Source organism: Triticum urartu, chromosome 4, assembly GCF_003073215.2.
Source record: "Triticum urartu cultivar G1812 chromosome 4, Tu2.1, whole genome shotgun sequence".
Taxonomy (NCBI): Eukaryota; Viridiplantae; Streptophyta; class Magnoliopsida; order Poales; family Poaceae; genus Triticum; species Triticum urartu.
Genome location: NC_053025.1, coordinates 69,768,231 through 69,840,319, shown reverse-complemented (window position 1 = coordinate 69,840,319; position 72,089 = coordinate 69,768,231). Strand labels below are relative to the sequence as shown.

The window sequence follows — 72,089 nt, the reverse complement described above, 5'->3', positions numbered from 1 at the left end:
GACGAAGGGATCCACCGCGGCCGGCCATAGACTAGTGTAATGTATCCATGTCGTGGGAGTGGAGCTTCGCGCGACCATACGTGCACATAGTTTTAACTTTTTAGTTAAAATATTTCCAAAATGTAACCGTTTGCGTCCGGTTTATACAAAATTCGTCATGTTTGCATGAAATCCGGTCGAGTTCACATGAAATCCGGCCGTGCTTGCACGAATTTCGCCCGATTGGTTTGAATTGTTGTGAAATTGTATGCGGCTAGCGTTGGATGGCTGCCTCCCATATCCGTGTCCACGGACTGTCCCCCTGTTTGCAGACGGATGCGGGAGATTTTTTGCGGGTTGCCGTTGGAGATGCCCTTATTAAAAGAAGAGAGTCAACCCAGTTTCTAAGAAAAACTAGATAGAAAATCATACGGCCTCATGATTGATTAAGGGACAATCATGAAAAGACACAACAACACGAGTTGATCCTAACCGAAGTAGACCCAAGGAGGGTGGCGCTGGCTTGTCGGAGGAGGCGTCCTCCATTTGCATGTCCTCTAGCTGGATGGCGGCCTGCCAGTCGGCAGCAACAGTGGCCATGGCTTTCTTTTGCTCCAACGTAAGCCCGTCCCAGAGAGCTTTGGCCATGGAGGGATCCATAGCGGGGAGTGGTGTGGAGAGGGATGACTGTGGCTATGGTTGGGGTAGCGGTTTATATAGCACCGGTGTAAGGCAGATGGACGGACGGGTGGCGCCGAAGGAGACGCCTCGGCAATCGCGTGCCATCAATGCGGGTAGCAGACGGACGGATGGGCGGCCATCGTGTCTTTTGAACGCACAGCAGTTGCCTGCACCGGGAAGCGGCGCGGGCAGAGCTCTCTCGGCCGGCGTCAGTGAGCGGTCGCGTTCGCTCTGAAGCGGCACTGGCCAAAAACACGCGGGGGGGGGGGGGGGGGGGGGGTGAGGGATATTTTATGGGCCAAGACGGTGAGAAACAGACTTGGGATCGATTTAGACTCCCGTAAATTTTCCTCACTTTTCTCTCCGGTTTACAAGAGAAATCGCGTCCGAATCGTCCTGCGGACCGATACAGGCCCGCATTGGATGGTTTCCGTGGTTCGAACCATTGCGAGAGGTTTGCGGGTCAGCCCTCAAATATGTTATAGATGGATATATATATAGGCGGCACAAAGACCAAGAAATGAGATTGCATGATGAATAGAGACTTTGCACAATGGAATACCATGAAATTGTCGCATTAATCTATCGCACTCCGTTTCGAAAGAAAGATGTACGTGCTTTACACACACGCTGAATAAGAACTACTCCCTTCGTCCGAAAATACTTGTTCTACAAATGAATAAAATAGATGTATCTATAACTAAAATAAGTCTAGATACAACCATTTTAAGGATAAGTATTTTCGGACGAAGGAAGTACAAGACTAAACAGGAAAAATGAAAAGGACATCACACCAGACAAGAAGCATAGAGAACCAGGATAGAAAAGGAAGTATGTAATCTACTGGAGGAGGAAGAAGGGTGAACATGAGCCCAGAAATATCTGCCAACAACGTCCAAACTTCAGTTAAGTATGATTAATTTTGATCCTTCCCATTTCTCATTTCACCATTCCTGGCTCAACTCCCAAACATTACCAACATTCCCTTCAGATCATGAGAGCATATGTCCCTTGGCCCAGAATCGATTTTCGCTCTAAATTACCCTTAGACTGCCACTTTCTGGTATGCGACTTTGCAATTGACATCTAAGAATAAAGCCACAAAATTTTGTTGCCGCGTAGATCAAGAAAAAAGGTATACATAGGCAACGGGATTGTTTTGTGCTCAAGGAAGCTTCCGAGGTCAAAACAATGTAGGGGGCAGAAAGCTCTAGTTTAAGATTGTTTAGTTGTCTGATTCAGTCCGCGTCTCCGAGATTTGGGTTTTTTTTTTTTTGAGAATCACCGGAGGAGGAGTCCCTCCATTTGAATATATTGCTCAAAGTGATCATAATGCCAGGAGAGTGATTCAGTTTATAAAAAAATCGGATCGAAAATCTTAACAAATTGACCCCGTTTATGAGGAAAACCAAGCCGAAAACCAGACAAGTAACGAGTGTTACAAGAAAAGGAGAGGAACAGAACGCCCAACATAAGGCAAGACCTAGCATTGCTAGTTCATTCCCCATGTTAGCAGTGTGGACTCAGCAGAAATGCATGCAGTATACAACGGTATAATCCTTGCACTCCGGATTGGTTGCAGCTCAGTGGTTATTGAGTCTGATAGTACAAATGCAGTTCAGATTTTCAACCAAGGCGATGAGTTCTTTGGACCAGATGTTGCCATAGTACTAGAATGCAAACAATTAACAGCAGATCTTACAAATGTGGAATGTATCCACTGCTTTCGAGAGGCCAATGAAGTAGCAGATAGCTTAGCAAAATTCTCTTTCAAAAATAGATTTTCCAATTTTTGGGAAAGTTCTATACCTGACTTTGTTTCTCACCTTATTGTAAATGACTTGGCTATCATATGAGAAATAAAGTTTTAAGTTATATAAAAAAGACCTAGCTAGCATACTAACAGGACCAGGTAGATGAGGGGTGCATCGAGGGATCACAATACCAAGACTCTACAAACAGCCTAACACACCAAGACTACGAGATTTGGGTTGACCTTGAGCATGTTCTCCCTATTCCTTCCCGAGCATGACATTGGTCCTTTATCCCTTTATAAGTAAAGCTTAGGCCTCCTTTGGTTTGAAGGAATTTCATAGGAATTCTAGAGGATAGGATTTTTATAGGATTTTTTTCTTTAGAGCCCTTTGGTTCATAGGAATGGATTCCTATTCCTGCATAGGATTGGTTCCTATCCTCCATATTTCATAGGAAAATAAAAATGAGCCTAGATTCAATGAAAAAATTCCTTTGGTGTCAATCAAATGACATCTTGTTTCCTATTCCTACTCATAGGATTTGAGATATATGTCATCTCATTTCCTACAAGATTCCTATTCCTACGATAATCTTATCCTATGAATCAAAAGAGGCCAGGTTGATTTTGACTGCCATTGTGATTGTGGACATGTTTCGTGTCTTCGAACTATGTGTAAATTTTCAAAGGAGAAACAGTGTGTGCGATTTTGCAAACACGTAGCTATCGTACATGAATGTCAAATGATTAAGTTCTTCTGTAGGAGGGAGGCGATTTGGAGCTCGGACTCATATGCTCTTGCATGACCAAAGATCGTCCCTTCGAACTATATGTAATTTTTTTTGTGAATAGATGGCATGTGTACTGGTCTAGGCAAAAAAAAAACACTGCTAAAAAATCATGCAATTTTTCATAAATAAAAGACATGTTTGGGGATCTGGTCTTTTATTGACAAAAGTTATCACACGGTTAGAAGACACGAACGTGTTGATTAAAAAGATCAGATTTTTTTTTACTTTTTTTTCCTTCTATTTAACTGTTCACGCAGGTGCATAAGAGCCAACCTCCGTTTTGAATTTCCATCTATTGTGCATCCTATTTGAGAGAAGAGCATAAGCATTGTTGAGCTCTATACTCCACACTGAAATGAACCTGGGGCATCTGCTCTCTACATTTCCTGACGATGACATTGACATTGTCGTGCACTTTTGTGTTAGATGGTGGATAAGTTTATTGCATCCCTGATTCTGCATCGATGATGCATAAAACCATCGCCCCCTTGATTAAGGTAGGTAGATTTCAACTAGCAATATAACCGGCCTGGCACTCGAATGCTGTACATAAATACTTCAAAACCAAACAATCAGCTGGCAGTGACAAACCAGATTTACTGGCTTGAGGAGAATAGCAGATTGCTCCACTAAACTTCACACCGGAAATAATACAGTATTGTTGTACTCCTTACATGATAACAAGCAGCAATCTCTTGTTATTCACTCGATCCCGAAAGAAGTGTTAGAAGTGTTCAAGTGAATAAACCACTTCTTTCAGGTTCGAGTGAATAAATCCAAAAATTAAACAAGCAAAAACCTAGATCTAAAATCTTCTCATCTTCTTTTGACATAAACCACTCAATGATCTCATCTGAGATACAGCCAAGTGCAGGAAAATGGGATTTCTGAAGCCAGGAACTGGAAGCAATGAGCTCCTTATGCTAACAGGGCAGCAATGCTGGCACAAAGAGAATGCTGGGGATGGAAACAAAGAAGCTTCAGCACTTTTGTAAGATAGGGCCCAAACTTAATCCTAAAATCCTAAAATGAGATTGTTTTGAAACTCAAATAGTTAAAAAATTCTCATTTTATGGTTCCTATCTAACTTTATCGAAAAAGGTGTAGAAATGACCTATCTTACAAAAGGTGAGATTTTAGGAAGTTTGGGTAACCTTCAATACCACCAGGACATATACAGCAAAAAAACAAAATTGCTAAGAGAAGTTAAATTTGTAATACATAATATGGTGGTTTCTCCCCATAGTATTTGGCTTTCAGAAGTATCTTCGTGATCAGATTTAAATAAAGGAAAATAAACAAAAAAGTTTTTCCTGGTACAATCAGCTTTGTTGTTTCCCATGTCATACATGCAATCTACTTTCTTGGTTTTCCTTAACATCAATTTTCTCATTCACATGATCTTGAAACTCACATGAACCCCAATCAGGAAATGGAAAAGTGAGTTTATTACCAATTATAAGATAAGCCCGTAGCCCTTTTTCTTGCTTAGATGATTCACAGCCTACATGTTGCATATTGAGTAAACATGTATACATCTATAACCTCATTTTGGGGTTTATGGACAATCAGACAGATCCAAGAGTGTGAGTAGAAGAAGTTCTCTTGTATTCCTTACTTTGTGGGCAAACATAATGTTCACTTACAATTGCTCGTGTACTCAACTGTATGTAAACAAAATCTAGACTTACATGAGTAGTGATATACCTTGATAACACTGCACACTAAACAGAAAACATCTTTACGAGCTGAAAGCACTTGAAATTGCATAGATGAAGTCCAACAAACCAGTCCCCTTTAGAAGGCCTTTACCAGTTAAAAGTTCAAAATCTATCAACAATAGAAAGCCAATTATGGCAGCTTTTCCGTTGACCAGTTCATTGTAAGCAGTGAAACCAAAACCTCCTACACCTTCATCGACCACCATTCTAACCTGAAAATGTAACACAAACATGTCATATTCTAGTTGCAAACTGTAACCAGTTTGGTAAAATTCCCTTATTGCTAAGAATGGAGTACACTAGAGTAAATTATCCATGCAGGGATCACCTAATGAAAGATAAAAGAAATGTATTATGCATAGATATGATCTTAAGCTTCAGAGTAGAAGTAATGGAGCAAGGGAGAATGAAACCTCTTCGATGTTGACATCAGATGCAGTACTCCCTGGTTGAGCTTTCCCGCTGAACAGAATCTCAGCTGATCCACCAGAGCTAGCAGCGCCCCTAATGCTGATGTATATATTTTCTCCATCCGTTTTTGCAGGGTACACGAATAGTTTTCTCAATACAGGTGTCAGAGCCCTTAAAACAGGGTTTTTCGGATACCACTCTTTTATTTCCCCAGTGCGAAGATCAAAGGTACTATCTGTTGATGGGCAAACAATGCAGCCATCCTGAAATGCAAAATACATAAGGTTACATCCTTGAGATATGAAGAGGAATTATCTCATGCAAGCAAGCGATATAGTTTACACAGAGTGTGTGGTAATAAAAAAAAAGACTAGCAGCATTGCAGCTTGCAGTATAAGAAGAAATAGCAGCTAACGAAGTAATATGGTGCACCAACAAGCGAATAACTATCTGAAACCTATAGAACTTTGTCTTAACTCGAAGTGAAGGTGTTTCCCTCACATCAAATTTCTGAACATATTTAAATGTAAATTTTTATGCAAACCCAGGTGCCCAAAAGTTGATATAACAGCACAATATATATACAGTTCAGAAAATAAAATGTGTGTTCGAATTTATATCCTTAGTGATAGAACTCACAGAATTGCATGTACCTTCGCATATTTGGAGCAGTGACCCTACCATTTCTTTACATTAAACATAAAGATTGTTGAATATTAGGTCAAGGTTGTCTCATAGCATAATTCTGTTTGAAATGAAAGGATATTCCAAAGCATGTCTCGGAGGAAGGCAGGCAACTGGAAAGAAGAAACTAGAAAACTAAATGACATGAAATCACTCCTATGTGAACTTGCTAGCTAATAGGCATCTCAGCAACAAATTGACTCTGACACCTGTCTCACTCAGTTCATAGTCCTGTTACCCTTTTCCTCCTTTTTGAAAAAAAAAATAGTCCTGTTACCCAAATTGATACAAGGCAAAAATCCCCTATGACATGGAATTTTAAAATATGAGAAACTAGGGCTACTTACAGTAGTGGCAAAACTGTCAATGACATGAAATTCAAGAAATTGAACACCAAATCTCTGACAAATATATTTCAAACAGGAGTTTAAGGCCTCAAATCTCTGATATGATATTTAATTCAAGAATTTCCACCATCCCTTGATGAATATATGTGCATACTTGTAACAGAAATACAATATGTCTTGCGTGTCCATCTTTCCTAACTATCTTCATCTCAGCGTTCATATTCAGAACTGTATTATGTTTGGTTTAATATAATGAAACTTCGATGAATTGCCCATGAATTTTTTTTTCAATTTCAAATCATTAATAGGTAATTTTTAGCATTTACTTCTTGATTAATTAGTAAAATTCCACACACCTGCCGATCAGAATAAAAATACAATTACACGGCTATAGAAAAGACTGTCCGATGAAAACAGGGATGATCTACATCATAACACAATTTCGCACTCCAAGGAGATACACAAAATCCATAGCAAATACAAGATAAAAAAAAAAACAAAGCAGAGACATGTAGAGCTCGCTGTCCTTCAGCTTAATCAGTCTCGGTGTGTGCAGGTCAATTAACCTAGAACATGGAAATTTTGTACTGATATAGTAGAATAGAAGCCATGCTCTACATGCACCATTTAGTATGTATCTTGTCCAAGTGGTTTTTCGCCTATACTTCTATTATTCTGTAGAGCACTTTGAAAAACTGACTGTGTGACCTTATAACCTTCCAAAAGAGACACACAGATGGATCGGGTACAGAGACTAGACTACATGCAGGCATTTTGCCGAGCAGTTTACCTGCGTGAGCTTGGCGTTGAGGAGGCCCTCGGTGTACGCGCCCTCCGCCGGGGAGCGGTTCTCGATGGCGAAGACCTCATCCTTGTACCAGAGAAGCAGGATCTCCTCGCCGTCCTGTACGATCACACGGCGCTCTCCCCGCGGGAGCGCCGCCAGTGGCACCACCGGTAACCAGCTGTTGCCCCCACCGGTCTCTGGTGGCGCCGAGGGCTCGGCCCCGGACACATCGGTGGCGCGGCAGGTGAGCCTGTAGTGGCACCGGTTGCGCGCGTGGAAGGGAACCAGGTGGCTACGCGGGAGCGGGATGGTGGTTGTTGGTGGTGACGAGGAGATACGGCGGTGGAGGAAGGAGGAGGACGCGGTTGTGGTGGTAATGGCCGCCATTGGGGGAATGCAGGGAGGCGTGTGGGGGCGGAGGGGTAGGGTGGTGGAGGAGGAGGGCGGGGTGGTGGTGTGGGGTGGAGCGTCCATGGCCACAGAGCGAAGATAAAAGGACGGGCACGAGGCTCCGTGACAGCGTGTGGGTGTGGGGAAGACAAGCGGACACATTTATAGGTTGCTGTCCCGTTGCGGCCTGAGTGGTCTGGAACGAGTTGCACGAACGAACCGATGACGTGGCTCAATTCTAAGTGCAACTTCAACACCGATCACCGAAGGGGGCTGCTAGGCGTGAGCCGGCTGATACGAAAAGATCAGCCGCCTGGCCAGCCGTTCATTTGCATCGATTTGAGCCGCATGATCTCGGCACCACGCCATCACTAATCACTTCCACCCCAAGACACGCGCATATATCTCATGCAGGCGAATATCATACGGAAACAAATATTCAATGAAAATTTCATGAAAACCATATTTTAAAGTTTTAAATAAATCTGAAAAAATACGAGATGTTAAGAGGGTGATGTTTTATTGTCACGCAAAATTTCAAGTTCAAACACATTACAAGATGTGAGCTATGAAAAAGACAAATTCAGCCATAAATAGTGACATTACTGTTCGGCATTATTTAATGTTGATTTTGTCTTTTCCATAGCTCACGTCTTATAATGTGTTTCAACTTAAATTTTTGTGTGGCAACAAAACATAATTCTCTTAATATTCCGTATTTTTTTCAGATTGTTTTGAAACTTCAAAACATTTGCTTCTTGTGGTTTTTACCGGTTTTCATCGAATGTTGGTTTCCGTATGATATTCTCTCTATCTCATGCAACGACTCCAGCCAGCCATTGTATGCAACGCAGCATCATTGCTTCCCATGTGACAAGCCGCGGTTGGCTGACATGGACTACAACTTCTGCTTGCACTAGACGCAACGCTCAGGTTGAATCAGCCGTGTCGCCGGGCATCTCAAAGCAAAACGCTGACGAGCTCGTCACATACCAGTCACAGCTGCAACACGGACGTTGTTGCGACCATCTTCTGAAGCATCATCGATGCTCCGGCGAAACCATCAATGCTCCATCACAGCACCAATGATGCTCCAGCAGCTCGGCAATGCTCCGTTGCAGCACCGATGATGCTTCGATGACGCGTTGATGCTCCGTCGCAGCACCGGCGATGCTCCGATGACCCGTCGATGCTCCATCGCAGCACCGGTGATGCTCCGACGACCCGTCGATGCTTCGTTGCAGCACCGGCGATGCTTCGATGATGCGTTGATGCTCTGTCGCAGCACCGACGATGCTCTGACGACCCGTCGATGCTCCATCGCAACACCGGCGATGCTCCGACGACCTGTCGATGCTTTGTTGCAGCACCGGCGATGCTCTGACGACCCGTCAATGCTCTGTTGCAGCACCGGCGATGCTCCAATGGCCGGTCAATGCTCCATTGCAGAGCACATGAGGTTCCGGCGGCTCGATGATGTTCCATCACAGCACAGGTGATGCTTCGGTGACCCGTCAATGCTCCGTTGCAGCTCCGGCGATTATTCGGTGACCCGTCGATTCTCCATTGTAGCACCCGCAAGGTCCCGACGGCCCGATGATGCTCCATCCCAGCACATGTGATGCTCCAGCAGCCCTCAATGCTCCGTTGCAGCACTGGCGATGCTTCGGCGACCCGTCGATGCTCCATTGCAGCACTCGCAAGGTTTCGGTGACCGGCGATGCTCCATTGCAGCACCCGTGGGGTTCCAGCCGCCCGACAAATGTTCCAACCCGGCACCGGTGATTCTCTGGTGGCTCGGCCATGCTCCATCGTAGCACCGATGATGCTTCATCACGACCGGGCAGACCCAACAATGCTGCATGGCAGTACGACGACTCCTTGAAGCAAGCACTAGTAGAAAAACGGTCAAATGTGAAGCACATTAGTGCCGGTTTGAATTTGAGCCGACACTAATGTGACCATTAGTGCCGGTTCCAACGGCTAGCCGGGCCGCTACCATTAGTACTGGTTCGTGGCCAATCTTTAGCACCGGTTCGTTCCACGAACCGGTACTAAAGAGAGTGGTGGCAGGATGTTGTCAGTCTGGGGCCCCTCCAACACGTTTAGTACCGGTTCGTGTCACGAACCGGTACTAAAGGTCGTCCTACATAAACCCTTCGTCCACCCGAGCTCGCTCTGTTCTTCCCCTTTCCCCTCTCCTCTCTGTTCTTCCCCTCTTCCTCTCGAGCTCATCACACATTTTTCCCAAAATTTGTCAAGATTTGAAGGCCCCCATCCATTCAAATGATCACAAAGGTTAGCAACTTTGTCCTTTCATCTCTCATTGCTAGATTAGCTCTTGCAATGCTTTATATAGTGATTAATTTGTGAGTTTAGTAATTTGGGAGGAATTATATGTGCTAGTATTTGATTTATATGCAATTTGAGGTCAAAAATAACACTTAGTTTGCATATGTAGGTGTGCTTTACTTAGTGCCTTCTAAATCACCGTCGTAACCACCGTCGATCGCCCACACCGTCCCGTCGTCGGCACCACCTTGTGGTGAGCCTCTTGTTCATGAATGTTTTATATAAAAAATTGATGTTTGTGTGATTTGGATATATAGTTACTCATATAATTATCTTACCCGCACGTTGTTTGTTATACATAGTGCCATGGTTTTGATATCCGTCCCCGTCGGCCCTCGTCCTTGTTATGATTCAGATGTGGTATATTCTCTTTTAAAACTATTTGTTGCATTTCGTGTTTATGACAAATTATGCCCATCAAGTTGACATAGATATTTGTATGTAGGAGGTATGTGAACCGGAAATTCCAACCGACCCTATTGTCGAGAGGTTAAATTTAGTTGAAAGAGAAAACGAGGATTTGAAAGAAAAATTGAAAAGAATTGAGGGGGAGAAGATGGAATTGGAGTTGCATGTTGCCGATGTCGTCGATGATCACAAGATCAAGATGGAGAAAATGCGCTTGAAGATTAGAAAGATTAGAAAATATGACATTCATAGTGAGGCTTGGTATCATTATGCTGTTGGATCAATTGTTACCTTAGTTGCGATCTTGATCGCATTTGTTGTTGCATTTAAATGCTTTAGCTAGAGAGTTATTTGTTTGTTGCATTTAAGTGTTGTATGAACTTTATGTATATATGAACTTTATGTATGAACTTGTATTAATTTGGTCTTTTCGGTGTTGGTAATGAAGATGAGCCGACAATGGATGTACGATGACCGATACTCTCCCGAGTTCATTAATGGCGTGCAAACTTTTCTGCTTGCGGCTGAGGCAAACAAGCGGACGGATGGTTTTATGCCTTCTCCATGTGCTGGCTGTAAGAATGATCACAATTACTCTAAGTCAAGAACCACTCACGTCCACATGTTTGAGTCCGGTTTCATGCCCCACTATAATGTTTGGACCAAGCACGGAGAAAGAGGGGTTATGATGGAAGACAATGAAGAAGAAGAGGACGACGACAGTTATCCTGGCCATGGGTTCCCTGAATACGATGATACAACAATGGGGGAAGAAGCTGAGCCGGCAATGCAGGAAGAAGCTGAAGAAGAGGCATCAGATGAGCTCGCTGATGATCTAGGTCGGGCCGTTGCCGATGCAAAGAGAAACTGCGCAAGTGATTTGGAGAATAAGAAGTTGCAGCGCATGTTAGAGGATCACAAGAAATTATTGTACCCGAATTGCGAAGCTGACAAGAAAAAGTTGGGCACCACACTGGAATTGCTGCAATGGAAGGCAGAGAATGGTGTATATGACAAGGGATTTGGAAAGTTGCTGGTAATGATAAAGAATATGCTTCCAAATGACATCGAATTGCCCGAGAGTACGTACGAAGCAAAGAAGGTTGTCTGCCCTCTAGGGTTAGAGGTGCAGAAGATACATGCATGCCCTAATGACTGCATCCTCTACCACGGTGACCAGTACGAGGATTTGAACGCTTGCCCGTATGCGGTGCATTGCGCTATAAGATCAGCCGCAATGATCTTGGTGATGTCGAGGGCGAGCGCCCCAGGAAGAATATTCCTGCCAAGGTGATGTGGTATGCTCCTATAATACCACGGTTGAAACGTTTGTTACAAAACAAAGAGCATGCCAAGGCGATGCGATGGCACAGAGAAGACCGTAAGAAATACGGAAAGTTGAGAGTACCCGCTGACAGGTCGCAGTGGAGAAAAATCGAGAGAAAGTACAGGATGGAGTTTGCAGGTGACGCAAGGAACGTATGGTTTGGTCTAAGCGCAGATGGCATTAATCTTTTTGGGGAGCAGAACAGCAACCATAGCACCTGGCATGTGACTCTATGTTTGTATAACCTTCCTCCTTGGTTGTGCATGAAGCGGAAGTTCATTATGATGCCAGTGCTCATCCAAGGCCCTAAGCAACCCGACAACGACATTGATGTGTACCTAAGGCCATTAGTTGAAGAACTCTTAGAGCTGTGAAATGGAACATGTGTACGTGCGTGGGATGAGCACATGGGGGAAGAATTTGACCTAAAGGTGTTGCTGTTCGTGACCATCAATGATTGTCCTGCTCTCAATAACCTTTCAGGACAGACAAACAAGGGATACCGTGCATGCACGCACTGTTTGGATGATACCGACCGTATATATTTGGATAATTGTAGGAAGAATGTGTACCTGGGACATCGTCGATTTCCGAGCAGGCGTCCTGTAAGAAAGAAAGGCAAGCATTTCAAAGGTGAGGCGGATCATCGGACGAAGCCTCGCCACCGTACTGGTGCTGATGTACATGATATGGTCAAGAATTTGAAGGTAGTCTTTGGAAAGGGTCCTGGCGGACAACCTGTTCCGAATGATGTTGATGGACGCGCACCCATGTAGAAGAAGAAATCTATATTTTGGGGCCTGCCCTATTGGAAAGACCTAGAGGTCCGCTCCGCAATCGACGTGATGCACGTGACAAAGAATCTTTGCGTGACCCTGCTTGGCTTCTTGGGCGTGTATGGGAAGACAAAAGATACACCTGAGGCACGGGAGGACCAGCAATGTATGCACGGAAAATACGGCATACATCATGGTCATGCCAGCTAAGCTCTTACCAAAGAAGAGAAGGAAATCTTCTTTGAATGCCTGCTTAGTATTATCCTATGATGGTTCCTTCTCTTTGGGTGTCAGGTTCTCCAATACCTGACAGGTTCTTTGGGAGATGACCGGAGATATGATCCTGTGATGGTTCCTTCTCTTTGGGTGTCCACCGCCCGCGCCTCGGGAACCGCGAGTGGCCTAGATTCTTCTATAGTATTCGATCTTTATTAGCTAGCTAGCTAGCTAGTGATGTATTTGATATATAATATTCGAGATGATGTATTCAAGATTATATATTATTAGAGACGATGTATTCGAGATTATATGTTATTCGAGACGATGTATTCGAGATTACATATTATTCGAGACGATGCATATTATGTACTATGATTCAGTTTTTCCTTATTGATTGCATCCATGCATTGTAATTTGAATACTAAATTGTTTTATATTTCTTCTGAATTAGTTAAATAAAAGCTATGGAGGACAATACCAGCACAGAGGGAGAAGAGACCATGTTCGAGACCATACGCAGCCCTCGCGGGCCAGATGATCAGAATGAAGATCATGACGGCTCCGAATATCTGAACAATACCGAGGAGGGTGATGATAAGATATTCGATGTCGACGACCGACTTGATGAAGTCATGAACTATGATTATGATTATGATGACGCAGAAAATCTTGAAATAACAAAGACCAGCGAGGTATATTTATATAAGCAGGCATCTGGTGATCATCACATGTTTTTTGATTTGAAGATATATTAACGAATCGATCTTTCTTCTTTCAGCCCTTCGGATCGAGCAAATCTGCTTCTACAGACAGCAGGACAAAGCGAGGCCCGGGCAAAAAGTTGAAGGACGGTGTAAAGTACAACATCGATGCCATCAAAACTAATGGCGAACCAATCACGCCTAAGAACATTGCGAATAAGTTCGTTCGTCGGTGCGGAGTTCTTGTGAAGGACCAACTACCGATCTCCATTCAAGAATGGAACGAGCCAAAAAATAAATATCCAGATGTTACTTGGGTCGACGACAGAGCAAAAAAATGCTTTGGGAATCTCTCATGGAACATTTCACCCTACCAGATCATTTCACTGATGCAGATGTGCAGAAAGTCAAGGACGCTGCTCTTAGGAAGATGACAATTGCATTCAACACCCACAAAAAAACTGTATGGGCCAACTACGTCGAAGGAGGAAAGAAAACTCAAGAATTTAAGGGAACACTGGAGAAGCAAAGAGAACACTGGCCCGCTTTCGTGAAATTCAAGGAATCAGAATTATCTAAGGAACGGTCGAGAAAAAACAAGGCCAATGCCGCAAAAAAGACGCAGTTCCATAGGCTGGGGCCAGGTGGCTACGCGGTGGCAATTCCTAAGTGGGATAAGTCTGAACAAGAGATGCTGGATGCAGGGGTCGATCCAGTTACTAGAGCTGCCCCCCCAGGTGCAGAACTTGGTTCTATGCGCATGGGGGGCGTTGGACTCGAAGACAGACCTGGTTTCGAAGAAGGCAAGTCTAAAAGGAGTCGAAGATAAGTTACTTCAAGCAATAGAAGATGCTCGAATGGGGGTGTTCACGCCCAACAGAGAGAACGACGAGCTTACGCGCGCCCTGGGAAATCCTGAACACCCGGGAAGAACACGAGGCAAGGGCATTGTTCCGTTGTATGAGGGCTTTTCGGAATGGAACACCGACTACAGAACCCGTAAAAGAAGGAAGATGAAGGAGGAGAAGAAGAGGAAGCTGGAGGAGGAGCAGATGAAGCAGGAAGCAGAACGCCTTCAAGGCCTAGAATCATCGCACGTATACTTGGCACTCAACTTCCCGCGGCAGCAGCAGCAGATCGACTCACTTAGCCAGGAAAGGGGGTCTCAGCAGCGGCAGCAGCTAGCGGATGATCCAACATTGGATAACACCGTCCCATCCATGCCGAGAAGCAACGTTGGTTCCGCCCCGAGCGACGCACTGCTGGATACATACCCTATGGATGACATCATAGAGAACACTAACTGTGAGCTACACTTCAAAATGAAGAACATATCCATGAAAGTGGCGGACGCCGTTGCTTTTACAAATCCCCCCGAAGCAACCTTCCACTGCAACCCGATTCCAGCGGGCTATGCTCGTGTCCTGGTTGATGGGGTGGTGGACCAATATTCGGGGCTAGAGCTTGACATTCCTGGAGGTGACGACAAGCACACACTGGAAGAGGCCATACATCGTATCATCCTATGGAGAAAGGATTGCATCATATTTCGAAGGCAACCGACACCGCGTTAGCCGACTCCTCCTCGAAGTACGCCACCGAGCCAGCAGACTCCCGCTCCTCCAAGTCCACGAACGCGTGAGCCGACTCCTCCTCGAAGTCCGCCACTGTGTCAGCAGACTCCTGCTCCTCCAAGTCCACGAACGCGTGAGCCGACTCCTCCTCGAAGTCCGCCACCGTGTCAGCAGACTCCCGCTCCTCCAAGTCCACCAATGCGTGAGCAGACTCCTGTTCCAACTCAGCCACGTCAGCCGCCTCCGCTGCCTCAGCAAGCGCAGAAGAGATCCACCGCAGCTATGGTGCGTAGCGCTATGAGTTGAGGTAGTACAGGAGGTACAAGCCGAGGCAAGCGATATAAATATGGTCCAAGCCTCGGTCCTCTTCCTGAGAGGCCTTACGACATGACCGAGGAGCAAAACACATCCATAGTGAAGGCCCAAGTGGACGCCCATTTTGGACCGAAACCGACACCGCCGTCAAGGGAGAAAGTGCCCGAGGAAAAGATTGACCACTGATACGTCTCCAATGTATCTATAATTTTTGATTGTTCCATGCTATATTATATCCTGTTTTGGACATTATTGGGCTTTATTATACACTTTTATATTATTTTTGGGACTAACCTATTAACCGGAGGCCCAACCCAGAATTGTTGTTTTTTGCCTATTTCAGGGTTTCGCAGAAAAAGAATATCAAACGGAGTCAAAATGGAATGAAACCTCCGGGAACGTGATTTTCGGAACGAACATAATCCAAAGGACTTGGACCCTACGTCAAGACATTAACCAGGAGGGCATGAGGTAGGGGGCACGCCTACCCCCCCCCCCCAGGTGCACCCTCCACCCTTGTGGGGCCCATGTTGCTCCACTGACATACTCCTTCCTCCTATATATACCTACGTACCCCCAAACTACCAGATACAGAGCCAAAACCCTAATTCCACCGCCGTAACTTTCTGTATCCACGAGATCCCATCTTGGGGCCTTTTTCGGAGCTCCGCCGGAGGGGGCATCGATCACAGATGGCTTCTACATCAACACCATAGCCTCTCCGATGAAGTGTGAGTAGTTTACTTCAGACCTTCGGGTCCATAGTTATTAGCTAGATGGCTTATTCTCTCTTTTTGGATCTCAATACAAAGTTCTCCCCCTCTCTTGTGGAGATCTATTCGTTGTAATCTTCTTTTGCGGTGTGTTTGTTGAGACCGATGAATTGTGGGTTTATGATCAAGTTTATCTATGGACAATATTTGAATCTTCTCTGAATTCTTTTATGTATGATTGGTTATCTTTGCAAGTCTCTTCGAATTATCAGTTTGGTTTGGCCTACTAGATTGATCTTTCTTGCAATGGGAGAAGTGCTTAGCTTTGGGTTCAATCTTGCAGTGTCCTTTCCCAGTGATAGTAGGGGCAGCAAGGCACGTATTGTATTGTTGCCATCGAGGATAACAAGATGGGGTTTATTTCATATTGCATGAGTTTATCCCTCTACATCATGTCATCTTGCTTAAAGTGTTACTCTGTTCTCTTGAACTTAATACTCTAGATGCATGCTGGATACATGTTGATGTGTGGAGTAATAGTAGTAGGTGCAGGCAAGAGTCGGTCTACTTGTCTCGAACATGATGCCTATATACATGATCTTACCTAGATATTCTCATAACTATGCTCAATTCTGTCAATTGCTCAACAGTAATTTGTTTACCCACCGTAATACTTATGCTCTCGAGAGAAGCCACTAGTGAAACCTATGGCCCCCGGGTCTATTTTCTATCATATTAATCTTCCATCAACAAGCTATTTCCTTTTCTGTTTATTTTGCTTTCTTTACTTTGCATCTTTATCATAAAAATACCAAAAATATTATCTTATCATATCTATCAGATCTCACTCTCGTAAGTGACCGTGAAGGGATTGACAACCCCTTTATTGTGTTGGTTACGAGGATTTTATTTGTTTTTGTACGTGTGAGGGACTCGTGTGTGGCCTCCTACTGGATTGATACCTTGGTTCTCAAAAACTTAGGGAAATACTTACGCTACTTTGATGCATCACCCTTTCCTCTTCAAGGGAAAACCAACGCATTGCTCAAGAGGTAGAAAGAAGGATTTCTGGCGCCGTTGCCGGGGAGTCGACGCAAAAGTCAACATACCAAGTACCCATCACAAACCCTTATCTCCCGCATTACATTATTTGCCATTTGCCTCTCCCCCACTTCACCCTTGCCGTTTTATTCACCCTCTCTCTCCGTCCCCCTTCTTTTTGCCCCTTGCACTTTCTGTCATTATGTCTGAAATTGGGGAAATTATTGTCGATATGGACAATAATAATATCATGGAAAATTCTGATGCTCCTGCTGAAGAACCCCCTATCTTACATACAAAAAAATTCTGAATTGGTAGTGGTAATATTATTGGAAAAGGAGTTATCCAAGATTTCTTTACTTGTGCTGGTCCTTTGTCTTCTATGGGTAGTTCTATTCTTCATAGAACTAGTAGTCTTGCGGACGCTATCGCCATGCTCGTAGTTGAACTTGAAAGACAATTTATGCACATGCATCCTTGCATACAAAGGATTTCCTAGAATTTTCTAATATTGAGCATTCTTCTGTTAAGCATGCCGCTACTATCTTTTTGGCTCATGAGTTCAGATTTATAATAAAAGAGGCCAAAGAAATTTTTGCGCATTATAGGGTGGACGCTGGTCGTTCTCCCATAGAAGCTATCCTTTTTGATCAACAAGAAATAATGCGTTTTCAATCTCTAGACTTTGTTGCTTCAATGAAAATCTTAGAAAAAGGGTTCCTACCAATGTTCTAGTTGATAGAATTTCTGAACTTAATAATGATTTGGCTATTCGAAATAATGAGCTAGGATATTCTCTCAAATATAGGCTCACGAAGTTCTGTCAAAAGAATGCTTATAATGATGAATTGGTTGTGCAATACGAAGGGCCAAAGGAGGAACCTATACCTCCTAAAGTTGATCTTGGGGACTTTGGTCCCATTAAATTTAGCCCTTTTGATTATTTTTGCTTGCCTCAAAGAAAACTTGCTGCCGAACGTAGAGAATATGAAATGAGTTTTAGTGATCTATCCTATTATTATGGCGATACCAAGATCTATCCATGCTTTTATGCCTAGCTAGGGGCGTTAAATGATAGCGCTTGTTGGGAGGCAACCCAATTTTATTTTTGTTCCTTGCCTTTTGCTCCTGTTTAGTAATAAATAATTTATCTAGGCTCTGTTTTGGTTGCGTTTTTTTGTTTAATTAGTGTTTGTGCCAAGTAGAACCGTTGGGAAGACCTGGGGAAAGTCTTTTTAATCTTGCTGTAAAAAACAGAAACTTTAGCGCTCACGAGAATTGCTGCCATTTTTATTTGGAAAGTGCTATTTAGTTAATTCTTTTTGAATATGATTAATAGATAAATTCCTCATGTCCATAAATTTATTTTAGAATTTTTGGGGTTCTAGAACATGAGTTAGCTACAGATTACTACAGACTGTTCTGTTTTTTACAGATTCTGTTTTTCGTGTGTTGTTTGCTTATTTTGATGAATCTATGGCTAGTAAAATAGTTTATAAACCATAAATAAGTTGGAATACAGTAGGTTTAACACCAATATAAATAAATAATGAGTTCATTACAGTACCTTGAAGTGGTGTTTTGTTTTCTTTCGCTAACGGAGCTCACGAGATTTTCTACTTTAAGTTCTGTGTTGTGAAGTTTTCAAGTTTTGGGTGAAACATTTGATGGATTATGGAACAAGGACTGGCAAGAGCCTAAGCTTGGGGATTCCCATGGCACCCTAAGATAATATAAGGACACCTAAAAGCCCAAGCTTGGGGATGCCCCGGAAGGCATCCCCTCTTTCGTCTACTTCCAACGGTAACTTTACTTGGAGCTATATTTTTATTTACCACATGATATGTGTTTTGCTTGGAGCGTCTTGTATTATTTGATTCTTTATTTGTTAGTTTTCCACAATCATCCTTTCTGTACACACCTTTTGAGAGAGACACACATGATTCGAAAATTGTTAGAATACTCTATGTGCTTCACTTATATCTTTTGAGTTATATAGTTTTTGCTCTAGTGCTTCACTTATATCTTTTAGGTCACGGTGGTAGATTTGTTTTATAGAAACTATTGTCCTCTCATGCTTCACTTAGATTATTTTGAGAGTCCTACAAAACAGCGTGTTAATTTGCTTTAATTATGTTAGGCATTCAAGATTATTTTTTTCTTCTTATGAGTGTGTTGAATACTATGAGAAGTTTGATACTTGATAATTGTTTTGAGATATGGAGATGGTGATATTAGAGTCGTGCTAGTTGAGTAGTTGTGAATTTGAGAAATTCTTGTGTTGAAGTTTGTGATTCCCGTAGCATGCACGTATGGTGAACCATTATGTAAAGAAGTTGGAGCATGAATTATTTATTGATTGTCTTCCTTATGAGTGGCGGTCGAGGACGAGTGATGGTCTTTTGCTACCAATCTATCCCCCTAGGAGCATGCACGTAGTACTTTGCTTCGATAACTAATAGATTTTTGCAATAAGTATGTGAGTTCTTTATGACTAATATTGAGTCCATGGATTATACACACTCTCACCCTTCCACCATTGCTAGCCTCTCTAATACCACACACCTTTCGCCGGTATCATACACCTACCGTATACCTTCCTCAAAACAGCCACCATACCTACCTATCATGGCATTTCCGTAGCCATTCCGAAATATATTGACATGCAACTTTCCACCGTTCTGTTTACTATGACACGCTCCATCATTGTCATATTGCTTTGCATGATCATGTAGTTGACATTTTAGTTGTGGCAAAGCCACTGTTCATAATTCTTTCGTACAAGTCACTCATGCATCATTGCTATCCCGGTATACCGCCGGAGGCATTCATATAGAGTCATATTTTGTTCTAGTATCGAGTTGTAATCATTGAGTTGTAAATAAATAGAAGTGTGATGATCATCATTCATAGAGTATTGTCCCAAAAAAAGATAAAGGCCAAAAAAAGGAAGGCCCAAAAATTATATAAAGGGACAATACTACTATCCTTTTCCACACTTGTGCTTCAAAGTAGCACCATGATCTTCATGATAGAGAGTCTCCTATGTTATCACTTTCATATACTAGTGGGAATTTTTCATTATAGAACTTGGCTTGTATATTCCAATAATGGGCTTCCTCAAAATGCCCTAGGTCTTCGTGAGCAAGCAAGTTGGATGCACACCCACTTAGTTCTTTTTGTTGAGCTTTCATATACTTATAGCTCTAGTGCATCCATTGCATGGCAATCCCTACTCACTCACATTGATATCTATTAATGGGCATCTCCATAGCCCGTTGATACACCTAGTTGATGTGAGACTATCTTCTCCCTTTTTGTCTTCTCCACAACCACCATTCTATTCCACATATAGTGCTATGTCCATGGCTCACGCTCATGTATTGCGTGAAGATTGAAAAAAGTTTGAGAACACCAAAAGTATGAAATAATTGCTTGGCTTGTCATCGGGGTTGTGCATGATTTAAATACTTTGTGTGGTGAAGATGGAGCATAGCCATACTATATGATTTTGTAGGGATAACTTTCTTTGGCCATGTTATTTTGAAGAGACGTAATTGCTTAGTTAGTAGGCTTGAAGTATTATTATTATTTCTATGTCAATATTAAACTTTTGTCTTGAATCTTTCGGATCTGAATATTCATACCACAATTAAGAGAATTACATTGAAATTATGCCAAGTAGCATTCCACATCAAAAAATAAGTTTTTATCATTTACCTACTCGAGGACGAGCATGAATTAAGCTTGGGGATGCTTGATACGTCTCCAACGTATCTATAATTTTTGATTGTTCCATGCTATATTATATCCTGTTTTGGACATTATTGGGCTTTATTATACACTTTTATATTTTTTTGGGACTAACCTATTAACCGGAGGCCCAACCCAGAATTGCTGTTTGTTTGCCTATTTCAGGGTTTCGCAGAAAAAAATATCAAACAAAGTCCAAACGGAATGAAACCTTTGGGTACGTGATTTTCGGAACGAACATGATCCAGAGGACTTGGACCCTATGTCAAGACATCAACCAGGAGGACACGAGGTAGGGGGGCGCGGCTACCCCCCAGGCGCGCCCTCCACCCTCGTGGGGCCCACGTTGCTCCACCGACGTACTCCTTCCTCCTATATATACCTACGTACCCCGAAACTACCAGATACGGAGCCAAAACCCTAATTCCACCGCTGTAACTTTCTGTATCCACGAGATCCCATCTTGGGGCCTTTTCCGGAGCTCCGCCGGAGGGGGCATCGATCACAGAGGGCTTCTACATCAACACCATAGTCTCTCCGATGAAGTGTGAGTAGTTTACTTCAGACCTTCGGGTCCATAGTTATTAGCTAGATGGCTTCTTCTCTCTTTTTGGATCTCAATACAAAGTTCTCCCTGATGTCTATTACACAACCTTCTTCTTGTAGACGTTGTTGGGCCTCCAAGTGCAGAGGTTTGTAGGACAGTAGCAAATTTCCCTCAAGTGGATGACCTAAGGTTTATCAATCCGTAGGAGGCGTAGGATGAAGATGGTCTCTCTCAAGCAACCCTGCAACCAAATAACAAAGAGTCTGTTGTGTCCCCAACACACCCAATACAATGGTAAATTGTATAGGTGCACTAGTTCGGCGAAGAGATGGTGATACAAGTGCAATATGGATGGTAGATACAGGTTTTTGTAATCTGAAAATATAAAAACAGCAAGGTAACTAATGATAAAAGTGAGCGTAAATGGTATTGCAATGCGTTGAAACAAGGCCTAGGGTTCATACTTTCACTAGTGCAAGTTCCCTCAACAATAATAACATAATTGGATCACATAACTATCCCTCAACATGCAACAAAGAGTCACTCCAAAGTCACTAATAGCGGAGAACAAACGAAGAGATTATGGTAGGGTACGAAACCACCTAAAAGTTATTCTTTCCAATCAATCTGTTGGGCTATTCCTATAAGTGTCACAAACAGCCCTAGAGTTCTTACTAGAATAACACCTTAAGACACAAATCAACCAAAACCCTAATGTCACCTAGATACTCCAATGTCACCTCAAGTATCCGTGGGTATGATTATACGATATGCATCACACAATCTCAGATTCATCTATTCAACCAACACATAGAACCTCAAAGAGTGCCCCAAAGTTTCTACCGTAGAATCACGACGAAAACATGTGCCAACCCCTATGCATAGGTTCATGGGCGGAACCCGCAAGTTGATCACCAAAACATACATCAAGTGAATCACGTGCTATCCCATTGTCACCACAGATATGCACGGCAAGACATACATCAAGTGTTCTCAAATCTTTAAAGACTCAATCCGATAAGATAACTTCAAAGGGAAAACTCAATCCATTACAAGAGAGTAGAGGGGGGAGAAAACATCATAAGACCCAACTATAATAGCAAAGCTCGCGATACATCAAGATCGTATCACCTCAAGAACACGAGAGAGAGATCAAACACATAGCTACTGGTACATACCCTCAGCCCCGAGGGAGAAATACTCCCTCCTCATCATGGAGAGTGCCGGGATGATGAAGATGGCCACCGGAGAGGGATTCCCCCTCCGGCAGGGTGCCAGAACGGGTCTAGATTGGCTTTCGGTGGCTATGGAGGCTTCTGGCGGCGGAACTCCCGATCTATTGTGCTCTCCGATAGTTTTAGGGTATATGGAGATATATAGGAGGAAGAAGTACATCAGGGGAGCCACGAGGGGCCCACGAGGGTGGAGGGCACGCCCAGGGGGGTGGGCGCGCCACCTGCCTCGTGGCTTCCTCGTTGATCCCCTGGCGTGCACTCCAAGTCTCCTGTATTGCTTTCTTTCCAAAAATAACTTTTCCGAAGGTTCCATTCCGTTTGGACTCTGTTTGATATTCCTTTTGTGCAAAACACTGAAACAAGGGAAAAACAGAAACTGGCACTGGGCTCTGGGTTAATAGGTTAGTCCCAAAAATCATATAAAATAGCATACAAATTCATATAAAACATCCAAGGTTTATAATATAATAGCATGGAACAATAAAAAATTATAGATACGTTGGAGACGTATCAGCATCCCCAAGCTTAATTCCTGCTCGTCCTCGAGTAGGTAAATGATAAAAACAGAATTTTTGATGTGGAATGCTACCTAACATATTTATCCATGTAATTCTCTTTATTGTGGCAAGAATATTCAGATCCATAAGATTCAAGACAAAAGTTTAATATTGACATAAAAATAATAATACTTCAAGCATACTAACTAAGCAATCATGTCTTCTCAAAATAGTATGGCCAAAGAAAGCTATCCCTACAAAATCATATAGTCTGGCTATGCTCTATCTTCACCACACAAAATATTTAAATCATGCACAACCCCGATGAAAAGCCAAGCAATTGTTTCATACTTTTGATGTTCTCAAACTTTTTCAATCTTCACGCAATACATGAGCGTGAGCCATGGACATAGCACTATAGGTGGAATAGAATGGTGGTTGTGGAGAAGACAAAAAGGAAGAATATAGTCTCACACCAACTAGGCGTATCAATGGGCTATGGAGATGCCCATCAATAGATATCAATGTGAGTGAGTAGGGATTGCCATGCAACGGATGCACTAGAGCTATAAGTGTATGAAAGCTCAAAAAGAAACTAAGTGGGTGTGCGTCCAACTTGCTTGCTCACGAAGACCTAGTGCATTTTGAGGAAGCCCATCATTGGAATATACATGCCAAGTTCTATAATGAAAGATTCCCACTAGTATATGAAAGTGACAACATAGGAGACTCTCCATCATGAAGATCATGGTGCTACTTTGAAGCACAAGTGTGGTAAAAGGATAGTAGCATTCCCCTTCTCTCTTTTTCTCTCATTTTTTAATTTTTTATTTTTTTATTTGGGCCTTTTCTATTTTTTATGGCCTCTTTTTTCTTTTTTTTTTAATTTTTCGTCCGGAGTCTCATCTCGACTTATGGGGGAATCATAGTCTCCATCATCCTTTCCTCAGTGGGACAATGCTCCAATAATGATGATCATCACACTTTTATTTACTTACAACTCAAGAATTACAACTCGATACTTAGAACAAAATAGGACTCTATATGAATGCCTCTGGCGGTGTACCGGGATGTGCAATGACTCAAGAATGACATGTATGGAAGAATTATGAACGGTGGCTTTGCCACAAATACGATGTCAACTATATGATCATGCAAAGCAATATGACAATGATGGAGCATGTCATAATAACAGAACGGTGGAAAGTTGCATGGCAATATATCTAGGAATGGCTATGGAAATGCCATAATAGGTAGGTATGGTGGCTGTTTTGAGGAAGGTATATGGTGGGTTTATGGTAGCGGCGAAAGTTGCGTGGTACTAGAGAGGCTAGCAATGATGAAAGGGTGAGAGTGCATATAATCCATGGACTCAACATTAGTCATAAAGAACTCACATACTTATTGCAAAAATCTATTAGTTATCGAAACAAAGTACTACGCGCATGCTCCTAGGGGGATAGATTGGTAGGAAAAGACCATCGCTCGTCCCCGACCGCCACTCATAAGGAAGACAATTAATAAATAAATCATGCTCCGACTTCATCACATAACGGTTCACCATACGTGCATGCTACGGGAATCACAAACTTTAACACAAGTATCTCTCAAATTCACAACTACTCACTAGCATGACTCTAATATTACCATCTCCATAACTCAAAACAATCATCAAGTTTCAAACTTCTCATAGTATTCAATGCACTTATATGAAAGTTTTTATTATGTCCCTCTTGGATGCCCATCATATTAGGACTAAATTCATAACAAAAGCAAATTACCATGCTGTTCTAAAGACTCTCAAAATAATATAAGTGAAGCACGATAGTTCATATATTTCTACAAAATAAAACCACCACCGTGCTCTAAAAAGATATAAGTGAAGCACTAGAGCAACAACAAACTACTCCGGAAGATATAAGTGAAGATCAATGAGTAGTTGAATAATTATGCAACTATGTGAAGACTCTCTAACATTTAAGAATTTAAGATCTTGGTATTTTATTAAATCAGCAAGCAAAACAAAATAAAATAAAATGATGCTCTAAGCAAAACACATATCATGTGGCGAATAAAAATATAGCTCCAAGTAAAGTTACCGATGAACGAAGACGAAAGAGGGGATGCCTTCCGGGGCATCCCCAAGCTTAGGCTCTTGGTTGCCCTTGAATATTTTCTTGGGGTGCCTTGTGCATCCCCAAGCTTAGGCTCTTGCCACTCCTTATTCCATAGTCCATTGAATCTTTACCCAAAACTTGAAAACTTCACCACACAAAACTTAACAGAAAACTCGTAAGCTCCGTTAGTATAAGAAAATAAATCACCACTTAGGTACTGTTGTGACTCATTCTAAATTCATATTGGTGTAATATCTACTGTATTCCAACTTATCTATAGTTCATACCCTCTGATACTACTCATAGATTCATCAAAATAAGCAAACAACACATCGAAAACAGAATCTGTCAAAAACAGAACAGTCTGTAGTAATCTGGATCAAATGTATACTTATGGAACCCCAAAAATTCTAAAATAACTTTCTGGACGTGAGGAATTTATCTATTAATCATATGCAAAAATAATTAACTAAATAGCACTTCCTAAATAAAAATGGTAGCAGTTCTCGTGAGCGCTAAAGTTTCTGTTTTTTACAGCAAGATTAAAAAGACTTTCCCCAAGTCTTCCCAACGGTTCTACTTGGCACAAACACTAATTAAAATATAAACACTCAATAATAACAGAGGCTAGATAAATTATTTATTACTAAACAGGAGCAAAAAGCAAGGAACAAAAATAAAATTGGGTTGCCTCCCAACAAGCGCTATCGTTTAACACCCCTAGCTAGGCATGATGATTTCAATGATGCTCGCATAAAAGATAATAATTGAAACATAAAGAGAGCATCATGAATAATATGACTAGCACATTTAAGTCTAGACCTCTTCCTATGCATAGGGATTTTGTGAGCAAACAACTTGTGGGAACAAGAATTAACTTGCATAAGAAGGTAAAACAAGCATAACTTCAAAACTTTAAGCACATAGAGAGGAAACTTGATATTATTGCAATTCCTACAAGCATATATTCCTCCCTCATAATAATTTTCAGTAGCATCATGAATGAATTCAACAATATAGCCAGCACCTAAAGCATTATTTTCATGATCTACAAGCATAGAAATTTTATTACTCTCCACAGAAGCAAAATTCTTCTCATTCGGAATAGTGGGAGTATCATAAGAGACTCGAATACTATAAATTGTTTCCACATTAAAAGAGTGATGTTCAGAAAAAGGGTAATCATAATCATGACAAGTTTTATAAATATAATCACTACTTTTTATAGCATAAGTATCATCACAATAATCATCATAAGTAGGAGGCATGCTATCATCATTATAAATTTGCATATCAAAACTTGAGAGACTAAAAATATCATCTTCATTAAACGTAGCATCCCCAAGCTCGGGACAAACATTAATTGCAGCAAATATATTCTCAAAAACATCATCTTCATCAAACATAGCATCCCCAAGCTTGGGCCTTTTCATATCATAAGCATAATCACCCTCATCATCAATAGTATGGATAGCACCAATAGTATAACAATTATCATATTCTTCCAAGCAAGTGCCAAAAAGATTGTCAATATCATAAGAAGTATCATTATCTTCCACAATTATATTTTCATGAGGCATAATAGTAATAGGAGCAGCATTATTTGCGGGAGATATCTTTTTACCTCTCTTCCTTTTTCTTTTCTTCTTCTTCACCACATCATGTGTGGGTTCAATCCTCTTTTGGGGGCTCCTTATTAATGAGATTGGTTGAATAGGAGGCTCCTCCTCGTTGCCTGATTCATCATAAGAAACAATAGGAGGATATTGGGAAGTCTCTTCCCTTTCATTAGTATGCTCTTCATCTTCTATTTGTTTTCTTTTCTTTATGTAGTTGGCAATATAAGGATTTTCAGTATAATTCACCGCACAATACATATAATTTTTCTCTAAATCAAAGCCAAGAAGTTTATCACGGGCAAATACTGGAAGATAGTTAGTTATAAGTTTCATTTCTTTGTAACCCATAAGCAAACTAATTTCATTATGATGTGCAAGAGAAATCAAGTCATCACAATTTTTGGAAATGATTAGATCATGAAACAATTTGCATCGGATGGTTAAATGACCACGTTCATTGCAAAGCTCACAAGTATGGCCAAGAAAATTTAAAATTTTAGCACAAACATCTAGCCTTTCTTGCAATAATTTAGTTTCTAAGTACTTATGCCTCTTGCAAAATCTATCTTCCCTAATTGGTGTGTACTTGCAAACCCAATGCACTCCACAAAAATTGACATGTTTATAGGGGACATTTTCATCATAACTAGTGCAATCATCATTAGTACTATGGATATTCAAGGAGTTCGTACTAACAACATTGCAATCATGCTCATTATTCAAAGATTTAGTGCCAAACATTTTAATGCATTCTTCTTCTAGCATTTGAGCACAATTTTCCTTTCCATCATACTCACGAAAGATATTAAAAAGATGAAGCGTATGAGGTAAACTTAATTCCATATTCTTTTGTAGTTTTCTTTTATAAACTAAACTAGTGATAAAACAAGAAATTAAAAGACTCGATTGCAAGATCTAAAGATATACCTTCAAGCACTCGCCTCCCCGGCAACGGCGCCAGAAAAGAGCTTGATGTCTACTACACAACCTTCTTCTTGTAGACGTTGTTGGGCCTCCAAGTGCAGAGGTTTGTAGGATAGTAGCAAATTTCCCTCAAGTGGATGACCTAAGGTTTATCAATCCGTAGGAGGCGTAGGATGAAGATGGTCTCTCTCAAGCAACCCTGCAACCAAATAAAAAAGAGTCTCTTGTGTCCCCAACACACTCAATACAATGGTAAATTGTATAGGTGCACTAGTTCGACGAAGAGATGGTGATACAAGTGCAATATGGATGGTAGATATAGGTTTTTGTAATCTGAAAATATAAAAACAGCAAGGTAACTAATGATAAAAGTGAGCGTAAACGGTATTTCAATGCGTTGAAACAAGGCCTAGGGTTCATACTTTCACTAGTGCAAGTTCCCTCAACAATAATAACATAATTGGATCACATAACTATCCCTCAACATGCAACAAAGAGTCACTCCAAAGTCACTAATAGCGGAGAACAAACTAAGAGATTATGGTAGGGTACGAAACCACCTCAAAGTTATTCTTTCCAATCAATCCGTTGGGCTATTCCTATAAGTGTCACAAACAACCCTAGAGTTTGTACTAGAATAACACCTTAAGACACAAATCAACCAAAACCCTAATGTCACCTAGATACTCCAATGTCACCTCAAGTATCCGTGGGTATGATTATACGATATGCATCACACAATTTCAGATTCATCTATTCAACCAACACATAGAACCTCAAAGAGTGCCCCAAAGTTTCTACCGGAGAATCACGACGAAAACGTGTGCCAACCCTTATGCATAGGTTCGTGGGCGGAACCCGCAAGTTGATCACCAAAACATACATCAAGTGAATCACGTGATATCCCATTGTCACCACAGATACGCACGGCAAGACATACATCAAGTGTTCTCAAATCTTTAAAGACTCAATCCGATAAGATAACTTCAAAGGGGAAACTCAATCCATTACAAGAGAGTAGAGGGGGGAGAAAACATAATAAGATCCAACTATAATAGCAAAGCTCGTGATACATCAAGATCGTATCACCTCAAGAACACGAGAGAGAGAGAGAGATCAAACATATAGCTACTGGTACATACCCTCAGCCCCGAGGGAGAACTACTCCCTCCCCGTCATGAAGAGCACCGGGATGATGAAGATGGACACCGGAGAGGGATTCCCCCTCCAGCAGGGTGCCGGAACGGGTCTAGATTGGCTTTCGGTGGCTACGGAGGCTTCTGGCGGCGGAACTCCCGATCTATTGTGCTCTTCGATCGTTTTAGGGTATATGGAGATATATAGGAGGAAGAAGTACATCAGGGGAGCCACGAGGGGCCCACGAGGGTGGAGGGCGCGCCACCTGCCTCGTGGCTTCCTCGTTGATCCCCTGACGTGCACTCCAAGTCTCCCGTATTGCTTTCTTTCCAAAAATAACTTTTCCAAAGGTTTCATTCCATTTGGACTCCGTTTGATATTCCTTTTCTGCGAAACACTGAAACAAGGGAAAAACAGAAACTGGCACTGGGCTCTGGGTTAATAGGCCAGTCCCAAAAATCATATAAAATAGCATATAAATGCATATAAAACATCCAAAGTTGATAATATAATAGCATGGAACAATAAAAAATTATAGATACGTTGGAGACGTATCAGCATCCCCAAGCTTAATTCCTGCTCGTCCTCGAGTAGGTAAATGATAAAAACAGATTTTTTGATGTGGAATGCTACCTAACATATTTATCCATGTAATTCTCTTTATTGTGGCAAGAATATTCAGATCCATAAGATTCAAGACAAACGTTTAATATTGACATAAAAATAATAATACTTCAAGCATACTAACTAAGCAATCATGTCTTCTCAAAATAACATGGCCAAAGAAAGCTATCCCTACAAAATCATATAGTCTGGCTATGCTCTATCTTCACCACACAAAATATTTAAATCATGCACAACCCCGATGACAAGTCAAGCAATTGTTTCATACTTTTGATGTTCTCAAACTTTTTCAATCTTCACGCAATACATGAGCGTGAGCCATGGACATAGCACTATAGGTGGAATAGAATGGTGGTTGTGGAGAAGACAAAAAGGGAGAATATAGTCTCACACCAACTAGGCGTATCAACGGGCTATGGAGATGCCCATCAATAGATATCAATGTGAGTGAGTAGGGATTGCCATGCAACGGATGCACTAGAGCTATAAGTGTATGAAAGCTCAAAAAGAAACTAAGTGGGTGTGCGTCCAACTTGCTTGCTCACGAAGACCTAGTGCATTTTGAGGAAGCCCATCATTGGAATATACATGCCAAGTTCTATAATGAAAGATTCCCACTAGTATATGAAAGTGACAACATAGGAGACTCTCCATCATGAAGATCATGGTGCTACTTTGAAGCACAAGTGTGGTAAAAGGATAGTAGCATTCCCCTTCTCTCTTTTTCTCTCATTTTTTATTTATTTTTTTATTTGGGCCTTTTCTCTTTTTTTATGGCCTCTTTTTTTCTCTTTTTTTATTTTTTTTCCGGAGTCTCATCCCGACTTATGGGGGATCATAGTCTCCATCATCCTTTCCTCATTGGGACAACGCTCTAATAATGATGATCATCATACTTTTATTTACTTACAACTCAAGAATTACAACTCGATACTTAGAACAAAATAGGACTCTATATGAATGCCTCAGGCGGTGTACCGGGATGTGCAATGACTCAAGAGTGACATGTATGGAAGAATTATGAATGGTGGCTTTGCCACAAATACGATGTAAACTACATGATCATGCAAAACAATATGACAATGATGAAGCGTGCCATAATAACGGAACGGTGGAAAGTTGCATGGCAATATATCTCGGAATGGCTATGGAAATGCCATAATAGATAGGTATGGTGGCTATTTTGAGGAAGGTATATGGTGGGTTTATGATACCGGCGAAAGTTGCGCGGTACTAGAGAGGCTAGCAATGATGGAAGGGTGAGAGTGCATGATTGGTACATGAAAATTACCAAGAGTTCCAATCGAGAGTCCCTCATGGTGAAGGTCAAGGAAGAGCATTACTTCCATAAGCTAGCTCTGTGCGTTGAGTATTCAGAGCTATTTCAGTTATTCAATCAAGATGCACTCGAAAAATCTCTCGTCAGTTGCTATTGTCTGTAAGTGATTTCTTTCTATAATTTAAGTCTCAAGCTAGATTTAGTGCTCATTGATCGATCATTACCTGTAATTATCCTCACTATATTCTTTTTTGTGGTATTATGCAGGATAAAGATGTATGAAATGAAAAAAGCTGGACGCTATGGCATTGGGTTCATTGACCCAAATATCATTAATGAAACGACATGCACATATGATCATTGTAAACAAGATGTAGAGAATAAAATGCTAGAGTTCTTGAAGCGCCTCAATAGCAATGAAGATATACTACTTCCTTACAACTTCAGGTGAGTCACACTGTCTTGTAGTACAAATTCTGTTTTTGCTTACTAGCTAGCTAGATGTTAATAATTAAGTATATAGGGTTTAGGGTAGTTGATTAGTGTTATGCACATGCCCGCTTAATTAAGATATGCAAACGTGTGCGCATGCAGTTACCATTGGGTCTTGTTAGACATTAAAGTTGAAGAAGGAAAAGTTGAAGTACTGGACTCACTACTTAAGAAAGAAAGTGACTTCACCATCGTGAAGAGGATACTCGACAGGTAATTTCAATCATTATTAACTATATCTCGGTCTATTTAGTTTGTCATTTCCTGATATCAACTATATTTAATAACCCCTTTATTAATTTTCTTTGCCGGCCGGTAGGGCTTGGGCAAAGTTCATCAAGGTGACTCCAGGCAAATGGCGAAAAAAGCTGTTGTGGCATTGACCCAAGGTCAGTAATTAAGTACTACTAACTAGCTACCATCTCTTTAATTCTTGTTTCAATACCATTAATTAATTATCATGCTTGATTAATTATTATCTGATTAAATTCTATTCTCGTAAAGGCCGTGAAGCAGGCGTCGGGGACTGATGTGTGTGCATACTACATTTTCGAGAACATTCGAATGATGGTGTCCGAAAAAAGCAAATCTCAAAGACAGGAATGTGTACGTTTGCCAGAACACTATTCACAATTTTTACATGATTATCGATATCTAGTCACACAACTAATACACATGCATATTGATCTCCTTCTTAACAGTTCAAAGAGGTGCGGGACAAGTTCCTAGCAACGGAGCGCATACGAGCACTTTAAGAGGAAATAGCGGGATTTTTGCTCGACCAGGTCATAGATCCCAAAGGAGAATACTATTACCCACTACCGCCCCCATGAACCACTCCTAATTGTCATCGTGCTTCGAAGGCACCAAGGCAACATGTAGCAGAAATTGTATGTGTATACATGTGTATGTGTATAATGGTGGTTGTGAGACATTCGATGATATATGGGTCGCGCTATTCGTCACCTAGGGTGCAGAATAAATTATTCTTCACCCGAGGTAATCTTACGATCGCTACTTAAATAAATCACGTTTAAAATATAAATAGTTACATGTATATTGATTTAATATATAAATTTTGGTATAAAAAAACAAAAATATAGGTTATAAGACCAGAAAAATCACATTTATGTATGTTTTACACTATGTTTTTACATTCGTAATTTTACATAACATAAAATATTTTTTACGATGAATACATATTTTTTTACGTTCTCTTTTTTGTATGAAATAATACAAAATTTACGAAACGTAAAAATATAGTGCATTGACGTTAAAATAGAGAGGGGGTGAAGAATAACTATTCCCCACCCAGGATGACGAATAGCGCGACCCATATATATATGATCGATTCTACGAGAAATTCTATTTATATATATGCATAACGTATACAATATGTAGTATCATAAAATACCAGCAAACAAAAAAGAATTAAATGGAAAACACAAAATTAAAGAAAAAATAAAAAATAAAACCAAAACCACCCAAATATTTTAGTACCGGTTGGTGTTACCAACCGGTACTAAAGGGCTCCCCGTCCCCAGCGCTGTCTCGTGTCACGTGGTGGCCCTTTAGCGGCGGTTCGTGCAGAACCAATACTAAAGGAGGGACCTTTAGTCCCCACTCTTTAGTGCCGGTTGCAGAATCGGTACTAAAGGCCCTTACGAATCGGTGATACATTCCGGTTTTGCACTAGTGAAGGGTGATGTTGCAAAACTTGGCAAGCCTCTGGTTGCAGCACCTGCTCGCTTGCAGTAGCGTCTACCATGGCATCTCAACTCCGGCCATCCTGCCCTCAGGGGCGGAGCCAGGGGGGACGAGCAGGGCCCCCCCCCCCCCCCCCCCCGCGAATGGTCGACAATTTTAATAGCAGTGATGAGTAATTACCTATGAGATTAAATCAATATATATACTCGGCCTTCCCTATACTCGAATCCTGGCACCGCCACTGCCTGCCCTCGTCAACATCGCTGAATATTGGCTCACAGCGGTGTCGCCGCGCTCATAATGGTTTTCCTCCACTCAAAAAGTAGCGGTGGTCTTGTATGGTGTCGCGAGCACGTCGGCTTGGGCAAGGGAGTGGTGGCGGAGTGGGGGCGCGAGGAGGGAGCTGCTGGAGTAGAGAGAAGATATGCCGGCGAGATATATTGAGCAGAATAGAGACGCGCCTCGCCGGCCACAACGACGAAGCAGCGGGCCGCATCATCATGGTGCTCATCATAGACCTGACGCCGGAGGGTTTGGATCACGACAGTGCACTAGAGGCGCCCGCGGAGACAGCGGGCACCGGGGCATGGCGTGGGAAGCGGCCGCCGGTGTGCGGCGGTGGATGGATGCAAGGCGGGCGCGTAGGGAGCGGGCTGAGCCTGGAGGCGGATGAGAGCGGCCTGCGTGGCCACGTCTGCGTGGCGGCCGGGGCGGAGGAGGAAGCCTAGTGCGTGGACGCAAAGTGTTTTTTACTGGAGCCGGGAGCTACCGGTGATCCTCCCACCAATGAGGTGCTGCCACATCTAAAATTGTGGGACCATGTACATGTGTATATGAAAGTATTGATTGCAAAAAATCTCTTGTATTTCTGATTTTAGTCTAATCAATGTCAGAATGATGTAGTACCTTTCCACAGCAACGGTACGCATGCATGCATGCAGAATCTCTCCTCTGTGTCACACACAAATCCATCCATTTTATCTTTGTTTAAAATTTTAGATGGACAATATCTCTAACACTAATTTTCTATTATTGAATTTTTTTATATATTCAAATTCCTGAACATGTGATCTGTAAAACAAGACCAATTTTGAATATATTTAAATTAGTTTAAGTTTTTCTATTTCAATCATATCAAAATTTAATTTTCACTTATTTCAAATGAGCGAGTGTAATTTGTTTTCTGAAACTAGTGAAATGTGTGAAATCTATCTTTTGGAATGAGTGAAATCAGTTTTTTGATTTTTTTAGTTTTCTTTATTCGTTTGCCTTTGTACATAACTTTATTAATGAAAATTTACCGTAGAACAATTGTTCTACGGTTTCGGGGTCAAAAAAAAAAGAAATCAGTTTTTTGAAACGACTGAAATATAGTATTACAACTGAGTGAGTGTAATGTGTTTCTCTAAATTGAGTGAAATCTAATTATGTAAGTGAAATTAGTTTTCTGAAATAAATGGAACCAAAACTTTAAGATGAGTGAAATCCCTTCAAATACACATGCCACATTTTTTCGGTGTGAAATATGTGAAACTAGTTATTTAAAAAAAATTAAACTAGTTATTTCAAACATGTGAAACTGATTATTTCAAAACTTTTTTGAAATGAGCAAAATATGTTTTATGAAGCGAGTGAAATTGTTTTTGGAAATAATTGAAATATGTTTTTGAAATAATTGAAATTAGTAAATCAAAATGACCAAAATCAAGTTTTTTTCGCAAAACCTGTGGAATCGGTCTCTTAAGGATTGAAATAAATTTTTTGAAATGAGTGAAATTATATTTTGAAATGAGTGAAGTGAGTTTTATGCAACAATTTAGGTCCATTTTTAAAATATGTGAAACTGGTTATTTCGGCTATGTGAAATGGATTGTTGCGTGTGCGAAACTGATTATTTATTTTTTTGAGAGGAGTGAAACTGATTATTTCAAATATATGAAATATTTTTTCAAAGCGAAACAATTTTATGTTTTGTGAAAGTCATTTCAAAGATAACTGAAATATATAAAATAAAAAGTATTTCAAATATATCCAAGATTGATCTTGTTCTAAAGATCTTGTCACCACGATTCCAAATATATAAAAAGTTTCAAAAATGGACATTTCATTTAACAGATATCAATCATTTAAAATTTAAGAATGATATTAAGTGCATGTCATTTGTATGGAGAGAGAATACATGCAGCCTCCGTCTCTCAATTCTAAATCTCTCTCTCCTCTGCAAAAAGCTGCTAGTCACTGTTTCGTCTCAGACTATATTACGAAGTATAGTACCGCACGAATCTTGATGAAACCGATAGACAGTGGATCTAACACCGGTACATCCCCGGATTGGAGCTGGGAAAGCGAGTTGCCCAACGCGGTCAACTCGTTCAACGTGCATGAGGAAGGAGGAATGTGTGGCTGTAGTTCGCTTCATGAGGCTGGTTGTAATGCGGAGTATCATATATTAGTATCATGCATATGATATTAGTGTATAATACTATTTTTTTAATGTATAGTATCATATATTAGTATTATATAGTATTTTATTTATTGCTATGCATGACACAAAGTAGCATAGCATTTATTATGATACGATATCATGATATGATACTATCCTCTCTATTTCTTCATTTAATGCTATGACACCTTATCAAAATTGACTAGTTGGCATGCATGATACTAACTATGATACTATCATTATAACCAGTCTAAGATGGCAACAGTGAGAGTGACCCTTGGGTACATATGGGGACACGTGGCGATCATGTGAGGCGGTTGATTTCGGGTTAGTTTGATTTATGTCCTGGGCGTTTTGTGCCTGGCTTGAGTCCTCCCTGGATGTTGTATGGTTAGGAGCCTGGATATACCTGTATGAGCCTGGTCTGGAAGCCGTTTCTTGAGTTTAGCCTGGTTAAAAAAAATCTGCATGCACTTAGCCGGGTCCAAATATGCATGCATGCGGTTAGCCTGGCCCAGGCATCTGAATATGGACGCCTGGCCTCTACCTCACCTGCCTGGGATTGCTAATAAAGTAACTAGGACAGGTATGGGGTCCACCTAATAATCAGCCATGCTAGGCGCGAACCAAACACTACCATCGCATGTGAGCCTGGTCAGGGAGAAAACCATCACCTCTCCAGGCTCATTCCAGGCACAGGTTTTCCTCAGGCATAAAGTTGTGGATGCAATTCAAGAAATCAGTCGGGCAAAAATAAGGGTTTTCCATCATCGAATCGCCCTGAACGTCCCGACCAGGCTGTGCGGACATTTTTTGTCTTCCAATGTCATGCCTTGGTCTGGATGTCCGAAATCTCACAAACTGGTTGCAAAGTTGGAAGGTTTGTAGGTATCCAGACCTTCTCCGTGTAGGCCCGTGACACCTCAGACTTGGCCAAAACCATGGCGAAGCCCGCACGTTCTCACTTCGCCCCTCCTTCATTACTCCGTATCCGCTCCCTTCCCAAACAGACGGCGACGTTGTACCATTATCGGCCACCCACCCAGACCTTGTCGGACGTCCGTCACTCCATCGGGTATTTGGCATGCTTCAAGTCCATTTTGCAGTTGTTTGAAGACATAAAAATATAGGATTTAGAGAAATTGTCGGAGAAGATGACGATAGGGGGGTTTTCTTGGGGCTCGAGAGATTGACTGGATAGGGTCCCACAAGTTGTTAATTCACCGGTGTGATCATGCACAACATGATTGTAAGGGTGAGGCAGTTCGCACTATTTTGGATTTTAAAAACATGCGTGATCCTATCAAACTTTCACCCTAGTATCCGAATGATGTTTCATGATTTTATCCAAATAGATCAACAGATTCAACATCGAACTTTAGAATCTGGTTGAGCACCTGTGAGTGCTTCAGAAGGACAACTAGAACATATGCCCAAATAAGTTGAGTTCAAATTTGAACTATTTTACTTTAAAATTTATATTGGATTGTAATATTTACATTTGGACTATTATTGCATTAGAATATTTGCATGCTATTTTATGGATGAACTGTTCTATTTATCTATAGTTATTTGGGGTACTCTTGACAGAGAAAGAAAAACACAAGGGGAACATTTTTTTAGTACAACTAGTCGTATCATAACTTTATTAGAAGGCAGAATTGTAAGTAAAAGGAGACTATCACTTGCTACGAACCACGAGCGTAGCACAAACACCACACCACCAGCGACCATACAAAAGTACAAAGCAAAAGCGCCTATCCTAATAGATAACAACACCGGCAGGAGCAGATTCGGCTCGATCCATAATATGTTTTCGACCACTACTTCTGCGATGAAGAGGGTAAGGGTAAAAGCAAAGGCAATGGCAAAGGAAAAGATGAGGGCAAGGGCGGCCTAGGATGAACTTCATCTATAGTCAGATTTTAGCTAGTACAACATGTCAGTTTTGGGCAGTCCGATAGCATGTACGAGAACTCCCCTATGCTACGTGTGTTAATCTAGATGAGTTACGTATGTTTGTGTTTTAACGCTGCATGAGATTATATGAAATTGACGATTTTTGTATGAGAAAGGCCACTTTGGACGCGGACATTTGAGAATGACCGGACGCTGTCTGCGGATATTTAGAAGGTCCTATAGACAAGTCCGGTGTGTAGATGCTCTTAGTCATCGTATGTTAGAATGTTACGTGTCCGTCGGGTAATAAAATGATAAGATCAGCCGTCTCGACAACCATCAGATGCCACCCAAAACAGCTTTCCGGTCTACTGTCCCAGCCAACTGGGCGCCTTCGCAATAGCTAGCTTATTGCCCTCATGGTTGCAAAGGTCCACTGAGACAACACCACTGCCCCGTTATGGTATGAGTCCCTCGGCCATAGAGTGTCGCCGGCCGCCGGAGTCGTGGCGCCTCCTCCGAACCAGCACCCCAAGAAACTGCCTCTACTCCAGCACGACAACGCACTCGTATGGCAATTTCTACAACCGAAGTTATTTCTGAAATATGCGTCGTGTTGCAATGCATAGCCTTGTATGCTCTAACGCGGGACGCTCATTCTGCGTTTTCTGCAACTGGGGCTATGTTTCTGAAACAATACCCTTATTGCAGAAGAGAAAATATTTATCGTCGAATCATTTTTCTTCTTTTTGAAACAAAAGACCTTTGTTGCAGAAACTTTCTGAAACTAGACCATGTTGCCGAAAGAAAAACTTCATCACCAAATACTTTTTTTCTTTCTGAAACAAGATCTCTAGTGCAGAAAGCTTTTGAAACAAGATGCTTGCTGCAAAGAAAAAAAAACTAGCTGCACGGGACTTGTCGCCCGTGCGAGCGCTGGATCAAAATCAATCCGACGGCAACGCGGGCGGCGGATGTTGTGCGAGCATCAGCCGGCTGAAGGTTAACGTTTTCCTTACTTAATTAGTGTAGCAGACAATTTTTTTGCTTCTGTTGAAAAAAGAATTTTGAATTTGGAACGCCACAACTAAAACATGCGCTGAACAAGCGACCATCGGACAAGACACAGAGAAATGGAGAGGCAGTGGTGATGCAGCAGCAAGCTCCCAGCAGCGCCCTCCTAAAATTGGACGAAGGACACGAAGTTCGAAGAAGCAGTCCCCGACGTTATCTCTCTCTTCTCATGCCGGCCCCGGCCGGCACGTACCTCCAGTTCCACATCCACCACTGCGTGCAACAATCTTGAATTTAATCGGCAACGTTCCCCATCACCACCAATTCACCACAAGGTCGCGGTGCCTGCTCGACGAGCGTGAGGAGACTGACCATAAGGTGTTCGACGAAATGCTGGACTAGGATTGTTATGTGCTCGCACTTGTTCGGGGGTCAAGCTTGTTGCAATCTTCGAACAAGGCCAGTTCACATGATCAGCTCACCCCAAGGTGTTGTAGAAGGTGACGTCAAACTGTCAGTCGGATAGACTCTGGGTATGCAGGGATCCTGACCTGCACCGCAAAGGTTTAGTTACTTCTGCAAGCTTCTGTAATTTCTTCTTCCCTGGATTTATTTCATGGTTTATTTAGTCACCCACTTCTATCCATAATAGGGCAGGAAGAAAATAGACAGAAGAAACATGCATACATGCTAACTTTAGTTCTCTACAAATCCTCCCCACCTGTAGTTTTTAATCTACATCACTGTACCTTTTAGGTGCCATTTTCTATTGTCTTTTTTTGTTTGAATTTTCTCTACCTTACTTTTTGTTCAATTAGCGCGAAAGAGATCTTCACAAAAATATACCATTAAGGCACAATCTCGTTTTAACAAATTCATTTTGCATAGTTATTCCCACCTTCCTCTCCTCCATTTCAGGATTAGAATGGAGTGAGGGGAAGGTGGGGGAGATTGTTCCGTTTCTGGTGCCATTGCATTTTCTTGAAAGGGGCGTCAAGCGGGAAGTTAAGGTATCCATCATAATTCTTCACATATTTCCTCGAAATGTTGAAATATATGACTAGTTGACAGCTAAACTATATATGGTTCTGTCCTTTGCTGTGAAGAGCCTAAATTGATTAGTTGTGTAGGACAAGATTGTAGTTTTCATGGATTGCTGGCATCCCTTTCTCATGTTGTTGACTTCTTAACTTGTGATTTTGCTTTATAAGTTTATTATTTGATTTCCCTTCAAAAATTAATTTCGATTGTTTTAGCCTTAATGTTTTGCTCTTAAAATCAAATCAATTTTAACCAGAAGAATGACCAGTTCATGATATAGCCTCAGAAGATGGAATTTTGATCATATTATTTTATTGTTGTATTAGAACATTGCAGTTTTGATGGATTGTCTATATCCTTGCTTTTTTTTCTTGACTTCTTAACTTGTGACTTTGGTTTGCGGATCTATTTGAATTTGTATTTGTTTTAAATTGTCCTTGATATAGTAAAACTGTTTTGCTCTTGATGCTAGCTTCAAAATGTGGAATTTCGATCACATTTGGCTGCTTACAGTATAATTCCTTTTTGAATTTGGAATAACTTCCTTGGATAGAGTTAGAAATTGCAATCATGACTATGGTGAAGTTTCTCTTTTTTATTCTCGACATAAGATTCTAATTGAGTTTCTACTAGTTTTGCTTTCTTAATCTAGTACAATGAACTTTGCACTCAAGTTGAAGGAAATATTTGGACATATCTTTTCTTCATATTACAGTCTGGAATTTGGACTTCTCATGCCGTCAAATTAAAATATCTTCAAGGCTGCTGTAACATTGAGAAGTTCAGGCATTGCTTGTCTTTTTGCTGAATGAAGATACATATTCAATTCCTTCGATCAAGTGGAAAGGCACTAAATGTGTTTATAGGCCGCTTTTGTTCTAAATGCACTAAACAAGAAGATAGTGCCACCTCGAAAAGCCAGACCACTGATGGCACGTGTATACATGGGTTAATCGCACCGTCCAGCAAGGATGAATTGTCGGCTGTACCTGAAGTTGCTGGTGATGGCAGAAATACAGAAGTGCCCAATGTCCAGTTAAAAGAGAAGCCAGTTCTTGGTTTTGACCCTCCTAGGAAGCCGAGGGCAAGACATAGACTCAAAATCTGGATCAGCACTCGGCACAATGGCATAATTGGACGATACGGTAATAAACTGGATTTAGGTTTCTTCAAGGGGGCGAAGCGGTTATCAGCTGAACATTTGAATACTGGATGGCCAGATTGGCTTGTGACTGTGGCACCTGAGGCAGTGCAAGGCTGGGCCCCACTGCGAGCTGATTCGTTTGAGAGATTAAGTAAGGTACATTATCAGTTTGATGATACAAGTTACTTCATCAGGAAAAAAATGATATTATTTCTTGTTAGTACTTTCTTCTTCTTCTCAATTTCCCCGTTTTGCATTTATTCTTTTGAGTTGCAGATTGGACAAGGGACTTATAGTAGTGTTTACAAAGCTCGGGATCTTAGAACAGCCAAAATTGTTGCGCTCAAAAAGGTTCGGTTTGCCAATACAGATCCTGAAAGTGTGCGCTTTATGGCTAGAGAAATATGTGTTCTTCGGAAACTCAATCATCCCAATGTTATAAAGTTGGAAGGGATAATAACATCTCCTGTTTCACAAAACCTATATCTCGTCTTTGAATACATGGAACATGACCTTGTTGGCCTTGCTGCAACTCCAGAACTCAAGTTCACCAAGTCACAGGTGATTATGATACTATTCTTCTACTGATATTTTGATTGGAATGCATGACATGAACTTAAATTATTTCTCATGAGTCTCATCCAGGTCAAGTGCTTGATGCAACAGATATTTAGTGGCCTTGATCATTGCCACAGCAAAGGAATTCTTCATCGTGACATGAAGGGCTCCAATCTCTTGATTGATAGCAATGGTGTTTTGAAGATTGCTGACTTTGGCTTAGCTACATTTTATGATCCTGAGAGTCGGCAACCACTGACAAGCCGTGTTGCAACATTGTGGTACAGACCACCAGAACTTCTGCTTGGTGCCACCAGGTACAGTGCTGCTGTGGATATGTGGAGTACAGGGTGCATTTTTGGGGAATTGCTGGCTGCCAAGCCAATCATGCCAGGCAGAACTGAGGTACAAGAAACTGCTACACTTTTAGCATCAAGAAAAGGGTATATTGTGATCTGGTTGACTCACAGTTGCTCTTATGTTATTTAATATGTGTTCTACAATAATTCCATGCTAGGTGGAGCAAATTCACAAGATTTTCAAGCTCTGTGGATCACCTTCTGACGAGTACTGGCAGAAATTGGAAGTGCCCCCAACAGGGATGTTCAAGCCCCTGTGCCAGTATAACCGGTGCATTGCTGAGAATTTCAAAGATTTACCTCCATCAGCTCTAGTTCTTCTAGATAACTTGCTTGCATTAGAACCAGAAGCTCGTGGAACAGCTGCCTCAAGTCTTCAGAGTGACGTAAGTTTAGTCAACCTCTGCTGGTTCCTGGTCATCGCATTTTAGTTTGTAAACTATTGACTTATAGAAATTCTGAAAGTATTATATCATGACACTAATAAAAGGATAATACCAAGGCAGGGCAGCCACAAGGGTTCAAAGGACAATACTATTGGGTCTGTTAACAGCAACCTGAAATACTGATCAGGACTAGTACCATGAAAACTTTTAGGTTACCACGGTATAAAAGTATCTAGTTTTGTACAATTTGTTTGTGGTAAGTAGAGGAATTTGAACATCTTTTGATGAGCCTGAATGTTTTTTTGCTGCAACAACTTTCATGCATATGTTATGTCATGAGTAACAAAATGAAACTAAGTTAATTAGTCTACTATATGTGGCTAGTTACCTCACTGAAGCATTTGGACTAGATCTGAACTTGGTCAGTTTTCCGCTTATTGCATGGAAAATTGTGCATACAGCCTGAATAAGCTATCAGATTTTGTTTGCTGGAATAAACTGTCAGATTGGTCCAGTAGTACCTTTTAAAACCTAGCATCATGCCAAAACTAATCTAACCTGGTGAAGATCATCAACTTATTATTTCTAGATCAGTTGGTATATATTTATTAGGTCAGCTGGCTAGTTTTGCAAACTGCATTTATTAAAAGATATTTGCGTACCAGCATTTAACCTATGTATCCAATTCTTCAGTTTTTTAGAACAGAGCCACTTGCTTGCAGCCCTTCGGACTTACCAAAGTGTCCACCGAGCAAAGAATATGATGCTAGACTCCGACAAGAGGAAGCAAGAAGGTATGATTTCATATCCTTTCTTTCTGTTCATAGGGAAGATGCAGTTGAGATGCTTTGTTAGTTGACCCAGAAATACTTCTTGCTCTTTGGATAGACAAAGAAGGCCAGAATCTGTTCGATCAGGAATTGAGAATCCTAGAGAAAACCGTGCTGCATATGGTTCTATTAAACCGCAGGTGCGTACAATCGCTCGGCAATCATTTGTTGAGATGCTTCCTTTCTGTGTATAGTTTTTCATTGATGATCACTGCAATCAGAAGAAACGGAATGCCTTACGTGAAATGATGCACTCCTACGTCTTTTTTCCTAAAGTGGTCACATTCTGCACTCTTTTTAATAACAGGATTGCATTATTTGACTGTTGCTTTTCCATCATACAGAGGCTTCAGCATACCAAAACAAGGTTCAATAGTGCACATCTCAATCCAAAGGATGATCAACTGACGTTGGCTACTGAGGTACAACCTCTAGGGTTTGATTCCACATGGAACAATGGAGGTAACAATTATATGGACCATCACGAAGTACCTGAACGCAAATACAGATCTGGCCGATTGGCAAATTCCAACATTTCAAGGACAAAGAGCTCAGACATGTTTAAACCTGAATCGACTGGCGTAGGGAACATTGTGCCTGCTTCTCACAACAAAGAGATGGGAGTAAAAGGCCCAATGGTGGTAAGTATGGTAATGCTAAAGATAGTGCGTTTTTTTACATATAACTGCTGTTTAATCAACCAAAGCATAAGTCTGGACAGCAGAAAATCACATAATATGTCAGCTAAGCGTTCGAGGACCTTTTTTAGTGCAAGCCCAGTGATACTGTTGGTGTATTGGCGCTGTTTATGCTGCAAAACTATTCCTTAAGTAAAAGGAACTCTTCTGCTGACACGATAAAAAATATTAAATATTTATATTAGTATTTCTAGAATAAGAAACACAAAGGTTATTTGTGAGTGCTTGATTTAAGATGAATTATTTTCTGCTGAGAGTTCAGATGCTTATATTGTCCTTTGTTGGGACATCAGTTCACCATCATTTCATACATATTGGTTTCTTTTGTATGTACCTTCCAATTTATTCTATTAAAACATTTTGAGTGTCTCTTACCTAAAATATTATATGTCTTTGTTTTTTGTCTGATCAGGACTACAAGGGTAAGAGCAAAATAGTCAATTTGTCTGGTCCACTGGCTACTCAAGATGGGAACATAGAGGATATGCTCAGAGAACATGAGCGGAATGTTCAGGAAGCGGTGCGCAAAGCGCGCTGCATCAAGAGTTGAGATCTGTGAAACAGATGAGTGGGATCGAACTGTCAAAGATTCCAGCATTTCAAAGTTCAAAGTCCTGGGATGGCAGTATGCATTTTTCTACAAAGCATCTCTAGAAGAGCAACTTCTCTCCAAATGGCCATAATTAATTGAAAAAGAGCTACTGCCATTTTTGTACAGCTGAAGATCATTACAAGAGTTGGGCGATACCGGTACCATTATTTTTAAGTGAGGCAGATGCCTTGTGAGCTTAATGAGCATATGCTGCCATCTGTATTGAATGTGTACTAAGGGGGCATGGTGAAGCTTAGGGGCTGGGGAGGTCTAAGAAATACAAGCCAAGGTTTGTAGCGGATTTTTGACGGTTTATGGCCCTCATATTTTGTCTTCGTGATGATATTTGAAGTACAAGAAGATTTACAAGGAAGGATGTACAGTACAAATACCACAGATTGCTGTAGCAAATTATCTGAACATAAAGAACATAGTTCTGAACAAACATTGAGGAGAGAAAATGGCAATTTCTCATGATAAAGCAATGTAGTCCAGTATCCCACCATGATAACCCATGGTGGATGCATTATGCAAGCATGACAACTGAACAAACTCCAAATCCTTGGGCCTGCCTCAGTCACATAATTTTCTGTAATATTAACATGAAAATGCAGAAGCTGAACCCATGATGCTGCTGGGAATCAGAACGATAGCTGCAATTGGTATTGCAGTTCGATCTTCCTGAAAAATTAGGAAAAATGCAATGACTAGATCAGACCATATCTCCTATGACATATACCCCATTGCTCCGTATCTTGAGAACAAAAGGTGGTTGTAAATCTGATCCTGCTAACAAAAGGTGGTTAGTTCATGAGTCGACTAGGCCATTCCTTTTAAGTTGTTGGAGGAGTTGTTGAGGTTGGTGCTTGCATAGGAAGGAGTTGGTGACTCCCTACCTGGCTGGGTGGCACTACATTGCTTGATCGATTGCAACGTCGCATGGAAAATTTAAAATGTACTCCAAAAGATAGATCACTGAAATTCAGGAAAGAATTCACACAAATTAATGTCACAGGGAGTGTTCATCCTGGAGTCCGTATACAACAGATCCCATCTTCCCATGTTTATAACTGAAAATGGATCAAAAGAAATCAAAACATTCTTGTTCGTCCCAGGGCAACAAAAAGAAATCAAGAATCTTGGAATTGCCATGTTGCAGATCCTTTTGGTTCTAAATCCTACAAACATAGTAGTATAGATTTTTGTAGTTGTATGTGCTTATGTTTTGCTCTCAAGGGCAAAATGGCATTCCTTCCTTTTCCCTGTGGCTCGGGATGGCGAAGCGCCTGAGCCTGCCGACCTCCTCCTCAAGGTAGCCTGCGCACAGGAACGCCCTGGAGAAGCTGTCCTCCACCGTCCTGTCCACGTCGTGGACCAACACCTCCGTCTCGCCACTCCCCGGCCGCCGTGCCCGCGCCGCCATCCCGGCCATGTATATCGCGCCGCCCACCCTCCCCGGCGCCTCTGGCACCCACCCAATCGGCGCGTCCACCATGATCACGTCCCACTCCGTCTCGTAGAACGCTGCCGGCAGCCCACGCATGGCGAGCTTGCATGGGGATCCCTCGAAGTGGTCCGGCGAGAGTGGATGATCCTTGGGCGGGGAGGCGGTGCAGTCCGGGGAGCCGCGGAGGCCGAGGAGCTCGTCGGCGTCGGCGAGCGTGGTCTGGTAGGCGACCTGGTGGGACTCGAGGCCGAGGCCCGGGTGGCGAGCGCCAACTTCGGTGATCAGGGCGGCGTCCTCCTCGAGGAAGGCGGTGCGTCCGCCGTGGTTGAGCGCCGCCCAGAGCGCGCTGTCGGGGCCAAGACCGCCGAACACCAGGAGGTTGCACGGAGCGCGCTGCGCCAGCAAGCGCGCGGTCATCGCGACCTCGGCCGCCGTCTGCGGCAGCGTCGCGTTGGCGGTCGCGTAGTGAACCAGCGCCTCGGCGACGGGCCCAGGCAGCTTCGCGCACCCGCCCTGCTGTTGCTGCTGCGTGTTGCGCCGTACGGCCTCGGGCGGGGAGGTGGTGGACGAGGCGGCGCCCGGTGATCTGGCGTGCGAGGCGGAGAGGGTGCGGACGGTGAGGAGGAGAATGAAGGCCGCGGCGGATGCGGCGGCGACGAGGACGATGCGGCGGAGGGTGACGTGCTGCCTGAGCTTGGCCTTCGCGGAGACGAGGTGGTTCTTGAGCTTGGCCTTGCGCGCGAGCGTGGGGCTCGTCATCGTGTATGCGGTATGCTGTTTGGCACTTTCGGCAATGCGATGAAATATCACGGCGGTTTGGTTTAGCGTGGTGTGGTGTGAGATAGTACTGAGATGTTGCTTCAAGGGGCAGCATTGTCTGCTTGATGGGTGACGAGGACCAGAGACCTAAAGTTTGGTGGGCGTTTGTTAGATTTCCCCCGCTTTTGTGGGTGTTTAATGGATTTGATTGGGAGCCACTCTCTCCCTTCACTATTACTAGCACAATGCCCGTGCGTTACTACGAACCCATAAAAAAAAATAAAGAGTTGTCACCGGCTTAGGAGATCGTCAAAAGATGATGGTATCCTGTGATCGTTGCATGGTTCACAAGAAAAAAAAGCGGAACTATAGTGAAAGATCATGTTGTAGTAACTGAATAGTATCGAGTGATCATAATAGGTCCTTTGCAATATTTATAGCGAAATAACATACATATTATAATGGCCATGAGTAACCTTTTTCTGAATGGTATGAGTAAGTTGAATGCACAAGATGGTAGATTAGGCAGGAGACAGTGTTGAAATTGCAATTTGTATGCCCCCATCTACTATGACATAGAACTGAAAAAATTGGCTGGGTAGAGAAACTACAATCAAGACCATGTTTTTGAGTTGAGATCACATACATGCATTTATAATTTGTGTTTCTACAGTAGTGGTGTTCTCATACTAGTATTTATTTATTTGGGATATCTCGCACCTTGTAAAAGTAACATTTGTTTACTTATGTCTAGTCTCACATTTGTTTACATGTCCTTGGAAATCCTTTTGGTGTCCATCTAACATATCTCATAATTGAAATGCGTATTAATTGCTAGTATAACACAAACTAACTTTAAGCATCGCAGCGGTGAGACAATCTCGCAGTAGTCAACTCCTTGAATTTTTTAGTAGCAACAACTTGATCTTTATGGATAAAAACCAAATTTGATTTGTATCAGTTTATAGTTCCATACGTATTCGTTAGACTCTAAGTCTTTCGGAGGAGTTTATCAAGATCTAATCTCGAATCATGTATATGGATACTATCTCTGATTATTTTGGTATTTAGCCAATTCTGAAGTCAGGGCCCACCAATGCTTGCATGTGTACTGTAGATATACCGTTGTCTAACAACAATGCCTTGTTTGCATGAGTTTTTCCTGCATGGTTCAGCTGCAAGTTCAACTGAAGTCTATACATATCGTGTAGAGACTTCTGTATTAGTCATTACAATAGGAAACTCTGGAACAACTTCCATTGTTTCTTCCTTTGATGGGATGATGCATATTATGTTATCTCGTCGAGTTGCACTGTCCTCATACTCACTCTTTTGCAAAAGGCATTTTTTTTTCAAAATATACCGCTCTCTATGAAAAACACTTTGCCTCGACATAGTGATGGAGGAATACCCAACATTTTGGGATAACCTGTAAAGTAGCACTTGTTTGATTTGAATAGTTTTGCAAACACTTTGCACATTTCTTAAATTCCAAATGTTAAGAAAAGACAAACATGGTTTGGCGTACCAAAAAATGGTGTCACTTCAACAGATTCAACTGCGCTACTTTTTGTGTAAATCTACAATGACTAAAGCATTACCTCAAAAAGGATAACGACAAATTGATTCATGTCATCTTTGGTCTTACCATGTCATATATGGTTTGATTACATCCACTACAGGAAACAGGTAATTTGCCGTCTGTGGATCACAGACGGCAAAGATTTTGCCGTCAGGAAGCAGACGGCAAACTCAGACGACAAAGATAAGTCGGCAAAGAATACTTTGCCGTCAGCTTTGTTGGGGAACGTAGCAGAAATTCAAAATTTTCCTACGTGTCACCAAGATCTATCTATGGAGAGACTAGCAACGAGGGGAAGGAGAGTGCATCTACATACCCTTGTAGATCGCTAAGCGGAAGCGTTCAAGTGAACGGGGTTGATGGAGTCGTACTCGTCGTGATTCAAATCACCGATGACCAAGTGCCGAACGCACGGCACCTCCGCGTTCAACACACGTACAGCCCGGTGACGTCTCCCACGCCTTGATCCAGCAAGGAGAGAGGGAGAGGTTGAGGAAGACTCCATCCAACAGCAGCACAACGGCATGGTGATGGTGGAGGAGCGTGGCAATCCTGCAGGGCTTCGCCGAGCACCACGGGAGAGGAGAAGGACTTGGGAGAGAGGGAGGGCTGCACCAAAGGCAAAGGTGTGTCTCAAGAGGCCCTCCTACCCTCACTATATATAGGGATCCCAAAGGAGGGGGGGGGGGTGCGCCAGCCCTAGGAGATCCAATCTCCTAGGGGGCGGCGGCCAGGGGAGGAGTCCTTCCCCCCTAAGGCACCTAAGAGGTGCCTTCCCCTTCTGGGACTCTTCCTTTAGGGTTTCCCCAGGCGCATGGGCCTCTTGGGGCTGGTGCGCTTGGCCCATGTAGGCCAAGGCGCACCCCCTACAGCCCATGTGGCCCCCGGGGGCAGGTGGCCCCATCCGGTGGGCCCCCGGGACCCTTCCGGTGGTCCCGGTACAATACCGATGATCCCGAAACTTGTCCCGATGGCCGAAACAGGACTTCCTATATATAAATCTTTACCTCCGGACCATTCCGGAACTCCTCGTGACGTCCGGGATCTCATCCGAGACTCCAAACAACATTCGGTAACCACATACAAGCTTCCTTTATAACCCTAGCGTCATCGAACCTTAAGTGTGTAGACCCTACGGGTTCGGGAGACATGCAGACATGACCGAGACGTTCTCCGGTCAATAACCAACAGTGGGATCTGGATACCCATGTTGGCTCCCACATGTTCCACGATGATCTCATCGGATGAACCACGATGTCAAGGACTCAATCAATCCCGTATACAATTCCCTTTGTCTATCAGTATGTTACTTGTCCGAGATTCGATCGTCGGTATCCAATACCTAGTTCAATCTCGTTACCGGCAAGTCTCTTTACTCGTTCCGTAACACATCATCATGTGATCAACTCTTTGGTCACATTGCGCATATGATGATGTCCTACCGAGTGGGCCCAGAGATACCTCTCCGCTTACACGGAGTGACAAATCCCAGTCTCGATTCGTGCCAACCCAACAAACACTTTCAGAGATACCTGTAATGCACCTTTATAGTCACCCAGTTACGTTGTGACGTTTGGTACACCCAAAGCACTCCTACGGTATCCGGGAGTTGCACAATCTCATGGTCTAAGGAAATGATACTTGACATTAGAAAAGCTTTAGCATACGAACTACACGATCTAGTGCTATGCTTAGGATTGGGTCTTGTCCATCACATCATTCTCCTAATGATGTGATCCCGTTATCAGTGACATCTAATGTCCATGGTCAGGAAACCGTGACCATCTGTTGATCAACGAGCTAGTCAACTAGAGGCTCACTAGGGACATGGTGTTGTCTATGTATCCACACATGTATCTGAGTTTCCTATCAATACAATTATAGCATGGATAATAAACGATTATCATGAACAAGGAAATATAATAATAACTAATTTATTATTGCCTCTAGGGCATATTTCCAACAAGCTTTTCATCAGGAAGACGGCAAGTGCCAATCCCAATAACACACGACAAAGAAATATCTTTGCTGTCAGCTGAAACACAATCTTTGCCGTCAGCTGATCTAATTTACAAATGGCAAAGATTTTTTTAATTTAAAAAAATCACAGGACATTTTCTAAAACTTTTCTCATGACATTCTTCATAGATCAATTTACACAACAAGTCTATTACAATCGGTTCACACAACACCTGACCATCAAAAAATGGCAGCTACAACATTGTTTGTATATCAATTTACAGAACTCAACATCAATATTTTCGATAATCAATATATCCTAGCCTCCTCCGTCCCTCCGTACCAACAAGGGGTAGTACAGGAATATTGACATGTTGTCCATCGACTACGCCTTTCGGCCTGATCTTAGGCCCTGACTCACCCCTCCGTGGTTCGCACAACACCTGACCGTCAAAAATTGGCAGCTACAACATTGTTTGTATATCAATTTACAGAACTCAACATCAATATTTTCGATAATCAATATATACATTCATGCTATAGAGAAAAAGGGCCAAGCAACTCTGCTGCCCTGCTGCAGACCGCACCGGCACGGGGCAGCGCCCGTCGGCAGCCACTCGGTGTCCTGCACCCGATGGAGACGAGCGGTAGCGGTCCTCCGCGCCCGGCGCTGTTCCCTGCGACGGCCGGTGACGCGAGTGAGGCGGGCTCCGGCAGTCGGACAGCATGGGCGGAGGTGGGTGATGGTGTCCTGGACTAGGGGGTACTCACCACGTCGTCTCCCGACCAGCTGGATCGGGCCGAGGACCCCCATGGCGGTTCACTCATGGCCCACTTCGGGCAGCCCATGCCGCACACGAGGAAGATTCCACAAGACTTGATGATCAAGACAAAGACTCCTCTCCACCAACGTATTCGACTAGGAATCTTGTTATCCCAGGCCTCCGGTACATTATATAAGCCGAGGCCAGGCTAGTCGCTAGATCATTATGACATTATTCATCATAACCTCGTGTTTTAGACCACAACATATGATCTCGAGGTAGATCAACTCTGTACTTGATACTCCATCAATATAAACAAGAGCAGGACGTAGGGTTTTACCTCCATCAAGAGGGCCCGAACCTGGGTAAAACATCGTCTCCTTTGTTCCTGTTATCATTGATCCGAGAATCCACAGCTCGGGACCCCCTACCCCGAGATCTGCCGGTTTTGACACCGATAATGGTGCTTTCATTAAGAGTTCCACTGTGAGATCGGCAAAGGATCAATGACTCGCCTGCAGATCAACTGCGACGTCGGCGTCTTCGTCGCCGGGTCGACTGGTTACCTTGGCTTGACCAAGGACTGTGCCCCGCTTCTAATCATCATGTTTGGACGAGGGCCTTCATCAAACATCAACTCCGATCTCTATCACGATCATGGAGGGATCATCCTTAGAGCTCGGGGGCTCAACGTCAACATTGCCCTCGGGCGACCGTGCTGTTCTTTCAGATAGCAAAATTGTATCCGCTGCCACCACCTCCTCAAGCATCGCTTTGACGATTCCTTCGGTGGAATTGTGCGAAATTGAGTCTACAACAACCCTGTAAAATTTTGTCGCGTTCTGACGGAGCAATCTCCGCCGATCTCCGATACACCGGAGCCCTGTCGAGTCTAGATGGGAATCAGGACGAGTTTAGGGCGTGGTCTCCAGAGCCCAGCTCGGAGGTTATTTGGAAGATCCAACCGTTCATCTGCTGCGGAATTTCCATATCTACCACCTCTCAAAATTTCAGCTCGATCCGACCGTTCAAACTTCAGAAACCTTCCGATTAGTGCATCACTTTTCGGATCTGTTTTCTACGCGAATACGAATCGACCTGAGATCATCTCTCTTCATGAACGAGATATTGGACAATCTTTTTGGAAGAATCTCTTTCTAGGGTATTGTGTTTTGTTTCCGAACACATGCTCACGAATTTTACTCCTTTTCGGAGGTAATCTTCACCGTCATGCTGGTGTCAAATCAGTCCGGCAATATTACTTCACGGTTGCCAACCTGCACTAGACATGTCGTCGCTTTGTTGAGCCGAGCTCAACTTCTTCGGATCATCATCTCGGCGAGCCGAACAAAGAATTCGGAATCGCAAAGGATAAATAATCGCCAACATCGCCACCCTACGGATCACACAGAGCGGGCACACCGGTATTGCCGCATGATCACTTCATCAAGCCGACATTGACCGCATCATAAGTTACGACCTGCGTCGGCATGGCCGCACTGTTGCTTCTTCAAGTCGATGTCCATCACGCCGAACTGCTTCAACACCTCTGCTGACATGGCAGCTACAACGTCTCCTTACCGACCTGCTCTGTCACCTCGGCTGGACCGGGGGCTTCACCATATCTTCATCAAACCTACTCCAGTGACTCCGGCGTCACCAGCCGACTAGCTTCGTCACGTTAGCTGGACCGGGGGCTTTGTCTCGGCGAGTCAAGCTTTGCCAGCGTCGCCATGCCGTCGCTTTATCGCCCATCAGGCAATGGGTGTGCGGATCGAGTCCCAATTTTGGGAGTCACCTTTCTTCGGATGGCTATAACAAATAAACCAGGTGCTATTAATCCTAGTAATTTTTGCTTGTTTAGGTTTATTTTTCCGAGGAATTATTACTCTGGTTTGTTCCATCATCTGTACACAGGTCTATCAAATGGTGGCCGCATTAACGACGGTCGCGTGGTCGTTCGGCTTTGCCATGCCTTTACCGCATCACGCCGACGCCCTGCATCGACAATGATTTCGGCGCCAGGCCACATATCTTGGATAAACTATTTTGCGTAAATTAATTACGCGAGGATTTTTATATATTTATATTATTATTGTTGGACTACACTATTTTACATGTGTAGGTAAGAGCAACTCCAACGGGCCGACCCAAACGGACGGCGTTTTTGTCCGCTTTTTGTCCGTTTGGGTCGGCCGCTGATACGTCTCCAACGTATCTATATTTTTTGATTGCTCCATGCTATATTATCTACTGTTTTGGACTATATTGGGCTTTATTTTCCACTTTTATATTATTTTTGGGACTAACCTATTAACCGGAGGCCCAACCCAGAATTATTGTTTTTTTGCCTATTTCAATATTTCGGAGAAACAGAATATCAAACGGAGTCCAAACGGAATAAAACCTTCGGGAACGTGATTTTCTCACCGAACGTGATCCAGGAGACTTGGACCCTACTCCAAGGAGTCAAAGAGGCGGTCACGAGGGTGGGGGGCGCGCCCCTGCCTCGTGGGCCCCTCGGTGCTCCACCGACATACTCCTTCCTCCTATATATACCTACGTACCCCCAAACGATCAGAACAGGAGCCATAAACCTAATTCCACCGCCGCAACTTTCTGTATCCACGAGACCCCATCTTGGGGCCTGTTCCGGAGCTCCGCCGGAGAGAGCCGTCATCAAGGAGGGCTTCTACATCACCATAGCCTCTCCGATGAAGTGTGAGTAGTTTACCTCAGACCTTCGGGTCCATAGTTATTAGCTAGATGACTTCTTCTCTCTCTTTGGATCTCAATACAAAGTTCTCCCCCTCTCTCGTGGAGATCTATTCGATGTAATCTTCTTCTTTTTGCGGTGTGTTTGTTGAGACCGATGAATTGTCACTACTGAAAAACAGGTTATTAATGGCGCACCTATTTTGGCTACTAATGGCGCACATTAGGTGCGCCATTACTAGCACGCCATTAGTAAGTTTTAGTAATGGCGCACTATTAGGTGCGCCATTACTGTCAGTAATGGCGCACCTAATAGTGCGCCATTACTAACCCTTAGGTGCCCCACTAGTAATAAAGCCAAGTGCGCCACTAGTAACCTTAGAGGTGCGCCACTAGCTAAAAAGCTAGGTGCGCCACCAATAAAGGCTGAAATACACCACTAATAGTATATTTGAAAAACAAAAAAAATACAAATTTACAAAAAACAACCTATAAGGAAAAATAATTTAAAAACAAAAAATGAAATAGAACCATAATTTTTATTATAGCAAGAATATTACCATGTCTTTACAAGTATCCAATAAAAAGAAAATTGCACAGAAATAAAACAAAATCCTATAACTAATCTTCTACTCCCTCCGTCCAAGAATACCTCTCGCAAGGGGAGGAAATTTTGAACTGAAGTGCATTTTACATTACAACCCATCATATTTCAAATCAAAATCAATCAAGTCCACGTCCGATCGGCAGCAGCGCCTCGTCCTGGCATCGAGGAGAGCCAGAACTCATCTCTTCGGTAGCTCGTCACCACCCTCCCGGCAGCCTCCGACATCACATACCCACCCTCCCGGCGTCGATCAACTGCTTTGAGGTAGCAGATTCCTCCTCTGTGTCTGCTCCTGCAATTAACACTTTGAATGCAATTAACAATTTGAATGTTAACAAGGGGCAAAGACAAGATGGATCAGTATATAACAATGGAGTACATGCACAATTATATGTTCAAGCTGTTTAATGTCACTCCCATCATCACAATTTCATCTCAGGAAATGGAGTAGAATAGATTTAATTGGATGTTTGAATGATATGGTTACTTACAAGTGTCAGGGCTATTACCGTCAGTTAAGTAATTGCACCAGATTAAAGAGGAGCCAAAGAATTTACAAGTGGTCTAGTGCATATGCAAGTGCAAGTTACTCAGTTAAAATTCAGTACTCCATTGCCCAAAATAATTCAGTTAAAATTTTGTTAAAAGATCACTGAATTAACCAAGTACTCCAGGTCAGGTCCTAGTTACTCAATGCATAATTTCTAAACCTATCATCAATGGAAGGTCACCAATTATAATTGAGCAGTAGCTAATTGACCAAACACACTGAGCTTATGCATAACACATTAGCTGCAGAAAGTACTCACCTTGCGGTGATTATTTCACAGGGATAAACCTCCAAATATAACCACTATACCACACTATATAAATTGTGAATCAAGGAACTGCTGCAATTGACATGAGAAGATCAACAATATATGCTCACCTCCAGGAACAAAGTCAGCTCCATATATATGCTAGCTCCAGGGTAAATATGCCACAATATCACACCTTGTGAAAAGAGCATCTTATTAAACAGTCGGTCACAAACATTCTAATTTCTTAACATAAAAAATTACCTTGTTTGAGGTAAATTAATTGCTAAAGTTAACATAAAAAATGTAAATTAGATTAACTATAAACTGTTCAAGGAAACAGAAAGTGCAAACCGCATAACAAACAAAAATAGCAAGATTAGCCTCTTGTTTACCATTAAGTTTGGACTTTGGACAAAACGTGTTTTGATTGATCATACAGTAGATTTACGGGGCATCTCGCCGAAGGACGGGTCCTTGGCGATCTGCTCCGCCATCTCCTTGATGCTCGGGTCCTGCGCCCACGCCACAACAAAATCCACGATTCAAGTTAATTGTCACACAAATTCCCATGAAATCGAAACAAATTCACAGGAAATTCGAGCTTGTATAAATAAATCTTCCCAAGAACTCAACTTTGACAATGGAGAGAACAGAGCAGAGTATTTCTAGGTTTGCAGAAACTGTAAAATGCTTCAGTAGAGCTTGGTTACATTGAGCAAGTTCGAATATGTTAAAAATGGACGCGAATATCTTCAGTGAAACCCAACCAAATTAACAACCGATTCAAACCTGTAGTATATGTAAGTCCTCCAAGAACTCGCATATGAAAATGAACAGAACAAAACAGAGTATGAAACTGTAAACGCTTCATTCAGATAATTCAGTATAAGCTCTTGGTTACATTCAGCAAGTTCATCATGGTGGAGAAGTCGAAGGGGCTGGCCGGAGCAGCCGCCCTGCGCGCGGCCTGCCGCCTCTGCTCCTCCGCCGCAAGTTACAGTCATACACATTAAACTGATATTAAGTTATATTACATCTCAATGAGTGTAACTATGAACTGCTGAACCCCATTTAGATCAGTAATGCATTTTATTTCTATCGTCTACCTACCACAGTTGGATATTAACCAATCATAACAATATCTATATGACATGGCTAAACAAATTGACGATCCCAAAAAATGCTCGAGAAACTCTAAGCGTATTCATTGACAGGGAGCAAAGTATTACATCATATACCTGTATATCCTGGAGACTCTGAAATGATAGAAAATGGGATGATTATGGCAACTCTAATACACTGGAAACAGGCATTGACTTTAAATTAAACCAGCTGGGCAAAATATTAAGTTGCAGGAAAGAACTCAACAGACATTTGGCAGTTCAAAAAGTTGTAATTGGGGCAATAGAAAACCAGGTCAGAGACTGACCAAAAGGCACAGCTGGTCCAGGTCACCACAGGATGGCAAGATTACAGTTGGCACGCCGCCCGTCAATTACTGGATAGGGATCCATGCAGGCCATCCTCGCCGAATCTAGATCGCGGAAGGTCACCTGTTCGCATGTCCGCACAAAATTAAGACAAATTAACATCGTTGAAACACATTACCCCAATTTTCCTTCCCCAAAACGAAATTGCTTCCGCATTCACTTCAAATAGTTCTGCAATTCGTGATGAAACACCTAAATTTTAGTCCAATTTAGAGGCCTAAAAATTCCCAAGCAGCAAAAAAATGTTTTTACATGGACGACGCCCTAGGCCTCATGAAAAATTTCCCTGTTACCGCCCCAAAGCAATCAGCTCCGCGAGCTTGCTCTATTATTAGCACCGCAAAACTCCTAAATTCACAAGCCTTGCAAGCCGATCACCGCCGTTGGAGGTCACAAACCACCCCAATTGAACCCCAGACCCCTGATCCCCACAAACCTCTGGCCAAAATATCACAAAACTCTAGCTTGAAAATCAAACCCTCCCCATGATCGCCACCCCAGAAGAACACACAGCAGGAAAGAAGAAACAGAGGAGGAGGAAGGAAGCGTGCTCACGAATCCGTATCCCTTGGACCTCCCGGTGGCGCGGTCGGTGATGACGACGGCCTCGAGGATGTCCCCGTGGCTGGTGGCGGAGGGGGTGGCACCTGTGAAGCTCGTGGGGCGGATCTGGCCGGTTCCCGGCGAGTGGAGACGGCGGCGGCTCCACCACTCCCAGATCCAGCGCCGACGCTGCCTTCCGATCCGTCGCCGCCGAGCTCGGGCTCCTTGGCTGCGACTGCTGCGAGGAGGCGCGAAGGAGACCGAAGAGAGAGGAGGGCAAGGGCCGCCGCGCAGGAAGAGGAGGGAGCACTGGGAGGCGGCATGGATCGAGGCCGGGGCGAGGCCGAGAGACGTGTGTGCGTGGGGTGAGGGAGAAGAGGATAGGGTTCCATGCGAGAGAGAGAGGAGAGAGATGGTGGGCGGTCGGGCTGCGGCACTTGCCTACAAAACCACAATGGCGCACCGCATGGAAAAGTGCGCCATTAGTATCAAAAATAGCAATGGCGCATCAGGGGAAAAGTGCGCCATTACTATGTTTAGAAGTGGGTCAAAGCTTGGTCAAACATAGTAGTGGCGCACTTTTTACTAGGTGCGCCATTACTATTTTAGATACTAAAGGCGCACTATGTATAGGTGCGCCATTACTATATAGTAGTGGCGCACCGTATGTATAATGCACCATTAGTGTCTATATTATCTATAGCATGTTTTCTAGTAGTGTGTGGGTTTATGATCAAGTCTACCTATGAATAATATTTGAATCTTCTTTGAATTCTTTTATGTATGATTGGTTATCTTTGCAAGTCTCTTCGAATTATCCGTTTGGTTTGGCCAACTAGATTGGTAGTTCTTGCCATGGGAGAAGTGCTTAGCTTTGGGTTCGATCTTGCGGTATCCTTTCCCAGTGACAGAAGGGGCAGCAATGCACATATTGTATCGTTGCCATCGAGGATAACAAGATGGGGTTTATTTCATATTGCATGAATTTATCTCTCTACATCATGTTATCTTGCTTAAAGCGTTACTCTGTTTTTAACTTAATACTCTAGATGCATGCTAGATAGCGGTCGATGAGTGGAGTAATAGTAGTAGATGCAGAATCGTTTCGGTCTACTTGTCACGGATGTGATGCCTATATACATGATCATGCCCAGATATTCTCATAACTATGCTCAATTCTGTCAATTGCTCAATAGTAATTTGTTCACCCACCGTAGAATACTTATGCTCTTGAGAGAAGACACTAGTGAAACCTATGGCCCCCGGGTGTATTCTCATCATACCAATCTCCATCACTTTAATCTTGCTTTGCTTTTTTACTTTGCCTTTTACTTTTCACTTTGCATCTCTATACCAAAAATACCAAAAATATTATATCTATCAGATCTCACTCTCGTAAGTGACCGTGAAGGGATTGCCAACCCCTAATCGCGTTGGTTGCGAGTAGCTATCGTTTTGTGCAGGTACGAGGGACTTGAGCGTGGCCTCCTACTGGATTGATACCTTGATTCTCAAAACTAAGGGAAATACTTACGCTACTCTGCTGCATCATCCCTTCCTCTTTGGGGAAATCCAACGCAAGCTCAAGAGGTAGCAAGAAGAATTTCTGGCGCCGTTGCCGGAAAGTTTATGCAAAAAGTCAACATACCAAGTACCCATCACAATCCCTATCTCTCGCATTACATTAGTTGCCATTTGCCTCTTGTTTTCCTCTCCCCCCAATTCACCCTTGCCGTTTTATTCACCCTCTCTTTCCCAATCTCCTTCTCCTCCTCCCTCTCTTTCTCTATTTCCCTCTTTTTGCCCGCTTGCTTCTTGTTTGCTCGTATGGTTAGAATAGTTGTTTATTTATTACTAAACAGAGAACCTAAGATCTATGGATCCTCATCCACTTGCTAATATTTTTAAGAGGTCCAATTATGATAAACCAATTGCTAGTGAGTTTTGTGCACTAGATTATCTTTATGAAGTTTTGCTTGAAATTCGTGAATCTAAAAAGTGTGATGATTTACCTCATAAAGTGATTCACGATAGATATTTGAATAGAAAGCATGATTGCAATGATTCTATTATAAATTCTATTAATGTCAATTGTGCTAATAATATGCAAAACGCTAAGCTGGGGGATGCTAGTTTTGCTATGTCCTCTACTTGTTGCAATGATCATGATTGGGGTGATTCTTCTTATGATCTTGAAAACTTATTTAAGCCCCATGATGAATATGAGATTGATAATAGTGTTTGCAATATTATTGAAAGTGGATTTGGAAGAATGTCAACTTTAGATCCCACATATTTGGAGAACGTCCAATCTTATGAAATTTTTGATAAAAGTGGGTTTGGAGAAGTCATGACTTTAGTTAATGTTAATCCCACTATTTTGAAAGAGTGTCAACTTTACATGTATGTGGATCGTGTTGAAAATATTTTATGTGATAGCTATTTTGTTGAATTTTCTTATGATCCCACATACAATTATTATGAGAGAGGAAAATATGGTGGTAGAAATTTTCATGTTACTAAATTACCTCTTGTTATGTTGAGATTGCTATTGTTTGTTTACGCTTCCTTGCATATGCTAGTTGTTGCTTGCCTTGATAAGTTGTTTGCCTATAAGATTCCTACGCATAGGAAGTATTTTAGACTTAGATGTGTTTGTCACATGTTTTATGATGCTCTCTTTGTGCTTCAATCCTTGTCTTTCATGTGAGCATCATTGAAATATTATGCCTAGCTATAAGGCTTTAAAGAAAAGCGCTTGTTGGGAGACAACCCAATATTTATCCTTGCTGTTATTTAATAAATAAATTATTTAGCCTCTGTTTTGGTTGTGTTTTTTGTGTTTAATTAGTGTTTGAGCCAAGTAGAACCATTGGGAAGACTTGGGGAAAGTCTTGTTGAACTTGCTGTAAAAAACAGAAACTTTAGCGCTCACGAGAACTGCTGTCATTTTTATTTGGAAAGTTATATTTAGTTAATTATTTTTGCAGATGATTAATAGATAAATTCCTCACGTCCAGAAATTTATTTTAGAATTTTTGGGGTTCCAGAAGTTTGGGTTAGTTACAGATTACTATAGACTGTTCTGTTTTTGACAGATTCTGTTTTTCGTGTGTTGTTTGCTTATTTTGATGAATCTATGGCTAGTAAAATAGTTTATAATCCATAGAGAAGTTGGAATATAGTAGGTTTAACACCAATATAAATAAAGAATGAGTTCATTACAGTACCTTGAAGTGGTCTTTTGTTTTCTTTTTCTAACGGGGCTCATGAGATTTCTATTGAGTTTTGTGTTGTGAAGTTTTCAAGTTTTGGGTGAATTCTTTTGATGGATTATGGAACAAGGAGTGGCAAGAGCCTAAGATTGGGGATGCCCATGGCACCCCCAAGATAATCCAAGGACATCAAAAAGTCAAAGCTTGGGGATGCCCCGGAAGGCATCCCCTCTTTCGTCCACTTCCATCGGTAATTTACTTGGAGCTATATTTTTATTCACCAACATGATATGTGTTTTGCTTGGAGCGTCTTGTATTATTTTTGTCTTTGTGTTTTAGTATGCCACAATCATCCTTGCTGTACACACCTTTTGAGAGAGCCATACATGAATTAAAATTTGATAGAATACTCTATGTGCTTCACTTATATCTTTTGAGCTATGTAGTTATGCTCTATGTGCTTCACTTATATCTTTTTGAGCTAAGTAGTTTTGCTCTATGTGCTTCACTTATATCTTTTGAGCATTATAATTTTGCTCTATGTGCTTCACTTAGATCTTTTAGAGCACAGTGGTGGATTTTTTTTAAAGAAACTATTGATTTCTCATGCTTCACTTAAATTATTTTGAGAGTCTCTTAATAGCATGGTAATTTGCTTAATAATAATATGCTCGGTATTCAAGATTTGTGAAACTTTCTTTTGAGTGTGTTGAATACTAAGAAAAGATTGAAGCATGATAATTTTTTTGAGATATGGAGGTGATAATATTAGAGTCATGCTAGTTTAGTAGTTGTGAATTTAAAGAATACTTGTGTTAAAGTTTGTGATTCCCGTAGCATGCACGTATGGTGAACCGTTATGTGATGAAGTCGGAGCATAATTTATTTATTGATTGTCTTCCTTATGAGTGGTGGTCGGGGACGAGCGATGGTCTTTTCCTACCAATCTATTCCCCTAGGAGCATGCGCGTAATACTTTGCTTTGATAACTTCTAGATTTTTGTAATAAGTATATGAGTTCTTTATGACTAATGTTGAGTCCATGGATTATACGCACTCTCACCCTTCCACCTTTGCTAGCCTCTCTAATACCGCGCACCTTTCGCCGGTATCATACACCCACCATATACCTTCCTCAAAACAGCCACCATACCTACCTATTATGGCATTTCCATAGCCATTCTGAGATATATTGCCATGCAACTTTCCACCGTTCTGTTTATCATGACACATTCATCATTGCCATATTGCATATCCCGGTACACCACCGGAGGCATTCATATAGAGTCATATTTTGTTCTAAGTATCGAGTTGTAATTGTTGAGTTGTAAGAAAAATAAAAGTGTGATGATCATTATTTTTAGAGCATTGTCCCAAGTGAGGAAAGAATGATGGAGACTATGATTCCCCCATAAGTCGGGATGAGACTCCGGACGAAAAATAAATAAAAGAGGCCAAAGAAGCCCAAATAAAAAGAGAAAGAAAAGAGGCCATAAAAAAGAGAGAAAAGGCCCAAATAAAAAAATGAGAGAAAAAAAAGAGAAGGGACAATGTTACTATCCTTTTACCACACTTGTGCTTCAAAGTAGCACCATGATCTTCATAGTAGAGAGTCTCTCATGTTATCACTTTCATATACTAGTGGGAATCTTTCATTATAGAACTTGGCTTGTATATTCCAATGATGGGCTTCCTCAAATTGACCTAGGTCTTCATGAGCAAGCAAGTTGGATGCACACCCACTTAGTTTCTTTTTGAGCTTTCATATACTTATAGCTCTAGTGCATCCGTTGCATGGCAATCCCTACTCACTCACATTGATATCTATTAATGGGCATCTCCATAGCCCGTTGATACGCCTAGTTGATGTGAGACTATCTTCTCCTTTTTGTCTTCTCCACAACCACCATTCTATTCCACCTATAGTGCTATATCCATGGCTCACGCTCATGTATTGCGTGAAGATTGAAAAAGTTTTGAAAAAGTTATGAAACAATTGCTTGGCTTGTCATCGGGGTTGTGCATGATTTAAATACTTTGTGTGGTGAAGATAGAGCATAGCCAGACTATATGATTTTGTAGGGATAACTTTCTTTGGCCATGATATTTTGAGAAGACATAATTGCTTTGTTAGTATGCTTGAAGTTTTATTATTTTTTATGTCAATATAAACTTTTGTCTTGAATCTTTCGAATCTGAATATTCATATCACAATTAAGAAGATTTGCATTGAAATTATACCAAGTAGCATTCCACATCAAAAATTCTCTTTTTATCATTTACCTACTCGAGGACGAGCAGGAATTAAGCTTGGGGATGCCTGATACGTCTCCAACGTATCTATAATTTTTGATTGCTCCATGCTATATTATCTACTGTTTTGGACTATATTGGGCTTTATTTTCCACTTTTATATTATTTTTGGGACTAATCTATTAACCGGAGGCCCAGCCCAGAATTGCTGTTTTTTGCCTATTTCAGTATTTCGGAGAAAGAAAATATCAAACGGAGTCCAAATGGAATAAAACCTTCGGGAACGTGATTTTCTCACCGAACATGATCCAGGAGACTTGAACCCTACTCTAAGGAGTCAAAGAGGCGATCACGAGGGTGGGGGGCGCGCCCCCTGCCTCGTGGGCCCCTCGGTGCTCCACCGACATACTCCTTCCTCCTATATATACCTACATACCCCCAAACAATCGGAACAGGAGCCATAAACCTAATTCCACCACCGCAACTTTCTGTATCCACGAGATCCCATCTTGGGGCCTGTTCCGGAGCTCCGCCGGAGAGAGCCGTCATCACGGAGGGCTTCTACATCACCATAGCCTCTCCGATGAAGTGTGAGTAGTTTACCTCAGACCTTCGGGTCCATAGTTATTAGCTAGATGGCTTCTTCTCTCTCTTTGGATCTCAATACAAAGTTCTCCCCCTCTCTCGTGGAGATCTATTCGATGTAATCTTCTTCTTTTTGCGGTGTGTTTGTTGAGACTGATGAATTGTGGGTTTATGATCAAGTCTATCTATGAATAATATTTGAATCTTCTCTGAATTCTTTTATGTATGATTGGTTATCTTTGCAAGTCTCTTCGAATTATCCGTTTGGTTTGGCCAACTAGATTGGTAGTTCTTGCCATGGGAGAAGTGCTTAGCTTTGGGTTCGATCTTGCGGTGTCCTTTCCCAGTGACAGAAGGGGCAGCAAGGCACGTATTGTATCGTTGCCATCGAGGATAACAAGATGGGGTTTATTTCATATTGGATGAATTTATCTCTCTACATCATGTCATCTTGCTTAAAGTGTTACTCTATTTTTAACTTAATACTCTAGATGCATGCTGGATAGCGGTCGATGAGTGGAGTAATAATAGTAGATGCAGAATCGTTTCGGTCTACTTGTCACGGACGTGATGCCTATATACATGATCATGCCTAGATATTCTCATAACTGTGCTCAATTCTGTCAATTGCTCAACAGTAATTTGTTCACCCACCGTAGAATACTTATGCTCTTGAGAGAAGCCACTAGTGAAACCTATGGCCCCCGAGTCTATTCTCATCATATCAATCTCCATCACTTTAATCTTGCTTTGCTTTCTTACTTTTCCTTTTACTTTTCACTTTGCATCTCTATACCAAAAATACCAAAAATATTATATCTATCAGATCTCACTCTCGTAAGTGACCATGAAGGGATTGACAACCCCTAATCGCGTTGGTTGCGAGTAGCTATCGTTTTGTGCAGGTACGAGGGACTTGAGCGTGGCCTCCTACTAGATTGATACCTTGGTTCTCAAAAACTGAGGGAAATACTTACGCTACTCTGCTGCATCATCCCTTCCTCTTCGGGGAAATCCAACGCAAGCTCAAGAGGTATCAGCCGCCCGCCCGCCATCCGCCCTCTTTTAATTTTGGGTCGGCAGTACGCCCGACGGGTCGACCCATTTCATGACCGCTCGCGTTTTAGATCATGTCGTCGCCCTGGTTTTGGTGCTCCAGCCCACAGGCAAGGTTCGCGCGCGCGGGGGAAAGCGGCCTAGCGCGCGCTGGTTTTGGCGCTCCAGCGCGCGGGAAAGGTTCACGCACGCGCCGCGACCGGCGCTCGTTAGAAAGAAGGTGCTCCCTCCACACTCTGTCCGCCACCCACTCTCACTGCCTCTGCGCCACCATGTCGATCCGCCGCCTGGGCGCTTCAGATTTTCGCGGAGTTCGCGAGTGCCGCTCCGGCGCCTTCTCCTCCGAGATCTGGTTTTGCGAGAAACGTCTCATCCTCGGCACCTTCGACACCACAAAGGAGGCGGCCCGCGTGCACGACGTGGCGGCGTGGCGCCTCCTGAGGCCTCGTCGGGATATGAATTTTCCCAACGTGTTGAGCCAGCGGGCACAGGATCTGGCGCCTCTCCCGCGGCTTTTCACCGACGAGGATCGTCGTGTCATCCGGAGGCGGCAACGTCGCCTCGCCATCGTGGAGAAGGACGTGGAATCCTTGATGGTGTGCCGCGGAGGCTTCCCGTAGGACATCGTCGACGAGCGCCAGTTCTACAAGCAAAGGAGGTTGGAGAGGGACGCGAGGAGGAGGGAGCGAGCCGCCTATCGGGAGGACAAGCGTTCGCGGAAGTAGGCAACTCAATTGAAACTGAAGCTACGAGAAACGTTGGGTTGGGACTTTGAAGACTAACAGCATGCTGACGCCTACATTAAGACATCGGAGGAGGACATTACTGAGTCGGAGTCAGAAAGCGACGAGTAGTGATCTTTTCTTTTATCTGTGTATGCTAGAACTATCAATGTATCCATCTTTATCTGAAAAAATGGCCGGCGGCCTCGGCGACGTAGCAGGCGGGCGAGGCTGTGAATCCAATGTGCCACCGACCAGCGGGCCCGGTGAGGAAATAGGGCGAGCGCGTGCGCGTCCGTCTTGTGTCCGCGCTGACGCAAATCAGGCAAAAAATGGGCCGGGAATGGGTCGGCAGGCGGACGAAAGCGGACGCGCGTCCGTTTGGGTCGGCGCGTTGGGCCGGCTTTTTTGTCCGCGTTGACCCAAACGGATGGCCGCGGACGAAATGGGTCGCCCCATTGGAGTTTCTCTAATCGACTTCGACTGCGTCACACAGTCACTTTGGCAAGCCGATGTCATCGTCCCAATCGGCCTAAATCGGCTCGTGTGATCACCTTGTTAGTCGAATTGCCATACTGACATGTTCGGTTGCCTCGGGACTTCGGCATCGCTGAGGGAGCGCTACCTCATCGAGTGTTCGACAACATGCCATATTTATTTCATTACTCACTTTGCATAAATTATTAATCATGCATCCTTTTTAAAAAATATTATTATTATTACTATTATCTCCGGCTTGCACTATCTTCTGCGCCCAAGTAAATGATCCGGATTGGGCAACGCTGTCACCTTGGCGAATCGACATACCACGTCACCTCGGCTAGACCGGAGGCTTCGTCATCACTTCATTAACCCACGCCGGGTACTTCGGCATCACATTGCCGGCCTGCATCGGCCGTGCTATGTCGCCACTTCGGAGTGTCGAGCTCTTTGCTCTACCACCTCGGGACCGGCTTGGGGGCTGGGAGCTCATCCCGCCGTAAGCTCGGACCACGTCATCAATACCGAGCACATTAACCAGCTAAGTTGCTTTCATGCTCAAAAACTTTTAGTTTTCAATTTTGTTCGGTTCGACCAAGCATTATACTTTTTTGGCAAAAATTTTTTTGTGAAAAACCTCCTTGTCAAAACTTTGTTTGTGACACACAAATTCAAATGCCCTGTTTACTTGGGGTCTTCCTTTATGAAGCCTTTCCTCTTGCATATAATTATACTTGTATGGCTTCGTTCCTTATTCGTGTATTACGCCACAATATGCACCATGTTGACTTAAGTGTTCCGCAAGCTGGGTTGCCTTGCTCCTGTGTTTACCCCTACGTTCCCGATTGTTTGGCTAGGGAGTAAAGGGAGCACCTCTGCGATTGTCACGATCGGGTCATCCGAGCTCGGATCTCAGACTGGGTGAAGCCGAAAGCTAGCGCTCTTATTGTTTTCAATCATGGTCGGCACACAACGGAACTCATGAGTACAAAAATCTATGGCACAAGTATCATAGTAACAATGAACAACCGAAGAAAGGTATCGATGGGGGTACTATTTTCTTCGAAGATGCTTCTTACACTTCGTCAGTAATATAGCATAAGTTCCCTGAGGGCGCTTTGTCTGTTACAGCCTTATGGCCTGATTGCCTAGTTATCGTAAGCACCGTCGATATTCTCGACAGGTGGAGTACATAACACTTTTCGGCCCTTGACCGAAGAGGGAGAAGTCGATGGTCGGTTAAGACGCATTTAAAAGTTCGGGTGAACACATATATGATATAAGTACTTCGGTACATACAATCATTATACATAAAATTCTTTTACCCAAGTTTACTGGGGGCTCTTAAATTTATATGAGCCGTTTTATAGTAAATGTGTTTTCTTCCTAGTCGTTGCAAAATCTTTTTCTATCACTCATTTTTTGACGCGAGTGTGTGGTCAATAGCCGGATAGCCCATTTTCTCTCTAGTGATCGCTCGACTTTCGTTTGCTAAACTGGTCTAACGAGCAGTACTTCGCCTTCGGGATAGGAGGTTGCAGCCGTAGGATGACCCGCTTGAAGTCTTGAGATCGGATGTGTCATATTAATGCACGACAGAAGCACAAAAGTAAGACCAATTTTCGGATTGGCACCAAATGACTTGATTTAGTTCGGGCGTAAAGTTTTTACTGAATTTTTTGGGTTTTTCAAGCCTATGGCACTTTTAAACTATTTGTTTGTTTCCAGCATAAGTCACGTAGTGCAGAGCTGGACACCTTTAGAGATTCGGCACAAAAATTCTTGGATATTGCTATATATGCATTGGTTTCGAATTGTGTCTTTGGTCAATAGTTGGGTTGCCCGGCTCCTGTGCTTGCCTCCTACGTTCCTCTTTGTTCGGCTAGGTGTGCAAAGGGAGAACCACTACGATTGTGCTTCCAGCTCGAATGGTTAAGCACCTCAGTGGAGAAAGCCGAAAACTGACTATCACAATGGGCGTAAACTGGTCAGCGATCCGATGACGGTATCAAACTATAGATCGATACCGATTACCCCATGTTAAATGATGGGCCTTTCATAACATTGGCCAAAGTGATAATGGCTAGACTTCGGTCGGTGCCGAACACTAACCGGGGGCTCATAGCTAGCTTCCCTAGTTTAAAGCTCCTATGACTAGGTGAAAGTTATAAAGCCCGCATATTTGATTGCCTCGTTTCTGCTAACACAACCGCCTTCGGGCACCGAGACGTCGGCTAAGGGTTGTCTTGTTATTGCGGAAACACCCTGCGTAGCATCTACAAGGGGGTGGAAGCCGACGATGGGCCACTTTCAAGTGATAAACGGTCGCAATGGAGTCAAAATAAATATATCATTGGCATTCATATTTTATATACGAGGGCTACCTTCCATAATCATCGTTATAAAGCCATAAATATGCATCAATTTGACTTAAGATTTTAGCCAAGCTGGGTTGCCTGGCTCCTGTGCTTACCCCTACGTTCCCGATTGTTCGGCTAGGCGGTAAAGGGAGCACCTCTATGATTGTTACTACCAGGTCATCCGAGTTAGTACCTCAGACTGGGTGAAGCCGAAAGCTAGCGATCTTAAAGGATATAATTGGTCGGTAACGATGGAAGTGAAAATTTTGGTTCATTAATACCATAGAGTTGGGGAACTTTCCCCGAACTAAATCCTCAATATTTTCCTCCCACATTCATTGGAGGTGAGGTTTCATGATCATGATCAGCATGACAACCCAAAGAAAGGAACCGATAGCGGGATTATTTTCTTTGGAAGATGTTTCATATCTCTCCGCGTACCTTTGTTTATAAAACTGTATGGCCGGATTGCCTTGTTTTCCATAAATCTTTGCCCTTATAACGACTTTATAAAGTAGGACAAACACTCCCCAGTTTCTGGCCGAGGAGGTTGAAGCCGATGGTCGGTCAACAAAGTTTTGTACAATGCGGATCCGAGCATTAATGATGTACAGTACTTGGATACGTACACATAATTTGTGATTTTACTCTGGATATCGATCCTTAATTCGGCCACCTGTGCCCACATTAAGGCTCGGGGCTACTAGGCTTCAGGCTTATCATTCACTAATATTAAAAGGGGCGTATCGATCCCCTGATCTGGTGTTGCCACCCGACCAGTGTCTCGGGGGCTACTGCATTGCCTATACAATGCAGAAAATTCAAAGTGCTCGGTGTTCGGCTGGACCGAACTATGGGCAAACGCGTCTTCGGACAACAATAAGTACCATCTGGGACTTATCTAGCATCAAGCTAATATATTATGGCGACTTCTCAAAACCCTCTGTTAAGGGCCCGTCCGCCGATCACTATTACCTCTAATATATTACATTGCGTTTCTATTCCTATGTATGCCGCCGAGCTAGGAGTTAGGTGAAGGCTAGCAAAAGACTGGGAAGCGACCAGCTAGAGAGCGACAACAATCATGAACATGCATTAAAATTAATCAACACCGAATGCAAGCATGAGTAGGATATAATCCACCATGAACATAAATATCGTAAAGGCTATGTTGATTTTTTTCAACTACATGCGTGAACATGCGCCAAGTCAAGTCACTTAAATCATTCAGAGGAGGATACCACCCTATCATACCACATCACAACCATTTTAATAGCATGTTGGCACGCAAGGTAAACCATTATAAGCTCCTAGCTAATCAAGCATGGCACAAGGAACTATGATCTCTAGTTGTCATTGCAAACATGTTTATTCATAATAAGCTGAATCAAGAACAATGAAGTAATCATATTTACAAAAACAAAAGAGGTCGAGTTCATACCAGCTTTTCTCATCTCAGTCAGTCCATCATATATCGTCATAATTGCCTTTCACTTGCACGACCGAATAGTGTGAATAATAATAATAGTGCACGTGCATTGGACTAAGCTGGAATCTGCAAGCATTCAATAAACAGGAGAAGACAAGGATATATGGGCTCTTTTGTTAGATCAATAATAATGCATATAAGAGCGACTTCAACAATTTAATTATGGTCTTCTCCTATCGACCCCCAAAGAAAAGAAAAGAAATAAAACTATTTACACGGGAAAGCTCCCAACAAGCAAAAGAAGAACAGGAAATCTTTTTGGGTTTTCTTTTTAATTACTACTACAAGCATGGAAAGTAAACTAGCTAAAAGCTACAACTAATTTTTTTGTTTTTTCTTAAGGTTTATTAAACACACAAGAAGAAAGCATAAAATGGAAGTAAACTAGCATGGATGATACAATGAAAAAGTATGAGCACCGACATCTAGCAATGAGTGTGTGAACATAAATGTAATGTCGGTGAGAAATACGTACTCCCCCAAGCTTAGGCTTTTGGCCTAAGTTGGTCTATGGCCACGGTTGGCCTGGCGGATATCCATAGTAATAGTTGGGGTCGTACTGCGAAGAGGAAGACTCTGACTGCCACTGGTTGGCAATCATTTCCGGGTCCCAATGGTAATTAGACTGTCGTGGAGGATCAACTTGTGGTTCCGACTCTGGCTCTATGGCTGATGTAGGGTTCCGATAGGCGTGAATAGCCTCTAACAGAACAAGGTACTGGCCTATAGATAAATCAAACAAGGAAGGAGCAGGCAGGGTAATAGTCTCAGGATGATGTTTATCAAAGAACAATTTGTATTTAAGCTCCCCTTCCCTATTCTTAACAATAAAATCATGTGCTACCATACTCTTATAATCTAAATAAACACGAGGCAACAATTTTTCTTCCTTCTCATAATGCCTAATAGGTATGTTAAAATATGCAGCTAGGCGTGAAGCATAGATGCCTCCAAAGATGGGGCCCTTTGTACGGTTCAGACTTAACCGTTTAGGAATAATACCGCCCATACTAACAGAGTTATCACTGAATAAACCGTGGAACAAAATAATAATATCAGGAACACTAAGGTTTCCACAGTTTCCGCGACCAATTAAGCAACGACTAGCAAATATTGCAAAGTAGCGTAAAACAGGAAAATGTATGCTAGTGATTCGTGCATCAGAAACCTTCCTCGTTTCCCCTACAGTGATGGTATCAATAAACCCATCCACATCGCTGCGGTGTGGTTCCTCTGTCGTGCCCTCGAAAGGGACCAAACAAACCCGACAAAAGTCATAAAGTGACATCTCCTTATGCTCATCATATAAATAAAACTCCACCGTAGGTGGTAAGCTCCTAGAATGGAAATGAAAGTTTTGCACAAAGATATTTGTGAGTAAGAGATACTGTTCACGTTGGTCGTGGAGGAAGGTGGTGAGGCCTGCATTCTCAGCCAATTCATAAAAATCATCATAAATCCCGGCTGCTCTCAAGAAATCATCGGAAGGCCATTCACACGGCCGAACCTTCGCGGTGCGAGGCAGATTATACTTGGGCTTCTGTGCCTTTTCCTTCGAGCTTTGGCTCAATGAGCCCCTAAAAAATCTCTTCATTATTTTCTGAAAAATTCTGAAATTTTTAGTAACTTCAAAATAAAACTGAACAAAGCTCAATAATATTGATAGCAACTACTCCTACAAGTGCCTAGAGCCTATATCATGCATCAAAACTACTTTTGACCATATAAATTTGACATGCAAGCTCAAGAACAGGGTCACCTAACCAGCACAAATTTGCAATGAATAAAGCACTAGAACAAAAAACTAATTGGACCAATGGAGGAGTCACATACCAAGGAACAATCTCCCCAAGCAGTTTTGTGAGAGGGGCTTTGAGCAAGGAGATCGAAAATGGCAGCAAAATGAGCTTGGACTCGGGTTTGAGCTGGATATTCATGTTTGTGGGAGGAAGAAGGAGTGTGTGGGTGCAAGGATAAGTGGAGGAGGGCCATCGTGGGCCCACGAGGCAGGGGGCGTGCCCAGGGGGGTAGGGCGCACCCCTGACCCTCGTGGTCAGGCCAGCTCCTCCTGTTGTGTTCTCAGTGCCAAATATTCTCAAATATTCCAGAAAAAATCATATTTAAATTTCAGGGCATTTGGAGAACTTTTATTTTCGGGGTATTTTTCTATTGCACGGATAAATCAGATACAGACAGAAAAATACTATTTTTATTTTATTTAACATAAATAACAGAAAGTAAAAGTAGGGTACAGAAGGTTGTGCCTTCTAGTTTCATCCATCTCATCCTCATCAAAAGGAATCCACTAACAAGGTTGATCAAGTCTTGTTAACGAACTAATTCCAAATAGCATGGAACTGGAGAAATTTCGAATAACACTATGTTACCTCAAAGGGGATATGCACATCCCCAATAATAAGAATATCATATTTCTTCTTGACAGTAGGAAGAGGAAATTCATAACCTCCAAATATAATCGATGGAATTTTTCCAATAGAGTTGATACTATGAACTTGAGGTTGTTTCCTCGGGAAGTGTACCGTATGCTCATTACCATTAACATGAAAAGTGACATTGCCTTTAGTGCAATCAATAACAGCCCATGCAGTATCCAAAAAGGGTCTTCCAAGAATAATAGACATACTATTGTCCTCGGGAATATCAAGAATAACAAAGTCCGTTAAAATAGTAATGTTTGCAACTACAATAGGCACATCCTCACAAATACCGACATGTATAGTAGTTGATTTATTAGCCATTTGTAAAGATATTTCAGTAGGTGTCAACTTATTCAAATCAAGTCTATGATATAAAGAGAGGCATAACAGTAACACCGGCTCCAAGATCACATAAAGCAGTTTTAACATAGTTTCTTTTAATGGAGCATGGTATAGTTGGTACACTGGGATCTCCAAGTTTCTTTGGTATTCCACCCTGAAAAGTATAATTAGCAAGCATGGTGGAAATTTCAGCTTCCGGTATCTTTCTTTTATTTGTAACAATATCTTTCATATACTTAGCATAAGGATTCGTTTTGAGCATATTAGTTAATTGCATACACAAAAAGATAGGTCTAATCATTTCAGCAAAGCGCTCAAAATCCTCATCATCCTTTTTCTTGGATGGTTTGGGAGGAAAAGGCATGGGTTTCTGTACCCATGGTTTTCTTTCTTTACCATGTTTCCTAGCAACAAAGTCTTTCTTATCATAACGTTGATTCTTTGATTGTGGGTTATCAAGATCAATAACAGGTTCAATTTCTATATCATTATCATTACTAGGTTGAGCATCATCATGAACATTATCATTAACATTATTACTAGTTTCAGGTTCATTACCAGATTGTATTTCAGCATCAGAGATAGAAATATCATTTGGATTCTCAGGTGTTTCAATAA

The 72,089-nt window shown here is 42.4% G+C and overlaps 3 protein-coding genes and 1 long non-coding RNA gene across 6 annotated transcripts; 1 reads left to right on the top strand and 3 right to left on the bottom strand.

Moving 5' to 3' along the window:
* Positions 1 to 3,781: 3,781 nt before the first annotated feature.
* Positions 3,782 to 7,665, bottom strand: LOC125550729. Of its 2 annotated transcripts, XM_048713799.1 has the most exons (4): positions 7,158 to 7,665; positions 5,339 to 5,599; positions 4,912 to 5,137; positions 3,782 to 4,161 (listed from the first exon to the last, which is right to left on the bottom strand). In XM_048713799.1, the coding sequence occupies exons 1-3, from the start codon at positions 7,626 to 7,628 to the stop codon at positions 4,946 to 4,948; spliced, it is 924 nt and encodes a 307-aa protein (XP_048569756.1). In that variant the 5' UTR covers positions 7,629 to 7,665; the 3' UTR covers positions 3,782 to 4,161; positions 4,912 to 4,945. The 2 variants fall into 2 exon arrangements, with proteins under 2 accessions (XP_048569756.1, XP_048569755.1); XM_048713798.1 differs by lacking the exon at positions 3,782 to 4,161 and having other exon boundaries at positions 4,792 to 5,137.
* A 30,671-nt stretch (positions 7,666 to 38,336) lies between these two features.
* LOC125550726 (probable serine/threonine-protein kinase At1g54610) lies at positions 38,337 to 44,486 on the top strand. Of its 2 annotated transcripts, XM_048713797.1 has the most exons (10): positions 38,337 to 38,821; positions 39,176 to 39,267; positions 40,014 to 40,598; positions 40,719 to 41,003; positions 41,088 to 41,405; positions 41,518 to 41,745; positions 42,439 to 42,539; positions 42,634 to 42,715; positions 42,920 to 43,216; positions 43,686 to 44,486. In XM_048713797.1, exons 3-10 carry the CDS (start codon positions 40,107 to 40,109, stop codon positions 43,821 to 43,823), a joined length of 1,941 nt encoding a protein of 646 aa, XP_048569754.1. In that variant the 5' UTR covers positions 38,337 to 38,821; positions 39,176 to 39,267; positions 40,014 to 40,106; the 3' UTR covers positions 43,824 to 44,486. The 2 variants fall into 2 exon arrangements, with proteins under 2 accessions (XP_048569754.1, XP_048569753.1); XM_048713796.1 differs by having other exon boundaries at positions 38,337 to 40,598.
* A 319-nt stretch (positions 44,487 to 44,805) lies between these two features.
* Positions 44,806 to 46,150, bottom strand: LOC125553573 (glucuronoxylan 4-O-methyltransferase 2-like). Its single transcript, XM_048717341.1, has one exon. It carries the CDS (start codon positions 46,069 to 46,071, stop codon positions 45,097 to 45,099), a length of 975 nt encoding a protein of 324 aa, XP_048573298.1. The 5' UTR covers positions 46,072 to 46,150; the 3' UTR covers positions 44,806 to 45,096.
* Positions 46,151 to 53,802: 7,652 nt separating this feature from the next.
* LOC125553572 lies at positions 53,803 to 54,968 on the bottom strand. The gene is made up of 3 exons (XR_007304118.1): positions 54,891 to 54,968; positions 54,627 to 54,691; positions 53,803 to 53,990 (listed from the first exon to the last, which is right to left on the bottom strand). It is a non-coding gene; the product is annotated as an uncharacterized LOC125553572 (long non-coding RNA).
* Positions 54,969 to 72,089: the final 17,121 nt, after the last annotated feature.

What these genes read in the sequence shown, in the direction of transcription:
- LOC125550726 (XM_048713797.1), top strand. Translation starts at nt 40,107, where the DNA reads ATGAAGATACATATTCAATTCCTTCGATCAAGTGGAAAGGCACTAAAT. An exon ending in CGACAAGAGGAAGCAAGAAG is followed by an intron (nt 42,540 to 42,633) that starts GTATGATTTCAT and finishes CTCTTTGGATAG; the next exon opens with ACAAAGAAGGCCAGAATCTG. An exon ending in ATGGTTCTATTAAACCGCAG is followed by an intron (nt 42,716 to 42,919) that starts GTGCGTACAATC and finishes TCCATCATACAG; the next exon opens with AGGCTTCAGCATACCAAAAC.
- LOC125550729 (XM_048713799.1), bottom strand. Translation starts at nt 7,628, where the DNA reads ATGGACGCTCCACCCCACACCACCACCCCGCCCTCCTCCTCCACCACC. An exon ending in TCAACGCCAAGCTCACGCAG is followed by an intron (nt 5,600 to 7,157) that starts GTAAACTGCTCG and finishes TTTGCATTTCAG; the next exon opens with GATGGCTGCATTGTTTGCCC. An exon ending in CTGATGTCAACATCGAAGAG is followed by an intron (nt 5,138 to 5,338) that starts GTTTCATTCTCC and finishes TTACATTTTCAG; the next exon opens with GTTAGAATGGTGGTCGATGA.
- LOC125553573 (XM_048717341.1), bottom strand. Translation starts at nt 46,071, where the DNA reads ATGACGAGCCCCACGCTCGCGCGCAAGGCCAAGCTCAAGAACCACCTC.